Raw genomic sequence first — 71,336 nt, 5'->3', positions numbered from 1 at the left:
CTGATAAGTTCTTTCCAATGTTTACATGACATGAGTACACAAGACCCAGCCGGCCAGGAGAACGACTCCTCCACAGCTCCTCTGAATGTAGCGAGGGCGGCTTCATTAGCAGCTTGAACGGTAGCGTGGTGCGTTTTCATGGCTTGTAGCTCAGCACGGATCGGGACCCGAGCATTGTCAACAGCTGCCTTAACGATCTCCAGTATCGATTGGAGATAGGCTTGCATTTCCTCCCTCACAGCATTCCTTCCTATAAATTGCTCATCACTCTCCGGGGAGGCTGATCCCCGAGGTGGGGAAGCTGAGGCCATAGCAAAACTCAGAGAGATGAGTTCCAGTGAAGCTTTTGACCTTTTTGGACATTGTCCGGCCTCATGTTGATTTCTTACTAGTGAATACAAAAGTTGTTGGGGGAACTTAAGTTCAACAAGTTGTGGGAAAATGCTGATAGATAGCACTTTAGAAGGGAAGACTCTCAAGCACACGTCCTACTCCATTGGTTGCTCAATAGCACACATACTGTGTTTTTTGTGACTAATTTTAGAGAGTTGCCAGCTTTAGCTCAATGCTGCTAGCCAAATAGAACAGATATCGAACATTTGACCAGCGAAAGTGCTGCAGTGTTCCTGAATATAATATTTCCCATTTCTCTCATGAATGTTTCAAGTAGTTTACGTTAATAAAACTGAAACATCTTAAGGGAATGCAAGAGATCAGCGATGGAAATTATTAAAATAATATAATGATTTTACTATGACTAATATTAATAATAACACGTGCGATAACCAGTTATTTATCTTTTGGTGGCTTTTCACTTGTTACAGCAATGGACAGTGAACGAGCACTATAACCAATTTCCACTTCTAAATGAAAATTCTGTGGAATTTTATTGCTACTGAATACTGTGTTACTGCAGTGTCAATGGCCATGTGTGTGCATGTATGAGTGTGTGCGTGTCTCTGTGTAATGCTGTGATCAAACTTGATTTTCAGGCAGTACGAAATGTTTTCCAGCACAGATCAGAGAATCATGGGGGAGTAACTGCAGCTCCCCATTGGAGAGGACCACACATCATGACAAATGACTTATCTCCCCAAGTCTGAATGGCAAAATCTACAGAAACTCCTCCCTGGACTCATAAGTCACCTGAGAGGGGCTTAAGTCCCAACGAAAATGAAGGCAGCCCAATTTTGGTGTTAACTGCCACCAGCAATTAATAAACTGAATTGGGCCCTCAGTGTGCACAGTGTTGCTCTAGCAAAGGAGATTAGAAGTGGATTAATGTGTTTTTCCACATGAAAGCACTGCAAATGTTTCACAATACAATCCCAAAATGAAAATAACAGGAAAAGGTGCATGTCCACAATACCACAATGAAATTCTGCAGTAAAATCCTGCAATGAAATTTCCCCTGAAGTGAGAGTAAACTTATATTTAGCAGTAAAATACAATCTTATATCAAATAATCAGTGTCAGAATAATAAACTGCCATTGAGCTAATTAAGCAAATGCAAACATTGGGATACCAGCAGTGGACATTTTCCTGAGCAGAAATTACAAGATAGCTGCAATATTTGCAAAACTGCAATAGTTCATTGTTGACTGTGTGTTCAATTTAAAGCCTTAATCTATAACAAATGATTCACCTGAAGTCATCACATAAATGTATTGAATAAAAAGTGCAATATTTCTCTCTGCAATTGAGTAAAAGTAGAAAGTAGCAAAAAACTAAAAATGATCCAGTAAGAAGAAAGCATTACTGTCAGGACAGTACTTGAGTAAATGTATTTTATTACTTCCCAGCTTTCTTTTCACCAGAGAACCATAATTAAATCTCATAGGCTTGTCAATGATTTATCTTAACTCCCAGTGCACAGTGGGACATCTCAGAATTCGTGTTCAAAGATTCAAAAATCACTTGTGAAGTTGCAGTGCACTGAAATCCAGTGTGCAAATTTGATTTCCTCAGCATGTTTGCATGTTCTTGAATCACCGTCTCTCAAGCGATCACTTCGATTATGAAATGCTTGACACAAACAAGCCGTAATGATGAATCCTGCTGCATACTCATTAATTTCACAGTTTTAAAAAACATGCATAGAGTTTGATGTGGTCCCTCTGGACAGAATCTCTGTGCTGTGTGCGAGAATAGCAGGGGCTCCGTTCCTCTGTGCGTGATTGTGGCCCTAGACAGCATGATTGGCAGGAAGGCTCAGAAATGTGAACTAGATTGTGAGTCTGTGGTAGACCCTGTGAGCCGGTGCTGAGTGGGCGGTTCAGCATGTCAACTCGGTGTCGAAGAAAGTAGGGCAAACAATGCAACCCGAAATACAACAAAGTGGACATTTTCTTTTGAGCAGAAATTACAAGATATCTACAAAATTCGCATATTTTGGCAAACATGTCGACAAGATTTGCATATTTTTGCAAATAAAAAAGTAACATGAGGATGTTGTTATAACAAGCTCAAGTCTATGCAGTCCTGCGGTGATTTTGTGACATACAAACAGCTCAAAACAAACTGAAGACACACTGCAAAGCTGCAAGCATCATGACATGGCTGCCATTTCGTTACTACATGTCAAAATATTCTGTAACAGTATAATATACTGAAATTGGGTTTGTCGAGTAGATTACTGAAAACTTGTCAAGGTTTTACATGCATTTAAATTATTTTAAATCTTGTCACAGCAGAATCATGATCTTAAAAGAAGAACGCATTTTAAATCCGTTTAGATTCATACAGAGAAGGAAAATGAAAAAAGAAGTAGATACTGCATGAATTTCTGATTGTATGTAGAATAATAAAACAAATCAAACAATATCACTCAAAGATGGAGAGGGTGGGATAGCTCATTCTGTATAGAATGAAATATACTTAGAAAGAGACTGACTATGACTGGAGGCGTGTGAACACTCATCAGTACATCGTAAGATGACAGTAATCCTTCAACTAGAGCCCCTCTTTTTTTGTAAATCATCTATTGAAGTTTGGTGTTCAGCTGCAGATGAACTCCTGAGCACAAATGAAGACTCCATGTTAATGTCAAGCATCCAAATCTGTGCTTGACAGTGATGGAGGAGAAAAGGTACTCAAATGTTTCAATAAAGCAAAAGTAGTAATACCACAATGGACAAGCAACAACATACAAAAGGGTCACCCTTTAAATAAAATAAAAAAGTGAACAAATATTTGCTGTAAATAATGATTAAGGATTGATCTTAAAATTAGGATGGTAAAATGTGATGTTTTACACTTATATATCTTTAATTGAGTGTTATAGCGTTTCAAATCCTTGGTCACCAATAGAAGCAGATCCAATTCATAGTGTTATATATACAGTATGACCATTTATGTAAATGAAACATAAAATGATTCGCTGAGGTACTGTAAAGCACGGCAACGATTCATATCACACAGCCCTAAAGACGTGAAGACTCACAACTGGCTGGCCTGAATTTTCCTCATGATGCCACTTTGCTGAGATGGCAGCTCTATGGCAACGGCACAGGCAAGTTTAATTCCAGCTGAGTTATGACTGTTGAATAAAATTATCCATCGTAAATACAGAAAAAGAATAACGGTATTTAGTTTAGTACTTAAAAGATTGTTTTGAAGCTGATGACTGCCTTTGTCTCCATAAAGAATACCAATACCAACAGTTATACATCTTATCTAGTCCTTTTCTTTACATGAAATTTGAAACCATTAATGTCCCCTCGTATTGTCACTTCAGTGCAGTTTAATTGCTTGGCTATATTGAAACACTCTGTGGTATGATAAATCACAGTAAATCACTAGTCCTCCTCAAACATCAATTAGCAGCAACAAGGCACCACCAGGGGGCATCAAAAAATCGTTCTCCAACCAGCCATTTGTAGGGCACCTCAGCACTTAGATTTAACAAGAACCCAAAGGATGCAGTGGGCCCAGGCAGAAAAAGGGCCAAACTTTGGGACAACCATATGCTTATGGGATCTAAAAGTGACAGGCAAGCTGGGCCAACATATGGCTGTCATGTTGTTCTGTGGACCAGTAGAGGAGCTGTCATCTTGCTGAAGCAGCTCTCACCTAAATTTCCAGCCTGATGCAGAAAAGTGCACAACTAGATATCATGCATTATTTCCTCCCAAAAGCAAAAAGATTAAATGAATGAATGAGTAACATGATGCAATACAGTCAATGCAGCAAAATAATGATTCAAAAAGAAATAATGCATTTGGGTAAAATGTCTAAATGTTGGCCCCTCTTACCAGTGATGCTTAAAATGTATATATATTATTATTTGGTACAAATAATCTTAAATATGAGTAACAAGAGAAGTAAAACAAATGCAGAATATATTAATAAAGTGTTAAATTACCCTAGACATCCAACTGACCTAGTCAAGTCTTAATTTCTCTAATGGTGATAATTTGCTCTGAAGTCTACTATTTGATTTCTGTATATGCTAAATTCCTCAATTACATGCTAAGATAAACTACATTACCCTGAGCCCCAACGGGACTCCAGATGGTGCTGTATTTGATGTGCCATTGCTGAGTCCCAAAGACAGAAATAGGAAGTTCTTATCCAGCAAATTTCTTTTGCAAGTTCCAAGCAGCAACTCTCCTTCCTCTTGGGGCATCAAAATGTCCTTGATTTCCCCAAATCACAGCTTCAATACATTTGGAATGGAAGCTAATAGTGGCTCACCACTGATGCTTACACAAGATGAGTACAATCAACCTTTCACTGTAAAACCCTGATGGATCAGCAGGCATGATACTATGAACAGTGGATAAATGCACAGTTTCATAACTGGCAAATTAAATTATCATGCCTGATTTTACTTTGGGTATTGGTTACCTGGATTGACACAAGATGAATGGTGGCATCTAGAGTACATGCGCGAATACTTTCCCGAAGGGACTTCGGGGTCAAACTGAGATTGCCATTCAAGCGTGGATCTCTCAACCTCAGTCTACTTGATTCACGTCAGTCATTTCATCCAGATGTGGAAGTAACCAGATTAGAAACAAGTCTGCCAAATAACTACTGGATATATGTAATCATGTTACGTATGAAATACAGAAATGCAAAATATCTTTACAGTGATTGCACAGATATGAGGTGGCAGCTGCATAGGCGCTCTGTCTTAGCCTTCTTCTAGAAGCAAGGATGAGTGCCAAGAGGAAACTAAGATCCTTGCAAATCCAATCACTGGGAATGATTGTCATCCCTTCAATCCATTCAAATTTGATTTGGCAAAAGACAGTTTGCATGACAGCACCATGAGCCCCAATTGGTGCCAGATGAGGGGGAGGTGAAAGAGGCACATGCCTGGCAACTAAATGAGTCACAGGGAGTATCCCCAGGGCTCATAAAACACTATACTTGGTTAATAAATCTTACACCTTGTTTTGTAATAACACTTTGTAACCAGGATACACAGAAGCAGCCTTACAGTGCAGCAGGAAGTGAACACATTCTTTGCTTAAGTAAAAGAACTAATGGAATTCAACTGCAACTCAACATAATGCTCGCTTACAAGTTAGAATGTACTCAACAACCAAAACCAAAATGTGGTTATAATACTAAATTGTCTCCTTAAGAGTGTTACATTACCAATCCTGTATATATGGTCCATGATAATGGGTCAAATGTCTTAATTTTTAAGAGTGAATAACATAAATTTTCAACCTCAAATCAAAAACTCAATATTGGAGACACGGCATTCCTTACTGAAATTTAAAGGCACAAGATTTTACTTTTTACTTTTTATCCAAACCATTTTCCTCTCTAAACTTTTGAGATAATGTCAAATATCTCCTGCAAACTGCACAATTATAGCAATCTGTACATCCAGTTTGGTGCATGTCAGACATGTAGACATTTACAGACGTGGGTTGTAGCAACCGTCATGTTGTGATATTTTGGGTCCACATGTTTGCCTTCAGGACCTTCATTCAAAGGATTTCATCCCGATTCTCTTATGATTGATAACTTTCATTAGCATAATATTCACACCTGTGCTGTGCTTGCAGATAATCTAAATGACACACTGTATATTTAGGTGTTGTTGGAAAGGTTAGCTTTTAAAAATTCAGTAGAGTGAGTCTATAGATAAATGACAGTAAGTTGGTCCGATTTAATGGCTTACATGGGGAAAGACAGCTGTAGCATTGAGAATGTGTGATCACGAATACTTGGCATGTGCAAGCCACACAATCTGACAACACAGAGAGATGATACAGACAGCTTGTACAGTAACACCTATACGCTATTGAATTTATCTCTCACATGTGCACATACTGTATACTTAAACGCCAGGCTTCAAAGCTCTACAAAAGGAAAAGCTTTATGGCCACATGTTTGACTAGAAATGTAAGACACAGCTCTGACAAGTAGTGTTTGAATAATACATGCGTCTGTCTTTTACTGTGCAGAGCTTCAGTGTGTGCATTTATGGAGCATGCTGATGAGCACATCATCAGTAGGAAGATCAGAGATCCCTCGTGGATTCAAGAGCGAATATAGGCAGGAATACATTTGACAGTGCTTTGCAAATGAGATCTTTAAAATACAGAATACGTCTCTCGTGTTTTCCCTTATGGATGAACGTAAAGTGATGTTAGGAGGATGTTTACCATTACATCATAGGCAGTATTCAAACTGATCTTCTTTCTTCTTTCTGGAAAAGCTTTGCAGTTTGGCAATAAATAATTCAAAGTGTGGAAATGTCTTGTACAAGTACAAATGAGGGTTTAGCTTCTAGGTCAGAGGTAACCAACACAAATGAGACAGAAATAATTCCCAACGCATTTAAATGTCATGATCGTGTGTTTCAGTTGTGTTAATTTCCTGTTTTATTTTGTAATATTCTCCAGTTAAGTTTCCCCTTACTTTACTTCCTGCCCTTGTGTTTCTTGATAGATGCATTGGTTTCGTCTGAGTGTGTTTCATTTCCCTTTGTTCCATGTTCCCCACACTGGATTCTCATTTCCTCATTACTTGTAGTGTATTTGTTCTCCGTTTTTCTTTGCTCCTTGGCAGGCTGCTCTGTTTCCTTGTCTGTGCCACTTCTCTTATTCCAGTGTGGTTTTTCTCTGGCTCCCGTTCCAGTTCGTTTCCATGATCTGTGTTCCCAGTTTCTCTTGCTGTTTTTTAATTTCGGTGTCCTGGTGGTGTAGCTATCACAGTTTTTGAAAACCGTTGATTTGGTTCTATTTAAAAATACTATTGACGCATTGGTCATGTCAAAGTCAATTTTATAGTTTCTCAAGGTACCTCACCTGGTTCTATGAGAGACTCTTTTAGACTAATAATAGAACACATGTATCAAAAAGATAATAGGCTACATTAAATTACGAGAGTAAATGTCTTGGGGTTGTTGTGGCAATATTCATGCATGGCCAGGAGGGAGGAGGAATATAAATGATGTCATTTTAACACAAAATGTTCAGCATAGGTGTTTTAAGTCCCCAATTCCATTATTTATGTAAACAGTCTTTCTTCATAAAGTTACCATGACATTTGGAGTCACATCGTCTCAACCTCAGCGCGGGACACACTGATACCCATCCTCCTGCTGCAGTCATTGAAATGTCCACTGCCCAACATAAAAGTGGGTATGTTAATTTAATATATGTATAAATATATGTTTAGATATTATGTCAAGCGGAAAGTTGCTGTAATGTAATGATTATTATTTTGATGATTTTTTATTTGAATTCCATGGCCGGGAAAAGTTACAGCATTATATGGTCCACTGCAGTGTTTTATCACATAGACCTTCAACAAAGCTGAACCTGGAGGCATACAGCTTGGTTTTAGTTGGTTTACTGTTACTAATTAAACCACACTGCATACAGGGCTATATAATACACTTTGTAAGTAATCCCATGCAAAATGTCAGTAAGGCTACTCATGGGCGCATGATCACAGGTGTGACTATAGTCTGACTGGCGTTCCATGGAACATGAAGGATGTGAGCGAATGTATTACTTTAATTTATGGTTGTAATCCTTTTAGGCTTTGTCAGGTTAGTCATATTTTTTACTGTGCTTCAACGCTTTCAAGGACAATTCAACATCATAATTTAGACTGTAGGGGCTTTTGATGAAGTGAATAACACAGGCTTATATACAGCGCCTATAAAAAGTATTCACCCCCTTGGATGTTTTCCCCTTTTATTGCTATTATAAATGGAATCTTGGTCAATATAATTTGGCTTTTTTAACAAGAATTTAGAAAAAAACATCTCTTTAATGTCAATGTGGAAACTAGTAAAATATATGATGTAAAATAAATGATTGCCTTAGTATTTATCCCCTTTAATGTAACTGACCTAATTCAATTCTGGTCCTCCTAATTAATGCTTGTAGACTCAAAAAGTGGCAAAAAGTGAAATGGAGTACACCTGAGTGCAGTTAATGTGTCTCAAGTGATAAAGACACCTGTGTCTGGAAGGTCCAGTCACTGGTTCATCAGTATTCCTGCTACAATTACCCAATGAAGACATTTCCAACTCACTGAACATCCCCCAGAGTTCACTTAAATCCATCATCAAGAAATTGAAGGAGTATGGCACTTGAATAAATCTGCCTAGAGCTGGCTGCCCTCATAAACTGAGTGACCGTGGAAGAAGGAGACTGGTGAGGGAGGCCACCATGACACCTATGACCACTCTGAGTTAAAAGCTTCAGTGGCTGAGATTGGAGAGACTGTGCATACAACAACTGTTGCCCGGGTCCTTCACTAGCCGAAGCAGTATGTGAGAGTGGCAAAGAGAAAGCCACTGTTGAAAAATCTCGAGCTAGAGTTCGCCCAAAGGCATGTGGGAGACTCCAAGGTAAATTGGAAGGAGGTTCTTTGATCTTTTTGCATCATCATGGTGAGAGCATGCTTCTCAGCAGCAATCTGACTCAGTCTGCAAGAGAGCTACAACTTGGGAGAGGGTTTATTTTCCAGCAGGACAATGACCCAAAGCATACAGCAAACGCTCGCAGAAATGGTGTAAAGATAACCATGTGAATGTTCTGGAGTGGCCCAGATCTCAATGCAATCGACAATTTGTGGTATTTTTCTTTTATTGAAGCAAACATTTGACATGACGCATACAGTTATAGGACATTTTGGAGAACAATCGACAATTTGTGGCTGGACTTGAAAAGAGCTGTTCACATCCGTTCCACAAGCAACCTGACAGAGCTTGAGCTACTCTGCAAGGAGGAATGGTGAAAAATTGTAGTGTCGAGAAGTGCAAGCCTGATTAAGACCTATCCACACATACTCAGTGCTGTGATTGCAGCCAAAGGTGCATCTACTAAATATAAACTTGAAGGGGGTGAATTCTTTGATAAACTCACATTACTTTAAAAAAAAAAATCTGTTTCCAATTTGACATTAAAGAGATGTTTTTTGAAAATTCTTGTATAAAAAAGAAGCGCCAAATTATATTGACCATGATTTCATTTATAAATGCAATAAAAGGGGAAAAACATACAAGGGAGTGACTATGTTTTATAGAAAGTGTATTGGACAATGATGGCTTATATTTGATTCAATTCAGGTTTTTAACTTATTTCCAATCAGGATATTGGTATACTGTGTATACCAGCAGATTTAGATCCAGAGTAAAATTCATAGCTATTTTCTTAAGTCTGCAGGATGGATATAATGTATGCCTCTGGGTTGTCTGGGGCCTGTGTGTCATTTCAAAGTAAAGATTTAGAGGAATTATTATGAATGTGTGATAAATCTGGATCTTAATTTCAAGTCGCAAAAATGTCTTTCTTCCAATTTCTCTGTCATGCTCTGACTGTTTCTGCATTGCTCTGATGTAAAGAGATATCACACATATAATTTAAATAAAAAAGGCATGCATGGGTAAGAATTAACACAAAAAAGGTAAAATAAATTCCACATTTTCAGGGATCGTCTTTCTTCTCCAATCCATCTGTTTGAGGATTTGTTCAGAGTCGGTGGGAAAAAGGATCTCTGCTGAGGAGTAAACCCAAGCTACAAAGTCAGATCTGTCCTTTCAAATCCCATGTTATAATGAACTATAGATGTTTGATGTCAGACACTCCAGCATCTTCTAAAAGAATATGAAAAACTAATTGCAAAAGTTATGAATGCATTCAGCTGATAGAGAAGAGCAAATGAATGGATTGTAGTGGGTATTGATCAAAGGATCACTTTGGATAGAGCTTCATTACTGGGCCTTTCTCCAAGAATATTGTAATTTTATGGCTGCAGATCGGTGCAGTATTCATCCCTACAAGTGGAGATACTGATGGTGTAAAATCCTAAAAGCTTGTAATGATCCTGGAACATTTAAAGCTGTCTTTAAGTATGATGACAGATCCCATATAAAGTTAATATATTCATTTTTTTTTTAATTTGGTGGTGTTCCAGATATTAGATTTCTGTTGTTATACTTTTTTTCACCCATAACTTTGACATAATAAGAAAGGAACTATGATATGTTTGCTTGCTCAAGACCAAACATTATTTTGGAGGTGCGCTATTCAGCAAACAAGAACACAAGAACGTTTGCATTCACTAGTAGGTTCTAGTAGGAAATAAGCATGTAAATACTCTTTATATTGTAAATAATCTTACTTTCCCAGCCAGATGCACATTCTGCACTTTGTACCCTTTGCCCTCTATGTACTTTGTTCCTCTATTGTATGTACTATGTACCACTCATTGTGTGCACTTTATAGTCTTGCATGCATTCTTGTCGTTTGTTTGTTTTTTTTTGCACTAGAGGTGATTCTTCGTTTCATTCTCCACTGTACTGTAACATATCTTATCTTATCCTATGAGCCCTGAAAAAGTCCAAAAAGGTCAAAAGCCTCAACTGAAACTCACCTCTCTGAGTTTGGCTAAGGCCTCAGCTTCCACCCCAGCTTCCCCACCTCGGGGATCAGCCACCCCGGAGAGTGATGAGCAATTTATAGGAAGGAATGTTGTGAGGGAGGAAATGCAAGCCTATCTCCAATCGATACCGGAGATCGTTAAGGCAGCTGTTGACAATGCTCGGGTCCCGATCCGTGCTGAGCTACAAGCCATGAAAACGCACCATGCTACCGTTCAAGCTGCTAATGAAGCCCCCCTCGCTTCATTCAAAGGAGCTGTGGAGGTGTTGAGGAGTCATTCTCGTCGTTGGCTGGGTCTTGTGTACTCTATGTTTGTCACAAAAAGATAAGGACCATGGGCATTCCTGAAGAAACATCATCAAGCATTACCACCGTAGCCGCCTGGCTGAAGGACGCCTTTCAGCTCGACCAAGAGCCTCCGCTGGAGCAAGCACACTGCACAACCTAGCTGAGGCCAAGAACCGGTGAGCACCCTCACCCCATCATTACCTGCTTCATAAACAATGATTCTGCGAACATCCTACAACAGGCCAGAGAGCTTTATCAGATGGACACAGGTGGTATGACGATCTCTCCCTTCCCGACCACACAAAAATGGCTCAGGCTCTGGCCGCTTTCAATCGTGTCAGGAACCAGCTACAAAGCATGGAAGGAGTACGTTATGGTCTCTACTATAGTCCATCACTTACACATAAATATGTTAACCAACTTGAATTCCAGTATTGGTTCTGACACACCTGTACATTTACTTAATTGGAACATTGGTGGTATGGGCAATCCTGTTAAGAGATCCAGGGTCATCTGAAACACCTTAACTCAGAAATAATAGTTTTTACAAGAAACTCGCCTTAAGCTTTAAGATCATCACAGGCCCTGCGGCCCTCCTTGATCGGCAAGGTCTATCACTCTAACTTCAATTCCAAATCTAGAGTGGTTGCCATTTAAATCAATAAGAGAACTCCTACATCGTTCTCATCGTCCCACCTCATCACATTCAGCTATGGCCAAAGCTTTCTCTGACTTTATTTCCCAGAATGTTTTTTTCGACCCTTGGACATTGCACAATCCCTCGGTCAAGAAGTTCTCATTCTTTTCTCAGGTACACAATTTATTCTGAAGAATAGATTATTTTCTCATAGGTAACTCCTTCGAATCATGTGTGGTTTCCTCTGTTGTTTCTAATATCTGACCATGCACCATTACTATTAGATACGTTTAACTCAGTATATATGATCATATCATTATAAAACAGATTCTGTGACATGACCGTTCACTCTATTACTCTATACTATTGACGAGTTTCTTTCTTTCAATAAAGTGTTTCTATATCTCTTCTATATTTTCACGTAATTCTCATATCCGTTGTCTCATTGTCGTTTTTTGGTTTTCTTTTTGTCTTTGTCTTACCTTCTGCATAAAACAATCAACAAATTGTTTCAAAACTAAATGCTAATTGTTATGTCAGATGCTTTCTTCATTAAAAATATTCAATAAAAAAAAAAAAAAAGTTAGTTTTTCACAATTGGTATGATTATTCATGGTCTCCAGAGTGTAATTCCTGATAATTTGATGGAATCCTGACTGTATCTCCAGTGTCACAACAACACAGTACATCAGGTGGCATAGCTCCATTTAGCCCTCACCAAAGCAAATCAGCCGTAGGTACAGTTGAAAAAAGGACAAAATCCTTTACATCCTACAATCAACACAGACACAAGCCTTTACTTATGAAAGAGCAAAAAACATGTTAGATATAAGGAAACCTTCAAGTAACTGCCAGTCTCCTAACTAAAGAATATCTTTGTATAATACAATACACTTTAAAAGGTCCTTTAAGAATGACTTTCCTAAATAAAGTGCACAGAGAAAATCATCTATGTTTTTATTAAAAGAAAGCCACATATAAGAGAATGGAATGTCTTATTCTTCATTCTAAAAATGTAGGCTGCAAAACAATAAACACATTTTCATTTCAATGTAATAATCTTTAATGTGTTTTTGCAACAAATATTTAAAGAAGAGGTTCTGCGCTCTTTTCTTTCATTCTGCTAGGTGAGCGACAATACTGTTCCTCAACCTTTGCTCACTTTCACCTCGTAAATTCATAAATAACTATAAATAAATATTAACATCTTGCAGAAACACTATTAAGTGTATGCGCTTATATCTTAATAACATGCAGTGTCCAACCATCACACATACAGTATGTATCACAAATCCAATATTTACCTAATTTTCATGATAATGAATGAGTATACAGTTCATACATACAGAAATAATGAATGCAAATAGCCTGATATTTTCATGAATAAGAAAAAATAGATGTCATCAGTTACTGTCAAAATAAAAACTCATATGTATACTTCATGAATATGTATTTGTTTTGCAATATGCAATCACCAGAATGTTTTCTTTCACTCTAGGGTAAAGTAGTTTAATCATTCAATTTCGAATAATGATTAACTTATTTTGTACTATAGATTACAGATGCTTTCCCCATATTATTTCATGTACCGCATTTAATTATGGAAATGCCTTTATGCAGGAGAATAAATTATCCATGTATTACACATTAAGCAAATTATGCCAAGCCAATAACACTGCAGAGCCTGTAATGTTGCATAGTCTCACACATGCAAAACAAGACAGCAGGGCCAAATAAGCCCAGATAACAGATGACTTGCTCAGATAACACACTGGCTTAAAAATACATGATATAGTTAATATATTTGTTTAATCTATCTCTCCATTAAAAGGTATGCAAATGCGGCTGTGTCTTATTGAATTATTCAAACCATTCCAGCTCCACATTGGTGGTTGTAGCATGTCTCAAGCGCTGTTTGTTACTGCACAGCAGTTCCATTACTATGGCCCCTGTGTCTGCCAGATCTAGGTCTTTATCTGGATCTGGACCCAATGACACCTTTTGATAATTGACTGAATCTTCTGCGTCACAAATATGCCAGATTTATTCGTTTTTTTCACCTCGTTTTACCAAATTGGGTTACAAATTTTGAAACATTCCCACTTGCAAACAGACCAACAGATGAGGGTAAAAACATAATTTGCTTGGCAGAAATAATTAACTGCATCTCTGCTTAACTGAGGACAAATGATGAATTCCTGACATTGCTTCCTCCAACATCGCTTTCATTCACACGACTGGCTCTGAAGTAAATAAGAAACCTCCAATGGTGTGCTGTCTAATTGTAAATCATACAAAAACAATATTATTAAAATATAAAAACCATCCCTTCCTTGGCATTACTTCAAAGTTATCCCTGAATCTGTCAATCTAAAGCTTTTTTTAGCAGTTTGGTTTCTCCACTGTTTTGGACTTTGGACTCCAGAGTACAGTGATAGAAAACTGAGAGTGCAGTGACACACAGGAAACAAAATAGCTTCAGGACAGACGTGACAGAACTCTCTTTACTAAACAAACATGACATCACCTTCACTGGGGTTATGGCAAAATGTCCCTTGGTGCAGAAACAACATAGAATTTTTTGAATCTAAAGTGTGACCTTCTTCTTCAAAATATTAAAGAAGAAGAAAGATGGCTGAGAGCTGAAAGAATCATTGTCAGTCTGAACCCCAAAAAAGCAGTAACTCAAAAAAAAAAGATAAACAAGGAAAGGGCTGCAGGGTCTCTGCACCCACTCTTTTATTAGCACATTTTGGTGTCTTGGAATGGCTGACAGGAAAGAATAATAAGCATAAGCAGAGGCATAGGAAACAAACAAAAGCCCTATGAAGCTCATCATTGAAAATTAAGAGCCTCTGTTTTAATCACAAGAATTTTCCGGTGCAACATTTGAGAGTTGAAAGCAACTTCAAAGTGTTTCAATACGTGATATATTTGCATATGGGAAATATGAACGCTAAGTATCTTTTGGATGGATGGGGCTGGATTGGATTGGGACTGTTTCAGTAGAAACCTTTGTGATCGTGTGTATTGTATTGAAATAGTGGAAATATCGAGTTGAGTGATGTAACTGAACTGAAATGACACAAATGTGTGATGTTATGAGCTGATTTGTCTTATAAAACAACCAGAGAAGCAATCTGGTAGAAAGCGAGATGGACTGTATCACGATTGTTCATTGTTCGCCTGCTTAATACAGGTACATTTCTGTTGTGGTCAAATCCCCCCCTTGGGCCCATAACAAAAGCACCACCCAGGCTCCCATTTGTCAGAAACAAAGTGAGGAAAGCAAAATCATTATAGAAAGTATTTTCAAGAACAAAAATCAGGCCCTTATTGTTAGCTGGGGATCTTTGCCATCATGGAAGTTTAATGGTTTTTAATTTTATTGTATGTTAACCCGTTAGACCAAGCTGATGAGGGGAAAATCAGAATAAGTGACCACAATATCACAATAGAGCATTAATTGGTATTAGAGTGTCAAAATCTAATTATAAAAGTGTTTTTTTAAATGTTAAATCTGAGACACATTAAGGAGCAGAAGTGTCCGTGCATGAATGACTGTGAGCTTGGTAGCAGACACATAAGCTTACAGTACTTGTGTCTGAATGTCAATAATATTAATTTATGTCACCATTTGGCCTGTCACAAAGCTTTTACTGACACTAAAAATCATAAACACATTTACACCTTAATCAATATCATAGAAATATGGTGCAGCAATGAGGACATGGGTGCCAAACATGTTAATATAGCTTGAACATAATTTATTGACTGAGAGGCGCCACTACAGCACTTCAACTGTTATGTGTCTCCCCACTGATTGAAAGGGCTAGGAAACAAACATTTTCTACATTGCTTATATAACAACATGCATTGTGAAATGGCTAATTATGTGATCCACAAAAGGATGCTAATGGCTTGAGAGATGAAGGAGAACAGGTTCAGAACACTGATGTAAGATATTGTCTATCACACTGTGGATACAATCAAAATATGACCAACACACATTCATTAAAACATTATCTTCTCAAGTGAAATCAGAAATGCAAGAGCAGAAGGTTGTCTGAAACATTGTTCCATGGATGGCAGAGATTAAGCAGGTTTCTTGTCAGCCTGACTAATCAGGGGCATCTTTCATCTAACTGTGTGGCTTCATAGAACTCATGCAAAAACTATATAATGCAATTGAGAGCCAGGGCAGCTGAAGGATGCGATTGATTGTGTGACACAAGCTAACAGAATGGTGTGGTTGGTGACTCAAGAAGCCTAACCTACAAACAGCAAACAGTGGATACAAAGACAAATAAATCCCCTACACAACATTTTACTCACGTAGAAATGCTCTTACTGAGTCTGATTCCTTACATTTGCTTAATTTTATCTCCAGCTGGATTTCTGCTGGCGTTGTTCATGTTATGACCAGCCCAATCCAACCATATAACAAAAATGGACGTCCACACAGCCTTACTCACTAAAATAAAGAATTTTTGTTGACCAAATTATCTCAATGTTACAAATGAATCAGTTTAACCTTAGGTGAAATGGTATTTAACAAAAGATGTGAGAATGAGCCTTGCATAGATATACTGGTCAACCAATTACCTGGTGAGGAAGCTAATAAAGCAGCAGAACTGTAGACAAAAGGGAAAAAAAGGTGAGAGTGTAACATTCACTGCTCAAAAAAATGGTTTTGCATCTGTTGGTCATAGACACTTGCTCTCCCTTTATCCCCCCCTTCTGATTCTTCCCTAGTTTTGTGTTCTGCTAGTGTCCTTGTCACTCCTGGTCGCATGAGGCGGTACCTGCAGCCCAATCAGATTGTACAGGTAGTCGAGTTTCTCCTCAAAAGAAAGAGAAGAGAAATATTAACTAGACCTAAGAAATGTGATATACGTGTGGACTAGATGCATAAGGTAAAATATTGTGATATTGTGAATAAACACACACATATTGAGTATGACACTAACAATGATGTCGTTTTTCTTACATAATTAATTGTTCTCCAGTCGTGTTGCATCAAGTGTCTCCAATATGATATTTCTTTTAAGATACTGCATGCAAAGTACAATCACTGCTGAATAAAGGTATTTGTAACGTCAAAATACAACAAAATATGGTGCGAGAAGTATGTTAGGACTTGTTACATAAGTTACATATTATACATACAAGTACTGGTTGATCAATGTAAATGTTGCTCATCCATTCCAATTTCCACTTTGAGGCTTCTAATGTCAGGGGGTGTCAATGTTTTACATAACGATGTGTGATAATGTGTTAAGATTTGAATTGATGAAGAAAAATTAATTTTCATGTTATGGCTTGTTGATGTTCCACATTTCATTTGCAAATGAGTTTACCAGGATAGTCTCTCATAAATCAAAACGCTGCAGAATGTTAGTGCAGGTTTTCGTTGTTGCTTGTTTTGTTTATGTCTTTTCGATTTTAAATGAGCCTGCAGCATATCCGACTGCTCTCTTTTGAGCAAACACAGTGGAAGCGAAGGGACAGCGATGCTTTCATCCAAAATGAGTATGCAGGAGACTGGAGGCACACTGTGCACGACTCTACAGGCATTGTGTGATGCCTGCACCCAATTCACTCGTCTGCTGTAAAAATCAAAGGATGTCAATGAAACAACAATATTCTAAATGACAGACGGTTGTTTTCACTGAAAGGTATTTGCATACACGTTTAATATGAGCATGTTGCTAGTGTTGATCAAAAGTCACAAGCTACTCTGTGCATTCTTTATAAGTAGTCTAAACTGAAATGGGTTTTCAGTTTCAGGTTTTCAGCTTTGAAATTAGGAAAAGATTTGTAGCTTCCACAAACCTTTAGGAAAATGAGACCGCCTTGAATCCAAAATCCCCAAAAAGAATGAAATGTGAACAGCTTTCATGTGGGAGACCTTTAAAGGTAGGTTAAAACCTCAGACATTTTAAATAAGTAATGATTAAAACTTTATTGATTGAAATAAAACCAGGTTATCACCATTCTGGATAAACTGAGATACATAAAATGTTCATGCTTGACATACTGAAAACTTCATTCAGCAATCACAGTTGAATAGAAAAGCATTTGAACCTGAGGACTTTGATTTGACAGCCGCTTGCTCAGGAGTTTTCCCACAGTGCAATGCAGCGCAGCTCAAACTGCTTCTGGTTCACAGGCGTTCAGTCCCCTCCGATTCTGACTCTGCCCTTACCATCGAATCTTAACATTCTCCTCTGAAAGTGGTTTGATTACAATCTGTTCTCCTGATTGAAAAGTGGTGAATTTTCTGCAACAAATGTCTGTTTCAAAAAGCAGCAAACTGATCTCAAACTATTGCATTCTCTTCCGTAGGGAAGGCGGAAGGATCAAGGCCGCAGTGCTTCATCTGGATGGCGATGTCAAACAGGTAGTCGTAGCATTCGCACCTACAAAACCCAGCAATGAAAAGAATGTCAACCAGTGTATCAATATTAGATATGTACTTCATGAATGTACAAAATGTCCTCAGACACAAACAAGGTTACTTAGTTGGGATTAGTTAGCGCTGGAGGGAAAATGCTCACATGGTCTTGGCTTTTTCCCACGACTCGCCCCAAACATAGACTCCATGTCGGCGGACCAGAATCGCACAGGATTCTGGGTATTCCTCCATAGCCCCAGCCATTCGCACTTTCAAATCTCGCTCCTCTGGTGTATTCTCAATGATGGGCACTACCAGAGTGTCGTCGTACCTGTAGATCCAAAATGACCGCCCATCAATATCCAAAATGTGAGTACGATATAAATAAGCATATAAAACATGAAATTGCCTCCATCACACTGGCTGATGCAAAGTTTTAAAGCAGCACCAAATTCTGTTGTGCAACTGTTACAGTCTGTGTTTCAGTCTCTGACACTGCTGTCTCAGACTGTCAAGCAGTCAAATCAAAGTGACATAATGAGTCTGAATCCAGAGCGCCGCAGACTGCCTGCCACTTTCCTGACTGGAAGCAGAGCAATCTTGTCAAAATGTCAACTTTCACCACTTGTTCTCACCTGCCTGAATAGTTAACTCCATCATTGTCTAAACTTTAAACCTTAAAATGCTTTTTTCCCCCCACTGTGGCTCGTCTCTCTGTGATAAATTGCACAGTACTTAAACAGAGCACATTGTAAATTACATAATGCTTGCTTCTAAGCACAGGATGAAGGCAAAACTGTCTGTAATTTGAAACGATAAAATTGCTGTACAACAACTTTATTATCATTGTAATGAGCAGAGCATAGGTGTCTAATGGGTTTAAACCAAATATTGATTTATCACACATAAATATAGTTGGCTGCTGTCTTAATTATATTTAATGGTGGGATCGATTGATTTCTTGGAAGTTTGATTTACTGTTTTGCTTTTTATTGGTTTTAAGAACACAAGACAACGCGTTGGTGCAAGTATTGCTGTAATCTCTGTTTCCCCCCCACATTGTCCCACCTTCATGCAAATGGTAATGTGAAGCTATGTTACAGCCTCACCTCGAATATTCTATGTTGAAAAAAGGTTTCATTTATGCCAATTCTTGCCTGCCACTCATTTTGGACAATATCCCCTGGTGTGAGGTGTTCATTTTCCACCGCTGTACTTCGTCTGTATCATTAATCCTCATCACCCTCTATTAATAAACTGGCAGGATCAGTCAGGTTTTTCCATTTCTACCAATCTCTGCTCCTATCATAAAAGCCAAAGTTCAGCAAAATGTGGACTTTTCATGGCTGTAATCTAATCAAAGATGTGAAAAATGCTTGAAAACTCTTTGCAGTTCACTAATTCTTGCTGCTTGATTGCGTACCGATAGTTAGTGCCCGAGGTGCCCTTACGAATCCCCTTGATCATCTCCTGGTGCGTTATCCTGAACTCTTTGCCAGGATACAGCAGCGTTGCCATGACAGCAGCCTTGGAGTGGGTGTGTATAACTGCTTGAGCCCCTGGATTTAAGCAGAGGAAATGAAGATTTAGATGTTTGTGTGTAGCTTACCGGTATTTGTATTCCACGTCTGTGCTAATAATTGCGGCTGGGCGGAAGTGAGTGTGCAGTTGGCCACAAAATATGAGATCAGGCAACACACTGCATTATGTCAAATATTTTGGTATAATTCAATAACATTGTCTCAAAAGCTCCCTCCTATAAAGTGTACTTCAGATGAGTGTATACCTTGCAAAATAACTTACAAGTCATTCATTAATTCAAAAAGACGATTATGCATAAAACAGTTTTTTTCCAAATATATGTATGCAGTCTGCAGTTCGCCATCCATTACTAATTTGACAAATGTGTTGACATACATTGTCACTTAAAAAAGAGAAGACAAATAGAATGACAATCCTAGAATTGTATTCAGCCTTTGTACCTTTAAGTACATCGTAATACCACCATTTCGATATGACCTGGTGTTTTTTTGCCTTCTGTGTGTGTGTGTGTGTATTCATGGTCTCACCTCTCATAGTGTAGGCGTTCATAAAGAGGGGGGTGCACTGGCTCTTCTTTAACCTCTTCCAGGCGGGTGGAGAGCTGATGTCCCTCTCCTCCATGTCACACACAAACATGTCTTCAGGCTATGTTACAGAAACAGAACATTTATGCAGATTCTCTTTACGAGCGATTCCTTCCGGTGAGTAAAGCAGAGTTGAACATGGTGTATCTGAACGTGCTCACCTGAATTCTGTCTTTCTGGACCCCTGATGGGGCAATGTAGATCTGCTCTCTACGGGTTAGACAACAAACATCCCAGTCTCCATCAATAAGTGACACATGGGGAACGACCATACAGTAATGTTGGAATCAAGTGGGGTCAGCAGTTAATTTGTCATGAAATAAGGGAGTATTTTTGTTATTTTCTATTTTCTTTTAATTGTGCTCACCAAGCTGAAACATACAACAAAAACATAACAAGAAATAAAATCCAATTACCAAGGCAGATATTAAAAAGGTAATTGCTTGTTGCCCTCCGACTTTGTAGTCATTGGTGCTGGAGTCTGGACATTCTGTCTGATTTCTTTGACTATTGTACGGTTTCAGCTTGCCGTTTCCTTCAAACTCTATGAAAAGGTGTGTGTGTTTGAGTGTGAGTCTAAATGATCTGAAGTTATCACTGCGTCAAATTTGTTTGTTGTAAGGAAAATGTACAGAGCTTTAAATTCAAGATGCAAAACACAAGATGTTAAAGGTAAAAACCAACGTGTGGCATAAAATAAGACCTACGATCATCAACAAATATCTAGATTAAAAAGTAAAATTTAAAAATACAGAATGGTAAAAGAAAGCCTAAAATATAAGAAAAATACATACATATGAATTAAGATATGATGAGTTGGTTGTTATTAATTGTTATTTGATGGTTGAATTCAGTTTTTTAATGAAATCCTGATAGTAGCAGTAAGGAATCAGTTTTGAGTAAAGTAAGTTACTTGAGTAAGTTTTGAGTAAAAATGACAAAGTTGCTGGAAATATAATGATTAAATAATATATTAAACCGTGAACACAGCAAAATCAGAGCTTAAGAAGAGAATCCCAACCACTGATATTAGTTTGCCAATGCCTGTGTGAAAAATAAAGCTCAGCATCAGGGGATGCAGTAGATCTGCATACACACCCTCGCCTCAGACTGATCCCCCCGCCCGTCCCTGTCACCCATCCCAGCTGGTAGAAGAGTCGGCACAACTCCGGGATGAGGACACGAGGATGCTCCTTGTCCTGCAAGTCACAGAGGCAGAACAGCATCACATGAATTGTAGCATCGCTAAACACTGCATCATATCATTTGAACTTCATAGTATTCATGTTCTGTTTTTATTATTCTTGCCTGTTTCTCCGCAGACTCATGACCCACATCTAGGTAATTACTGGTGCCACACAACGCTGACATGTCCTGTGAGAAAAACATTTCATGGTGAGAAGAGAGAGCTGCCAATGCGACATCAGATGGGAAGAAAATAGCAATTGAAACTGAAGGGAGATGAGCAGCACGGTTCAAAGCTCTAAGGTGCCATTATTGGGCAGAAAATGAATAAAAGGAATGCCATAAAGTGATAAGACATTGTGAACTGACTGAGGTTGATGCCTGTGGAAATCCATCCCTAATCCCAAATCCATAGGTCCTGACCTGCCAGGAAAGCTTCCACTACGTCAACATCCAACATATTTGAATAAGGACACACATATCTAGTCAGTGGAGACTGTATGCAGCCCAGTGAGCGAGACAGTGAGACACCATGTCCAGTCAACATCAGGCTCTCAGCTAAGTGCTATCAAGTCAGGCCTGGCCAGGTTACACATGCTTTACATTTGGACATGTGGCTAATGTGAAACCTGAGAAATGTGTATTAGGTTCCTTACATGTTTGCCTAACGTCTTCCATATTATTTTGTCATAATAAGACATGTCCTATATGGAAGATGTTACCTATATCAATGTGATCATGCCAGTAAAGCATTGGATATAGTTCCCAACAGACTCCAACATTGAAAACAAATTTGGAAAGTTCAAATAAAAAATAAATCTGGATATATTTTCTTGAGAATGTACATTTTTATCTCAAGAGGTGTTATATTAAAAAAACAAGGTTATCTTGGATATGCTATGGATAAATGAGAAATACAAATGAGAGCTTTGTTTCAGCTTTTTTGTTTCTCTCGTTCATCCGGGGCCACTTATTTAAAATCTCAAAATCCCCTCTCAGCATTTTTGACACATTGAAGTGGCTGCTTTCACTTCAGATGGTTTAACTTTTAAAGCTTAACCAAGCTCTTTTCGAAAATATACTTGAACCCGGCTGTTCTACAGAACAAAGATCTACATGAATTCACCACTCAAAAGCAATATACAGAAATAGTACTCCTCGACATTAATAACGATACTTAAACGTAAAAATTAACACTGTTTGGAGAGTTAGGACGTTGAACGTCGACGCTTTCTGATAATCACTTTTATTGTAAGAAATAATAAATCATAATAGCTTTGCTGCTGTCTCTTCCCCCTAAAGAGGGCTGTGTGGAGCTGGACGTGAGCGGACACATGTCACTGTACAGATGCATATCACAGACGAGCTTGAACTCGAACTGGTTTGTTTAGAATTACAAAATTCTCCGTAAACGGATGTTTGCCACTGAATATCTTTGGAATTACGTTGTAGCTGCACTAGGAACGAAACGAACGCATCAACCTGAGTTGGAGCAATAATGCGTCACTGACGACTACAACGAAAGTTATTTAAAAACAACATCAATATCCATGGCTTTAGGAACGTCGTGGTTGATTATTTTATTTCCCTCAATTCTTAAGTTGTATTTACATTTTCGAGGTCTTTATCGTTTAACGCTTCTTGACCCAAACCAGGCTACATATTGCTCGCTAACCCACGAGGTCCCAGCTGACTGCTACTAAGTACAGACACAATGACAACAATGCAACAGTGAATCCTCCTGTAAAACAAAACAAGCAATATCATAACGTAACAAATGCACTCACCTAATTTAGTTGTAAAATGTGCTAAAGTACACTGTGTGGCTGCGGCGCTTGACAACTGCACGTCATCAATATGCGACAGAGAAAAACACAGCAAACTCCCAACACTAATTTGGACATTACATGACTACAAGGATTTATTATCTCGTAATACGAAGTAAGTCTAAGGAAATGCTTTGTCATTTACTTTATCATTTAGTAATATTTACAACATGGCAGCAACGATATGAGACAGTTGGTTTATGCTTCCTTCACGTGCTCCTCGTAAACTACAACTCCCGGTTTGGAAGGCGTGTTTCGTTCAAGTGCCCTCGACCTGAACAGTTATTCACAGTTGTTTCTCATCGTCTCAGCTAAAGTTCTTTTCACTAAAAGCAGTGCTGAGGCCTGTTCCCTCTCTCTCCTCTTTTTCTTTATACTTTTGTTTCTTTATTTCCTTTTTTGAACGTGGCCCAGGAATCCTTCATGCCATCACCCTGCACACAACATAATCAGTTACAAAAAAAAGCCCATGTCCTGCTCTATGGTCCCACAGCTGAGAACAGTGAGTTTGCCAAGGATAGTTTGGATAATTCCACAGTAGGCCATGACCACTTCCAAGATCTTTTCCATTTTTGTATGTAGCATAGCTGTGGTTAGGCTGCTGTCTTTGCAGAGGAATGTGTGCAAAGAAGTGTGTCCTAACTAGATGGTCTATATGCTCTATACCAGATTTTCTTTTTGTATTATTGTATTTCCCACCATTTATTCCTATTGAACACCTGGCCATTTGATATTATTATGTTTTTCCTTGTCTTTCATTATCCAGCATCCGTCTGTTGCTGTGGGCCTGTAAAGCCCTTGTAGACATGTATGTGATATTGGGCTATAAAAATAAATGTGACTTGATTTTACATGATTTAGTTCCCTTAAAGCGCTGTGGTATCTTATTTGATGTACAGTAGTTTGCAAAAGTCTTAACGTCCCTTGTCAGGATTAAGAAACTCAATTTACGGCCGGCTTACAGAAGGTAGGAGGAGAGACAAGTGAATGCGTATGAGCTGATCATGAAATATTTCAAAATCATTTCAAAGCAAGTTAGAAATTGAAAGTAGACCAGTTTCACAAGAGTTTGTGCATCTCGTTTCAACATGCTGTGTTCTCCTTTATCGTACATAGGAATTTACCATCTTGGATCTCTCTGGGTGTAGGATTGTTATCAGGACTGGCCTGTTGATGCTCCAATCAGCCACTCCTCTTCCCACAATGGTTTTGGTCTCTGGTCTTGCTACATCTCCTCTGAGAAACTGATATCTCTTTTCTGCTTTTGAGAATACCTCTGTGTGAAAAAGAAGTGCGCTTCTTTCATGATACAATTTGACTGATTTGATTGATGTATGGCGTATATATTCAGAAAGAGAGATGTAACCATTTACGAAAACCAGTATGTTTCAAGAGTGGCTAAAAGCAAACAGGGAATAACTGAGAATCACGAAAACGACATCAAGATCAAGATCCACTAAATTATAGCAAAAGACATATCTTACAGATCACATTTAAAAAACAGCATTATTAACAAATACAGTATAATTTGAAAGATTATTTTAAAGGTGATGTTCACTTTGCTAGAATGAGTTTCCCTGAAGTCTGACAGCATGGAGCCAAATCAAAACAACCAACCAGTCGTGCTTATAAAAAGTGGTTGAAATCATTCATAAAACAGGTGCCAGATGTGGTTGCTGCATTTGGCACTTTATTAATGCAGAAACCCAGAAAAGACAATCCAGACCAAAATATGTCTTGTTTGTTATTTCATGTAATTGTATTCCAATGTTGCCAAGGAAAAACAAATACCCTCTGCCAGAGATATATTAACGGATAGAAACAAGAATGAACAAATTCTTATCCGATCACAGAGTGTTGAGCAGGTACCGCACCTTAAATTCACAGGGTGAGATTCACATCATCGTTTTGAATGCATGCAGAGCTGGAACTTGTTGGTAAGCAGATAAGCCGTTGATGGGGCTGCTGTAAATTGACATGCTGTTGCATAATCTAGATCTGTTACTGACTGAATGTCAACATTGATTTAATGTTTTTATGGTGTTTACTTGAGATTTGAAAAGAAATACATTTATTACTTCATTAGAATAAAATGTTTATTAGTTTTTACATGCATGCTGTATTGTGTATTGATTGATCTTTGAGTGAACCGATTTTTTTTTGTGTCAGGTACATATCAGAAGTCTAACCTTAACCTTTGTTAAATAATTCTTGTAAATTATCCAACAGATTATGTATTCCTGTTTCCCTGTCACTTTGTGTTTTGAGAAAACGTGTAATTAATCAAATTACATTCAGCAAATTTGACAACTTGAACATTCCTTCGGAAGATTGTACAGTTCCCGACGGCCGATCCGTATGTCATAGTTATGACATCAAAATCATTTAACGTAAAAAAAGGAGCGGCACCTTTTGGAACAATTACCTCTCACGATTTGTTTCATGTTTTGCCATGTTTCCTTTTATTTTGTGTCATGCAGTTGAGTTATTCAGATCAGAAGAGTTGATATAACGTCAAATGAAGGAGAGCTTGAGGCAGTTTCTGTGTTCTCCTATATAACTGGAGGAGTTAGGAACATTGAGAAACAAAAACAAGGCGTGTCTCAGATTGGTTTCTGGGAGCCACTTGGGAGTCCAAATACCAGTCTTTCTATGGCACTGTGTTTGCTTTTACTCACTACTCCACACTTTTATTGAATGGTACCTTTAGTCGAATGTTTTCACTTTTTTTTATGATAAATAACTTGAATGAAACACTATTCATTTTATTTGCTGTAGTTTTGGTTCTGTAATTTCATAGATGTGTAGAGAGGATTCCTTGTTGTATGTCAAAACAGCCTGATGCTGAAGACATTGTGTTGATGTAGTCTAAGTATGATTTTCTGCATTTGGTGCAAGTTGTTGACTCATCCAGTTCTGCAGCCTGATATAAAATAATTCATAACCAACTGAAGTAGTGGCCAATTTTTGACATGATGAGTCACAGAGGAAAAGTAGTGACAGATGGCAGGAGCTCATTTCATTGAAAACATTCATCTTTTTGTGATGGACACGGCTTGACTGGGAATCTTTCATGCATTTCAATTTCCATTTCAACTCAATTATTTAATATTAAAATTTGCAAGTAAGATTTTAAAATGTCACTGATCATGCCAAATGAAATGATAACTGCTGTTATCATATGAGTTTACGACTAATTGACTGAACTGGTTGATTTAAATGTATGTATGCACATCCAACTGAATTCTTCTCAGAGATGTTTCTGAATACGTCCATTCATTTTCTGCTGCTCATCCAGGTCAATATCATGGAGGCTACTAAGCAAAGTAGCCCAGATGTCTCTCTTCCGAGCCACGTCCTCCAGCTCTTCCCTAGAGGATCTCAAAGCATTCTCAGGACAGATGGCTCATCTTTCCAGCATATTCTGGTCTGCCCTGTGGTCTCCTCACAGTTGGACTTGGCCAGAATACTTCCACAGGGAGGCGTCCAAGAGATCAGATGCCCAAAACTACTCAGCTGTCTGTGTGGAGGAGTAGCAGTTCTAACGCTGACGTCTGAACCAAGAGGTGCTTCTTCCTTCATGCTTTCTGAAAAGCCAACACTAAATATAAGTAATATGAGTGATTGCGTGAGAAGAACAATGTATTCACTTTCAAAACTTCTAGTCAAAATAATGCAGTTGAGGTAAGTATCATGTATTGGCAACTTTTCTCCAAAACTACAGTATTGAGAAATGTACAGCTGAAGAATAGCATTGCTCTGTCAAGGTGCAGACTTACAAAAAACTAAAAACCAAAACCAAAACCAAAACTAAACAGCATAGCAATCGAGCAAGAAACAGTGTTGTTCAAAATCAAAACAGTATTTATTCCAAGTGAGAAGACAAGTGGAATATTGCTTGTGTGAGGCATTTGCAGCCAGCATTAGATTTAACAACACTGGACTGGAACACACAACTCTTTTATAATTCTGTCTTTTCAAAATGTAAATGCTCTAAATTCACCAGGGGCCAAATGTGCACTGCTTTATATAAAGTCTTGCTTCTCAAAAATTAAAATATTCAACTAAAGCGAAATACTGCTTCAAGTCCGAATCTTAAAAACCAAAGGAAAAGCTTGGCCCAAAATGAGAATTCAGTCATTAAGAATTCATCCTCATGTCCGTCCTACATCGCTTTAAGTTTGTAGGCTGATGAAACACAAAGCAAGTTAGCAATCATTCTATCTTGATTTTTTCCAAACTACTGAAGTTATGTGGAGACATTTTTATAATAGAAAAATCAGGAATACTGTATCCATCAAAGCAACACTCCAATATTACGCTTAAATGTGGGGGTATCGCCTCAGGCAGTCATATAGCCCTCTTCCTTTTCCAGACAAAGCCTTTGTACTTCTTTATACTTGTAAGAAATGAGACTGCGGCCACCAGCGTCTGAAACAATCCCTCTGTAGGTGTTACAACTCACCTTTGTCCCCAAAGGTGGTGAGCTCAGACATCAGGAAGGAGCTCAGAAAGCAACCACAACCGGGAGGATGCAGCTGAGGGTTGCTTAGGCATCTGAACAGAGGTCTCCTGGTTACTCTCCTGGGGATGTATTCACAGCATGTCCAACTGGGAGAAGGCCACAGAGCAAACCCAGAATATGATGCAGAGATTATATCGTATATCCATTTGGCCTGGGAGCACCTCTGGGTGTCCAGGATGAGATGCCGGCATCAGCAAGGGAGAGGGACATCTGGGCTGCCTCACTTGGCCTGCTGGCTCAGGAAAAGAGGAAAGAGTTGAAACAGATGAAAATGCCTACATCCAACCACAAATCTTTAAATGTTCTCCCAGACACAATAATGGTGTTTTATTCATAATTACAACAATAAATGCTCTGATCATGATACACAGCCGATTCATGCAGCTGAGGGCATGTATTTGTACCTCTCCCCTGTATAAATGCTACTCTGAGGCTCATGGGTACTTCAGTCAGTCATTAAAGTCGGCCACCTCGACCGGGCAAAAACACTTCTAAACCGCCCAGTCTGTGTGCTAGCTAGAAAACATTTGTGTGATTTCTCTGATCTTTTGACATGACATTGAAATGTATGCCCTTGCATAACAATCAGTAAGACAGAAAACAAGATGACAAATTATTTTTTTAAGAGCAAACTAAACATTGAGTAGTAAAAAGGTACATCTTTGGGTTTATGCTCTCCAGTCCCAGCTTTCACACTCCTATACCAGGGCCAACTTTAAGGTCCTACCTCTAACTTAGATAGATCACAGCAGGCAGGCCTGCTCGCTGTGCCAAACACCAAGACATAATCTTTTGGAAATCAAACCTCCCACGCTCTTTGGAATAAACACCCTGCAAACATCAAAGCAGTGAATTTTTATGCGCAATTTTTAAATACAGACTAAACACCTAGCTGTTGTCATACTTTGACTGTGACTAATTGCTGACTAACAGGAAGTAAATACAGTCTTTGACGGTTTGTTTATCATTTGCTGTATTATCTCTTCTTTTAAATGTATTCTTTCTTTTTTTTTCTTACATTTTTTCACTCAAATCTTCAGTTCCTGTTGTTCACCTGGCCATGCACAAGAGAAGGAATCTCTCTTGCTTCTCCTAAGCTTTCTTTGTTTTTTCTCTTTTTTGGGACTTTTTCTTTTTCTTTTACCAAAGCTTTTTGGTTGGATCAGGAACAATGTGTTTGCATGGGAATTCAATCCAGGTGCCTGCAGTCAGATCAATACACTCATGTCCCTCTCATGGAGTCTGTCTCTGACAGTTTGGTCAAAAACATGCACACCAGTAGCCTGCTGGAGGTCATTTTGTGGGGCTCTGGCAGTGCTCCTCCTGTTCCTCCTCGCACAAAGGAGCAGATACCAATGCCCTTCTGCGGCCCGATGCAGCTCTCCTTCTGTAGCAGCCAGTCTCCAGGTATCTCCTCTATGCTCTTGACACTGTGCTGGGAGACACGCAAACCTTGATTGGGCTGCAGGTACCACCTCATGCTACCAGTGCTGACAAGGACACTAGCAAACACAAAACTAGAGAAGAATCCGTGGGGAAGGATAAGGAGAGAGCAACAAAAGCTGTTGTCACTTTCATTTGCACCAAAGCAGAAATTGATTCACAACCACTTGTGCTTCCTAAATGGACAGATTGATCCCTAAAGTTGAAAAGACCTGATGTTATACTGTGAAGATTAAGTGTTCCCTTAATTTTTTTGAGAAGTGTATATTTAGGTTGTGTTGTGATGCTCACAGTGTCACAAGGCATCCGATCCCCTGTTTTGATTATAACCTTGAATCTCACCTCATTGTCAAGCCAATGAAAGCTGACTATTGAATGCTTGTGAGCACATGATTTTAGTTTGAGCCTTGAGGTTATTATCACTATGTGTCATACCTATTATGTACACTGTAAATTGACATTCGTAACAGCAAAAGAAATTAAAACTTTCTGGGTGTGGAGTGCAGGACTAGACAAGTTCTCACCCACGTACACTGAGTAAGAAATGATGAACGTCACATGAAAAAAAAAATGCTGGATCACCTGAGGCCACGGCCATGATTGTGACGCACGCATCTCTCCACATTCTAGCATGTCGTAACAATGATTGAAGAGAGGTGATTGTTAGCTGAGTCTAAAACAGAATCATTGCTTTCTCTGGAAATGTGTCACAAACCTAAAGGCTAAAATAATAAGGAAGCAATGATAAGGAAATAATCTTTTTTCTCTGGAACTAAACGTCATTTTCCAATAACTCCAATAACTGAAGAAATATTTTTGTAAATGCCAGCCAACATCTCTTTGGTCTCAGTTAGACATAGTGCATTACTTTTTCACAATGTTTCTAACCAATGTGACATTAAAGAAAACTGATTCTACCTGTAACACCTTAACATCAAGTTAACTAATTAGGAGTATATCTTATTTCAGTCCTAACATGTTTTAATATGTGTGTGTGTGTTGCTTACTCAAATCCTTCCCTTAAAATGACCAAGATACAATATAAAAATCCTGCATTCAAAATTCTACTCTATTAGAATAAAAAAAGTGCTGGCAGGAACCATTTTTCACAAGGAGTCCTTAATACTTTTTACAGTACAGTACATTTTTACCAGTTATTCCTACGCATTAACTTCCACCTTATTTGATTCAAGCATTAGGGGAATACAAGGTTGTTTGTGTGTCTGTCTAAGCAAGTTTGTACCTCCAATTACAGAGAAATTTACGTGTATATTGTATATTTTTATTAAAGCAAGCGTTTGACATGACAGTGCGCATACAGTTATAGGACATATTGCAGATTGTTCATTATACGGAAAGAGGGGGAAAGGAGAGAGAGATTAAGAAGGTTGTATACTTATTATTATTATTGTCGTTTAACTTAGATCGTAGACCCTGAGGTAAAATGGGTTTACAAGTAAGAAAAAGTAGAAAGCCATGGATGTAGAAGGTCGTGAGAACGTGGCACAGTAGTGTGGACGCAGAGTCTGGGGTGACATCAGTAAAGTTAATGTGATGACCTCATAGGTACAGTTTTTACAGGATGATGTCAAACAGCAATGTAGGCAACTACTGATGGCATCACTTATCTGCCCATATGAACTCAAACACATAGCAACAAAGTTTGGAGGCTGTGACTGAAGACAAGCAGAAGGCGTGAGAAAGTCTGTGAGAAGGAGGTTCTGTTCACAGGTGTGCCAGCCCTCCCTGTGCGTGTCGCCAACCATTGTTGTGTGACACCTACCTCCTGGTGTGTTATAAAAGTTGAAGGAATTTCACCTGCTTCACATCATCACTGGAGTGTACTCAATACTCCAAGCACATTCTCGCTAAACCCCAGTTTCTGGTGTGAGAGTCATGAATCTTCTTTTTGGGCTTATTCTTGGACTTTTTGCTCTTGTTCATTCATTGCCTTTTTATGGTAAGTGACACAAGCTTTCTGTTTTTCATGATTTATCTCTCAAAAACCTCTGTTACTTGAATGTCTTGTGATATTCTGATAAGCTGAAAATCAGATTTTGCCTTTGAAGATGAAATCACATCCAAATTCAGATCAAAGAATAGGAAACTGTATAATTTTCATATCCTGTATAATCCACGATATTGACTTTGACAATGGATTAACACAACAAACCGCACTCAATGAGATCATGCTGTCAGTAGTCAGGGGTTTTGCAGGCTTAAATAATTAATCTGAACAGTCCTCTGAAATTTCAATAACTCTCATTGTGTCCTTACCCTTACCGGTGAGTCAGCACATCTCCTACTGCCACCTTAAATGCTCTTTAGGTTTCAGGTCGAACCCATTGCCCAACTCTATCTCCAAGAATTCCAGAGTAGTGTTTCATTTTCGGTGTGTAGGTTTCACTGGCCCTTCCGTGTACACACAGAAGTCTTTGTAAAATGTGCTGTGCTGCTCCAGGAGGTGCATTAATGCGTACAGCATGTCTTGAATGAGGTGAAACCAAAGAGCTGTTACACAAGTTTGGGCGGCTGGTAACTTCATAGCGATCACCAGAGCCAAACATGACTGGGCAGAAGCAGATAGTGGAGCTTTGTGATCTGGTACTGAAAGCAAAATTAAGCAAAACTTCTATAAAGTTATGATAAACATTTGGTATATTCAGTATATATTTGAGTATATTTAGGTCATTTAAATGACCTAAGAAATGACCTAAATGACTTAAGCAAGAAACATTGAGAGAAGTATATTTAAATTTAAATGACCTAAATATACTTCTCTCAATGTTTCTTGCCTTATTTATCTCTTGCTTCCTCCATTGAGGTTGGGTGTATGTGTGTAACAAACCCTAACAATGGCTTCCTTCCAAGTAAAATTGAGAAACACTTAAGCCCTGGTTTGTTATACTGGGAGTGCCAAAGGATGTGTGGCATGCTTTAATGAAAACGAATGCTTTGATGAACTGGTTCCTCTTTTGTTAGCAGACGCACATGATTAGTCACCTCCAAGTTAATCGTTACTCGCCCTGTCTCTTACCACACCTCATCCAAGCAGAGCTCAACAAGTTTATACAGGCATTTGGGCTCAAGCACATAAGCACTGTGTGGCCTAACCTGGTAAATTTCCTCTCCCCTCATGTCAGGGCTAGTATGTAAACACTTGTGGTGATTTGTATTTTTCCCTCTCTTTGTCATAGCTGTGACCCAGATTCCTGCCAATGGCGAGGATGATGTTCTCAGAGAGGCTGTGACGGATGGGTTTCTTATTGATTACTTGTACGATTCAACCACAACTGAATCACCCAAAAGAAACACAACTGTTCAGGTAACCCAGCAACCGCCTGAAAAAGAGGAGGAGAGAACTCAGACGACTACATATCCACCTGTTGTGTTTGAGGCCAGTGGAGAAGGAGGCAGTGGTGAGGAGTTCTCAACCACTGTACAGCTGAGAGATGATCAGCCTTCAAGCACCACGCCAAGTGTTTTCCCCGTTGAGAGCTCGGCCCCACGCAATACTGAACCTGCTGTGTACCCCAGCCCCAGCACCCTGAGCCCCGACTCAGTTACTCATTTCAGTCCAGATCTAGGCTCTGGAGATGGGGAGATCTTTGGCAGTAGCCCTGATACACCTTTCAGTACCACCTCCATCCCCATCCCAAACCTCAGCGCCACGTCTCAGCATGACTACACTGAACAACATACATCAAGAGACGCCAGCACTGTGCCATCAACCTCAACAGCTACTCTTGTCACACACAACGCGCCAAGAATGCTTGGGGAAACGCAAGGGTCAGGCTCTGGAATTCCAGTGGAAGTAACCACTGCTGAAGAGATTCGTCATACTGTAGTGGGGACCAGTAGAGTCGCTGCTATTCCACCTCATGGTAAAAACCCACACTCTTCAAAACTATTTGCAATGTTAATATGATATTGTATTTATTGGCTGCCTTTGAATGATTTTAAGTTCATTTTTTCCATCTTCTTTAATTGAAGGACCTGCACCTAACACTGAATTAGCCAACAGAGGACAGGGTACACCAGGTGAGAGAACAACAGAGCTGCCATGATAAGCTCACGTGAATATGTAAACAATAACTAATTCTGTGTATTAACTCAGACTCTCTCATTATAGGTTGGATTATCATTGTTGGTTTTGTCGTTGGTTTAGCTGCCGTGATAATGCTTTTTGTTGCCATCGCTACCAGAGAAAAGTAAGACATTTTCTCATTAACAGTTAAAAATTTAGAGTAACAACTTTTTAGAGCTTAATAACCGTATTCCGTATAATAACCATGTCCTCTTGTGTAGGTGGAATGGACCAAGTCAGGCATCTCAGGTCACTGATCTGAACAACACAAACCAACCCAGGGAGCAAGAGATGGAGACATTTCTACACAAACAAACACCCAGAGAAAATGGACAGACAGCAGAGTACACTGTCATACCCTTGGAGGACCTTCCAAACTCAGAGAAGGATTGAAACCAGATACAGAACCACAAGACTGTTTGGAACAGATGAGTTCAGAGGGAGAAAAGGAGGGCTGGGGACAGTCACATTTCTGAGCCCATGCAGAACAAACAATATTAATTTGCTGATTTAAAAACTCTTTCTATACCTGTACTTTAAAACTACTACATGTGTTAATGTATTTATTGTTCTATTATTATTCAAGTTATCAAGTAAGACGCACAGCCAGCTAAATGGCCGTTGCAGTCTTTCATTTCTGGCTTGACCTTGTAAATAAAGCACATATGAATGACTTCTCTTTACACAATGCCCGGTAATGTGTCCAGTCAGTTTATCCTCTAGAGTGTGAATTATCAATACAGACCATTCTAGACCTGATTGTCATGTAAATCCATTTTTTACAGTGATAGTTTTTCTGCAGTAAATGAAAGCCTACTATTGCAAAAAAATGATTTAGTCCAACTTGGTTAAATTGCCTTTAAAGACATGTTTTATTAATATTATTGAAGTGTTTGATCTGAACTGAAGTTTATATTTAGCAGTACTGTGGCTTCTCACATTATTTCAATACAAAGACAGCTTGTCTTTGTATTCTATACAGCACACCTACTCAATGTAATGCAGTTATTGGATCTTCATGTGCTCTTATCCTCTCTGCCATCACCATTTGAGGAATGTACACAACAGCAACTCATCCATAAACATTTATTTGTTTCAATTAACATTTACACACAAGTATTAAAACATGTACACACTTTTGGTCCGTTTGACTGTTTGCGCTCTGTTGCATTATATTTAGTATAACTTCAGTCCCACTCAGCCATAGGTCAAAAGAATGTTTGCATTACAATGAATTTCATTATGTCAGACAAGAGGAAAATAAAATACATTCTTGGAAATAGATTTGTAGTCAATCGAAAAGAAAAATAGAAAATAAAAGTCTACTTATCTAAAAAATAATACATTTGTACATTAAGTTTTATATATCGAAAATATTCCTTACACTAGGCCAGCTGACTAAGAACATATTGTTATTTAGATCAAAGATAAATGACAAAGGGACATAGTTGGAAAATCATAGTTGCATGGGTATGAAAGGAAGTGCTGAGAATTGATGAGGAAGATGCTTTTTCTCCAAAAATTTTTAGGAAGGCTGTGCTCGAGCCAAACACTGGGCGGCTTGCTGAGGTCTCTCCATGTAGACACACACTGGCTGCCAACAACAATATTTACAATAATATATTTTAATATGACTTGATAATTTCTGAACTCCAAAACCATTTTGGCAATTTAAAATTAAGCCTTTTTGTCGTGATTGAGATTTATTTTTTAAGTGACATTGAAACTTGATTTAATTTTTGAATTTTCAAGAAACGTATGATGCGTTGACGTATGATAAAGTATCACATTTTCTGTAATAGTTAAATATTATAAATATAACATTTTTACCTCTGGAAAAATGTTGCTTACTGATGTTGATGATTATAAATCTTATTATAGAATCAAGTATCGAGTAAATAAGTAGTAGATAAGTATAAGAAAAGTGGCAGGCATGATAGAGGAGTTCGGATTAAAGTTTTACAGCTTCAGCTTTCAGCTTTTAGCTTTCAGCTTTAGGTGGCAAATCAAAGCCAGTCTCAATGAAAATGCCAAAAAGGACCTCAGATTCCCCAGGATCAAATAACCAACTCTACACTCATCATTCCACAAGCGACAATAGCTGGAATTTCAATTTTCTTAAATCTAATAATGATAATAATAATAATACATCTTCTCTCAGCTGTTTATGTACATTTGTATAGGTCCTTCACCTAACAACACCTAACATCAAGTTTATATAATCATTTACAATCGCAAAAATGTTTATCATAAATATTCTATGTAATTATGTACACATGACCTACATAGAGTTTATACACAAAGTGCAAGGAGGCACTTGTATATACATATATATATGTATATATATGCTGAGTTTTCAGCTAGTTTGAACCAGAGGTGTTATGTACATTTAAGATCAAAAACCTGTACAGATTCAGCCAACATCCAGTGGTAACAGCATTGTGTGCAGCAAGTTGTGGGGACAGTATTTAGTGTGCAGCTCATTAGTACAGTTAACTAACCCTAGATGCAATTACAGTTTGTTTTTAGATTACAGCGGTTACACTATATTACATACACCTGTACAATAAAACAAACTCCTCCTGTTGAGATTTGGTTCTTATTATCTAAAAATCGATTTTGAATTAAATGTATTAAACTGAATCAAAATAGTATACATTTCCTATATGGTAAGGGACCCAGGATTGGATCGTGTTATACTGTACAGGTGTAACTAATAGGAATAGGAATATTTTGTAAGGAAGGCCCAGCCATCCTCAGTCAAAGTTTTGTCGATCTGGAAGTTGGAGAGACTGAATGACCTTTATTGCTCCTAATCAAATATACCTGCTAATACTTATGGAAATGAACATATTTACATTGAGTCATCACACTGACTGCACCCTGCAGTTGACATCTTCAAGGCAAGTGTCACATAGCAAAGAAATAAACAATTCAAAACAAAACAGAGCAATGTTCTGGCCTTCTGAGAATTTGAGAGACAACCTTCCCTCATCAGCTTCCTTTACCAGTCTCCTCGCTTTTGCCCTCAAAAATCACATGCACATGAACATATATGTGCATACACATTCCAGTACACTACCATACTTCCAATACAATCAAAAACAGAACATTAAGCATATTTGCTGACACTTGCAAAGGGACCCACTCTGTTTTCCCCTTTATTACTCTCTTCAACAGACCCTGTACTGTTTGTTTCTGTTTTTAGAGGCCACACCCTCTCCTCTTTTGCTCCTTTAAATCCTCTCAGCTCTGCTTACTGAAGATGGACGTGTGTGTGACATCAGGGTGTTAATCCCATAAGTCAAACAGTCAAAAGTAATGCTGTACCATCCTGCACTTTCATTAGTTTGCCAAAGGGAGCACTGTTCTGAGTATCAGGGACATATTATACAACTTCCTGTTTTCTTGTTTTCATTTACAGGTCTAAACTTTTTTTTTACACTTTAATGTGAGGAAAGCACTTTTCTACTTTCTGCTCTTGTCCCATAATGTGTCCTCTGTTCTGATTGATTCAACATGACAAATGCTGGGCACTCACTCATGCTGACATAAATACATAAAGGAAGTAGAAAACCAATTCACAGCAAAGCTCAGAACGTTTGTCTCACTGCTTGCTTCTGGTTCCTTTTCTTTTTCAAATTACCTGAAACCTGGTCTAAAGTCATAGTCATAGACACCGAACACACATCATCATTCTGAATCTGCCCTTTGAAGCTAATAAGAAAACTTCCCTGAAATAAAAAATGCAAACACTGATTGCACTGAAATAGCAAAAAAAGAAGCATTTTTTCATTGTTGACAGAACAGGAAGGTTGCATCAGCACAAAGTAGGGCCCAGAGTTGTCACCTGAATGATTTTCCTTACAAAGTGTCTGAAATACAGCAGTTCATTCCAGTTTATTTCTACTCAGGGAAATGCAAGAGCTAATAAAAGCTGTAGTTGTCTGTTATTTGGGTATCTGACCCGCTAACCACAGTTTAGGTTTGTAGCGTTACAAATTGGTACACATCAGCTCACTATGTTTTTATTTTGTTTTTTAATGTCTTTTTGTGTGTATTTGTGGTAAGCTGAAAAGAAAAGCTGGTGGAACTCAAGGTAAGGCGCAGCAGCATCTGGACCTGCTTTACCCGGTTCTCCATGGTTCCTCCTCAACAAGAGAGAAGCCTGCAGTGTTTCCATTTTTGCCCATGGCAACCTGTAAGCAATTATCAAGCACATCTAACCATGTGGCCAAGGCACCTTCATATGCAAAATGTCAAAGGTTGGGAGCAGAGAAACCAATGCTGTATTACATTCAGGCCAATGACCTTGGGAATGAGGTTAGAGTTTGAAAACATGTCACCTCTCTGGATATCAAACACTGATAAAGTAATCATGTTTACATGTGATTTATCTTTTGACAGTGACAGTATTGTATAAATATGTCTAAGTTGGCCATGTATTTGATGGATTCTCTGCCCAACCGAATTACAGTATTCATCTGTTAACAAGATAATGAAGTGCAATCAGACATAATGTTGCACAATATAGGCTATGCAATTCTAATGAGCATTTGAACGTCTCTACAAACATTAGTTTCTCATTGTAGAGAGTAAGCTACAGTCTGTATAGCAACAGACCTAAGAGTATTTTATAAATGAGCACTATGTACGCTCACGGTGTAGCATGATGAAACAGCAGTCTTCATGTATACCACTGACAACAAAAACAGGTGAAAGGGGATGTATTATACAAAATTGTGTGCCCTTATTTTCCCGTATGGGACTTTTCTGAAACCTTTGCAATTACTTACTATGCAAACGCACAGTGATGTGCTTCTTATCGTCTTTGAATAAAATGAAGGAAAATAAGTAAAAGCACAATGTGTGGGATGATTGAGAACTGTAATTTGGTCAGTGCTTCCACAAATACATGTCCAGAAGATGGAAAGAAAATACAATTCTTTACAACATTAAGACACACAGCAAGAAAATATAAATAAAATATAAAATGAAAAAAATGAACCCTTCAGACAGTTCATGTGGATTTCATGTGAGAAAAACAAGTATTCTTTTTTAGATGTGTGGAAAAATAAATATACTGTATATACTTGAAAAGTAACTTACTTAATGGAAAAAAGCTGGTATCACAAAAACTGCTTTTTCATATGAATAACAGGTTAATAAATAAATATTGATATATTTATTTAGGTCACCTTTTAACACGTTTTCAGTCTCTATTTGCACAGACAGATGTACTGTATATCAATATACAAAAGCACATAGAAAAGAAACACAGACAAAGACAGAAAAAGGACAAACACAGGCACAGGACAGGGGTGGACTCTACATGCACGTCTCTATGTCCGTTAACATGAAATGTACCTTGCAGTCGTCCATCAAGATTGAGTTGTTGTGATGATTTGTATATACATTCTGGTTGGTGTTATTTTCATAGAAGGATTGTGTCTTTCCCATTGAGAAGTCATCAAACCGAGTTTGTTGGGCATCGAAGAGATCGAGCTCATCTTTGGAAAGGTGGTAGACTATTCCTGCTCCGTAAGAGTCTCCGACCACATTGACTGAGGTACGGAAACGATCCCTGCACGAGGACACGAAAGAAGAAAACTAATGAAAACAACACTGGTGCAAGGTTTTTAACACATTAAGCACATTGCCCTTTGGTTTCTATGCAGGTCATTATATACCTTTGTGCTTTCGTAATTCCAGATCTGTTTTCCAGCAATATCCTCAGAAAACACATGTAGCTAACCACAAGCAATTGTCTTCACATCCTCTATCCAAAAGCTGTCATAGGCATCCTCACAACTGTTTAAAACATCACTAATTTAAGTAATTGAAGCAATCATTTTAAGATAATGAACAGTAACCAACGAAAACCAGATTAAATGGTGAATTAATTGTGGGTCGCTAAAATGGCTGTGTCAATTTGCGTTAATCTAAGATGGCAGTTCAATAAATCATTTGTTCTTCAGAAATGCAGCATTGTGGTGGTTAACCTAAGCGAACTTGCCTCAAATAAAAGACTGCAATGGTGATTTGCTATCCTAAAGTTCTTGTGTTCAGTTACTTTAGATGTTAGACGAAGGATGAAGATGACTCAGATAACATCAGATATGCTATTTTACTGAAGGAAGCAGTGAGTCTGACACAATGAAACTTACCCAAACCCAATGTTTTTTTAAATTATTTGACTATGACTATGTATTGATCGATGCGTGTGTGGACGATGTACTCACAGCAGCCAGTCAACAGCCACCAGGAGGCTGATGTCCTGAGTGGGCAGCCCCACTGCTGTGAGGATCAGAAGCATAGTTACCAGTCCTGCACTGGGGATACTGGCTGCTCCAACACTGGCCAAGGTGGCTGTCATACTAAAAAGGAGACAAGGTCAATTTAATACGCTACAGTATTCAGATAGTTTATGTTCTCACTTCTTGTCTTTCATATTGCAGATTCTCACCTCACAGTAACAATCTGGCCCCAGTCAAGATCAATCCCATTCATCTGAGCAATGAAGATGGCTGCCACGGCTTCATAAAGAGCAGTTCCGTCCATGTTGATGGTGGCACCAACAGGCAGGACGAAGCGTGTTACTCTCTTGTCGATGCCCAGATTGTCTTCCAAGCATCGGAACGTGACAGGCAACGTTCCCGCACTGGGAAGAAAATGGTACCAGATCTATAATTATTAGATCTAGACGAAAATCTTCATCCTGTAAAGCACTCTCATTTTCTCTAGAGAACTTATTTGACATGGCATACATGACTAGAAAGGAATAATACTCTGAATTGGCAGAACGAGCTGTGATTGAGCAGTTGTTTTGTCTGGTAATTACAGGTTTCTCACAGGCCGAAGATTTTAACAGGCAGGAACTGAAAGAAATGTTTTCTCTTCGGGAAGAAGAAAAAATGCACCTCATGCCATTCATAAAAGATTAAGTAAAGGAGTTATCAAATTAAATGTCATCAAATTATCATGCAGTAGTTCACATGGGGCAAAAATGAGGTATGAGCCACAGGAGGCAGAAAGTTTCATAATTAACGGCCATTTTTAAGGATAAAGTGTTTACCTTGATGCTGTTCCAAGCGCTGTGACCCAAGCCTGGAACATTCCCATGAAGAACGTGAAGGGATTCTTTTTGACTATTACAAAATATATAAGAGGAAGAAAGATTCCTCCATGGATGATGAGGCCCACGATCACGGTGACCATGTACAACCCCAGCTGCCTGGCCACCACCTCCAGGTCTGCTATCGAGATGATCTTTCCACAGATGAGGCAGGCAATCCCAAGAGGTGAGTACCTATACATACACACAGGTGGAAAGTACAGCTGCTGAAAGTACAGTCTGGTATTTGTACTTTTGGGAAATATTGGAATATATACAGAATATATCATGTATTTTATTTTACTAGTTTCTTTGTAGATAAAGACTCCACGACACGCACACTACATACACATTCCATATACAATCCTAACCATTTTTTACTTCGCTGATTAGATTAGATTAGATTAGATTAGATTAGATTCAACTTTATTGTCATTTAGCAGAGTACAGGTACAAGCCAATGAAATGCAGTTAGATACGTTTTAGCATTTTAGCTGTTCCGGAATTAATCTGATTTTGGGGAGAACAAAAGGCAAAAACATGGACTGCACTTACCACATAATAGCGCTAACAAGCCTCATAACAATCTCATTCAGAATATTGAAAAATTCCAACATCAGCTTGGCTTTCTCTCCCATTTTCCCCATAATAACTCCAAAAGCAACAAAGAAGCCAATCAAACCTATAAAACACAGAAGACATACATCAGTAAGGCAGAAGGATGTCCAACAAGAATTTACTGAAACATGAAACATGTAAATCAAGCATGCCATTGTGGCACAGCGGACAAATGTATGTACATTTAACTGCTAAAACTTACTTCACTCATCATTTATTATTTATATAAATTATATTCAAAAATGTGTGTACTCAGAGGATACTTAAAAAACCAAGTTATCTTTTTGTAATACACTTGTTAAATATCCGAAAATCCAAAATGACTTTCAAGGATTGACTTTTTTTTCATTTGTGCTGTGTGTGCATTTTTTTCACCAACCAAGGACATTCATTCCACCCTTGAACTGCAGCGCCCTCTTCAATGTAAACTGTGGAGGTGCTTTGGTCCTGTTAGTTGGCACAGGGATTTTCGTGGTCACAGTCTGAACCTGAGCAGGAATCATGAGAAAAAACACCCTTAATGTTGACAGATGAATCAGATGATAGAATTGGTGAAATCACTCTTTGATAGTCCTACCTGTTGGAAACAGGCCTGCACCAAGTTCTCTGGGAAAAGATTTCGTATGAGATCAAAGAAAGCATCCACACTGGAGACGTCATCATTCTTCTTTCCCTGCCCGAGGTTGGCCCTCAGTTTGGGGTTCCCTGGATGGATTGCCAGTACCAGGACCACTCCCAGGACTGCAGCGATCACCGTCGTTGACATGTAGTACACCATTGCCCTGGTACCCAAGCGACCACTGGATTTGGCATCCAAACCGGCTAGACCTGTTGGCATGGCAAGTTTGACAAGTCAATCAAGTAAGTGTCAGATACAACAAATATGTCAGTATGATGCTTAAAATTCTAGTTGTATACCGCCAATTGCAACTACCTATGGGCAACATGATTGGACAGTGTTGATTGGAACTGACAAGTTCCAGAGGCACTTAAAGTTCAACCTGAAACAGATCCGTGGAAAATCTACCCAAACTTGACATAGATTTTCAAAGGAAGCCGAACCCGAAATAGACCCAAGGATAATTAGAGCCAATCCTAAATGTGCCTGGTTGAAACAGACCTAGAGACAAAACATCAACACACAACAAACAACTTTTTCTTTCAACTTGTTCCTCACTTCACATCTAGAACTTTCCTGCTGGTATGTTCTGATTGCCATCTCACCAAAAAGTACATTCTCCCATGTGGTGATTATGATGTTCTACAGTACATGAATTAATCCACATAACTATGTGAGATTATATTGTCGTACTTTTTGAACCAGTGTGATTTTTGCAATTATACAAATATCGTTAAGTCTGGGAAAATTAACTGTTTCAGCGAGTGAGGTTTGTTTTGTCTTTCACAAATAAATATTTTAGAAGCTTTATAAATATTCTTTTAATAATAAACTTTTGAAATTTAGCTTGGAGAGAAATACTTCCATACTTCCACCTTCTTTGCAAAACGTAAGCGCCTTGTAGTTTGTGACAAGTATCAGCAAATCAAAGCACAACATTTGCAGCAGCTTATTCTACATCACCCACCTGTGACTAGACTGGAAACAATAAGAGGCAAAATAAGCATCTTCAGCAGTCTCATCAGGATCTCTCCAGGGAAGGCGATAATCATAACAACATCGTCAGGGAGGGGTGATATATGCCGCAGCAGCATTCCACAAATGGAACCCAGGAACACACCTGAGCCGACAAGAAAAGATACAAATCAACAAAAAAATCAGGGCACTCTGTAATGTTGTCATGGAGTTACAAAGATACTTCAAGAGAATGTTTTTTTTATTGAATATGCATGCAGCCATGTTACATTTTACAAGGATCCTTTTCTTTATCAACTAGAAATATCACTGCCTATCTGTCCTCATTATAATCTTGCTAAAATGCTTGCTTAAATATCCTAAATAAGCAACAACAACCTATCATATGAGAGTCATAGTGTTGCACAGATACAGCCTAGTATTTCCTATTATAGCTGTGTGTGAAGATTTGGATTTTGATCTTCAATTCACGAGCAGATTGAACCAAATTTAAATGAATGATGAAAAGCCTGTGGAGTCTTTAATTAAAATGTTAGAACATACTGTACATTATCAGACACATATCCTGACTGTCACATGGAGCATGTTTATCTAAATTGGCGAATTTAATTATTACGCTTAGCTTGTGCACTCCAATTATGTGGACAGATGCAAACTATGGCTTAGACAGAAATAGTTGTGGGAAAGTAGACTGAAGACTTGTTTTGCTCTTAGCAATTTGCTTACGACCAATTGCTCAGTAAATACTTTTGCTTTTAAAGTGCTTTTAATTGAACAACACTGAAAATAAACAAATTGGAATCCAGTTTTTATTTATAAGTTTTAATGTCAGAAAGCAAAATATACTTCTTACCAAGGATGGTGAGCGTCAGAATCATGTTATTCAGGATTTTATCACACAGGCTCCCACATGCGGTCTCAGGAGGGTCCGCCATGGGTTCCAAATGGTTCTCATGCATTCTGACCTCAACTTGCTTCTGCATTTTGTTGGCACTAAAATGAACAATGAGTTGTTATTTAAAACCAACTGTTAAAATGTACTGTATGGTGACTTGTTTCTTGCTTAAACATAGTTTTCATATTAACAAAGTCAAATGAAATGACCAAAATAAATGATATTATTCTTCAAAATTTGAGAATTTCAACAAACACTGCAGCTTTCCAAAGATTTTAAGACATCTTTTAAGTTCTTAACATGACTGCAGCAGTAAAAGAAAGCTGCTTCCATTAATGAAAAAAAGATATTTATATTTCAATCAGGAGTTGGTGGACACAACACACACACAAGACAGTAAATTAATTCTACATTAGTTATGAGATAGATTACAGTTTACTCTTAAAATACATCACCATACTTAATGAACAATCCCCCCCAGCTTTCCCCCCCACTTCACTCTTCCTTTATGTAATTTAAAAATAAAAAATCATAGAGAAATTGTTATTTCCCACTCGTTTGCCTTTAGACTTTGAAATAAAGTGAAATGAAACGAAACCATATTACAATTTTCTACCACCTTTTATCTTGCAATCAACACATCACCACTTCTACTTAGATTTTACCAGCAGCTGCAAATGCACTAGTCTGCTTTGTGGGGAATATGTTTTTCAGCTTCCTCACACACAATTTTGATAAGCTTTGCAAATTATTCTGGCTTCCTACTGGCCAAAGATACACAAGATCATAAACAAAGATCAAAAACAATATGTTAGAGGACCCACATCTCCTCCTGGTCCCCATCCTAATCACTCTGAAGTCTAAAAAGAAGAAACCTCAACAGAGGCACTTCAATCAGGTATACAATAGGTGTTCTTATTTTATATGTGGGGGACTTCTAAGAGCTATTCCAGTACGTCTAATTATGACACAAAAGTTGGGTTTACATTCAACTACTTGAGCAAACTGTGACAGATGTCAACAGAATTTTCTCTTTTCTCTAGGGATCACAGCTGTTCATTTTGTTCCAACAAAAATAACATGACACTGAGGGTCAGTTCCACAAAGGATCTTGGTTGGGCTGTGCAGAAACATTTCACTAACAAGCCACCTACACAGAAAAACAACAAAGGAAAACCTCATGTGTGCTGCAGAGAAATGATATTTGAAACGATACAAATGAAAAGCAATTTCCTATTTAAACACAATTGTATTAGTCCCATTTTATTATATTATATATAATATTATATTATAATTTGCCACAAAAACAGAAGTTCCATTATTTCATTTGTTTGGATTCATTAAATAAATGTCAGGGCAGGAGGTCTTTAAGGCATTGGTGCACATACCACAGTTTGAGAAACGCTGACTTTGGAGCATCAGCCAACACACCACTGTGTCCTCACTACTAAGTCTGTGCAGAACACTACCAGGAGGTACGGTCAAAGACTCAAATGCAACAAATGTAACCAACCAGATCCAAACCGACAATAAACATTTTCACAGTTGAAAACACACTGTATTCTTGGCCGCTTTAGACAAATGTTCATCAAATCATCAAATGAATAATGTGCTCATGATTAAATTCAGTTCATCTCTGCATTCTGATTGCATGCTAGGTTTTGACTTGTTTCCCATATGGCCTTCATGATTAGAGACACTTAGAGCAATCAATGAAGAGCATGTTCATAATCAACATTTTTAAAAAAAATCGTTCCAAATGTTCTTCTTTAATCTGAATTGATAGAATAACAGCTGTTAAACCCTCTCCGCTGTGACTGCTGCTGCTTCTACTGCTGCTACTTTTGCTGGATATCTATGCATAATAATTAACAATAATTTGAGCTCATCTATTTTGGAGTAGAATGGCAGACCTGAGCTTGTACATTTGCATTTGTGCAGAGTGTACTGGCATAAGGAGGCTTTGTCTTTTTCACAAATACATATGGAATTGGTTTTAAGTTCTTCAGTCAGTCATTTGTGCTTGTGCCAATGGCTCTTTATCTTATTTTCATGTCATCATCTAATCGATCCAGCTATACAGTCCTCATCCTGCTGCCTCATCACATCACTGAATCAACAAGTCTCCAGTTTGTTGTGGTCAAACTTAAAGCCTCTTTGACTTAAAGATCAGCTTTCCCCTGTGCAACCTGTAAATCCCCTGTGGAACACACACACAGTTATGTAACACAACAAGCCTATGTTTTGTTGTCACTTTGTCCAAGATCAAGCATCTGAGCTGACCTTCATGACTTCAACATGTGGAATATTCACTCTAGCAATAAACACAACAAGAAAATAAAAACACATTTTATTCAATACAAATTGTGGATAAGTGTTAGTCGATATAAAGTTGTTGTAACATTGCAATTATTGTTCTAGGGGCCAATTCAGCCTATTTGTTTTGTCAGTATCTGATGATTATCTCTGCATTAAAACAATCTTACAATTAACATTTTGATTCCCTCATGTGTAGAAAAGGGAATCTTTTTACAAAACAAATGTAAAGTCAAATGTCTGTGCTCTTGCATTAATGACACATAAGCCTTTTAAAGAGGATAGAATTAGCACCTCTAGCACACAAGTGATTGGGTTATGTAACAGAAAAGGGGCTTCCCAGGAAAAGTCAAGGTGTCACTAACACCCGTGACGACTATTATAGAGCTACAGAGGAGATTAAAACCCTGATTTACAAACATTAGTGTTTGTGACTCAATTAACCCCTCTCTGTCTACACTAACGTCACTGAAATGAAATATTTATGATCATCATCAATTTTCAACAAAGTTAGCTCCACAAGAGCAAGATCTTTGCTTTTTATGAGACTGATGCAAATATGTCAAATGTCCAAACACAATGGGATTGTAAGTGTTTTCTTCTTAAACAGCAATGGCATCAAGATCCGGACATAATTTCCCACTAATGCAGCATTAACAATTACAACCTAAGCTTTGCAGCTATTATTCCTGATATAACAGAGCAAAGCAATCAACAAAGAAAAGATAAGGCTACACAGGAGTTTGTGTTTAGGCCAACCCTTCCAGCTGTTTTGATGACTACTGCTACTTTATAAACTACTGCCACATGTACTAAATGCTACTCAAGTACCAGCTTATTGCTTACCAGTTATATTTTGCGTTGCCCAGAAATGAAACTATATTTGAAGAGCGTATCTATACAGCCATTGGCTTCAGTGAAGAAACTGCCAAAAGCATGGCTCACGCGTTTGTAAATCCGTCAGGAGTCAGGTCAGAACATCCAAAACAGTGATTTGGTTAATTCCTCAGAATGGAATCGTAGATGAGTTCAGATATGAAGAGTCTTTGGTGTGTATCTTACTCCAAAGACAGATGCTTGTTAATTGAGCTGCAGGCAGGTGCGTAAAGACGCACAGCCTCCCAGACTCGAAGGGTGGAGTCAACCTGCAAAGCTTACTGTAGATGTAAGCAGGGAGCGAAAATCCTTGCTGCTCTTTTTTCTTTTTTTCCTTAGTTTTGTTTAGGTTTGTTTATTCCTACCAAAGAGACTAGATTCAATATGAGAGTCTGAGAAATTCCTGAAGAAGCAGAAATAAATCTGGGGACCCATGAACGATGCGAGGGGTTTCTCTGATTGATATTGCAGACGGATCTTGAGAGCCCCTGGATGTGTTCCACATGCAGAAGTTAAGTACAGATGCACAATAAGGGGGTCTAAAAGAGCAACACGGGTAAAGTTTGTGCTCTGTGAAAACCTCTCTCAGAGTTGTTAGGACTTTAAAGCACCTTCACTACACGCACAGTCAAAAACAACAATGTCACTAAAGTCAAATATCACAGCTTAGCGGCATTAAAGAGAAATTAAACAGTCTGTTCTGTTCCAAAACAGGGGATGAGTTAAAACTACGATGTCAACAAATGTTCAATTATTCATCAGGAATGTAAGATAATCTAAGAATACATTTGTGAGTGCTGGGATTATTAGTAGATGATGAACGCTGACTAGGAATGCACCTCAAAGCGGTTAGGTGATTTGATAGTGCTTCACATTATGGCCGCTTCTCCAGCTAGCATTAAAATCTGACCTCCGATCTCAATATTGGGATACATTGTGTGGATAATTACAGGTGATGATGGGATATGAGAGGGAGCAGAGCAGAGCAAATGAGTGGCACTGCACCTACCATCCATCATTAATATCCAAAACAATTAAGTTCAAGGTATAAATTAATGTCAAGTGTGAAGTTGAGAGTGCGCAATAACTACAGAATAAGGGCAAAACAGCAAATCTTATGTCTATGAGTGTGAGTGTGAGTGAAACATAATTTGCCAGAATGACAGAAAAGAAAACATCAATTATTTTTATATGTCTGGGTGACATTTCAACAGTTTTGCATGAAAGCGGGTTCTATCAATTCCATTTGTCTGCTTTATCCATGTTGGTCTTTTATGATCGCATGACCAACATGTTGAACAGCTTATATTTATAGTCTTATGAATATTTAGAGCCTTTGTGATATGGCAGTTATGTCATTATTTAGCCATTACAGCTCAGCCATGGTACTGCAAAATTTGCTTATCATCTGAATCATAGCAGACACGGTATTGCTGCTTTAAGTAATACACTGCTCAATATTCCGAGGGCCCATAATATCTCTTTTTCTGGCCTGGTCAGTCTGGTTGTTGATATAAGCAATGATAAATACTTTTCTCATAACAGATGTTTTATTAGTCTTTGAGTGTGTGCTGAGCGAGTGCTAAATTGATGTTTTTGTACTACGGGTCTATTTTCCCTGTGACATGGTCAAGAAGTTACATTTATGGAGAGAGAGAGACTGTGCGTGTGTGTGTGTGTGTGCGTGCCGCTATCCATTACAGAATTGCCCTCAGTCAGTGTTTAGAGAAAAATTAGCCACTCTAAGAGCACGTTGCAAACCACTTGTCCCTCACGCATGCAATGCAACACCTTTCCCCACCTTTTCTCTCCTCCACAGCAGGCCGACCTCATGCTGCACCACCTGACAGCACACGCCACGCTTAGACAGCAGGTGTCTATAATTAACTAATCTGTTCTGAGCCATTCTAATCCCGTACACATACACACAGAGAAGGATCAGACATACTCACAACACAAGTGTACAGTTTTGATACGTGTAACATGTTTTTATAAATCGTTGGTACAGTGGTAACATTCTTTAGTTGCTATTGTTATATGATGATATTTGTAATATTTGTAGAGCACTTTGTTGTAGTCACTTATATTCAAAAAAATAATGTTTTCTTAAAAGAAGTGGAGAAACCACTGCACTTTTTCAAATTAACACCACTAACACCTCCTGACTTCACCATGGAGACCACTGGAAAAAACTGTACAAACTGGACGGCCATTAATGAGGGCCACTGCCAACCCACAACACATGATCAATTTATCCGACCTCTTTGGCTCCCTGACATTGATGAACTACCCTGACCATTCAAAACCCCACTTCTCTATTAGCAATAGCTTATAACCATTTTTCCCATAATGGTGGGTATATATTGGGTATATATTGGTTGTTTGAAAATCATAATTTTCATAATTTTCAATATCTGCTCTAATATTAAAACAATATTGTATTTAAGATTAAAATTGCAATTTAACTTCATCTGTCTCTGGTGTATAAATCAGTCACATAATCTTCTCCGCGATCAACTATGATTGAAGATTTGTCAGGATTGTTTGCCCCTTCCTGAATCAGCATCATATGATAGAATGCTGGCATCAGGATGATGGAGTGCTTGTCTTGGACTTGGCAGCTTCCCGGTTTGATTCCAAGCTCCTCTTAGGGAGGCTGTTAAAGTGTTGTTGTTCAAGATACTGAACCTCTAACTGCTGCTGAGGTGCCGGTTTGCTCATTGCATATTTTGCCCCGGCAAAACATTGTGTGACTGTATTTACAGTATGAAAAACATGTTTCGATCAACCAGATACAGATCCTTATCTGCATCAAAACACACCTATTGGAACATGGGTGTTTGTATGCCATAATTTTTTTTATATTATCAATTTTGTCAGGATTGCTTCACCGGTTTGAGTAGTTATAGTGTCCAACAAACAAAGAAAATCACAATTTTAAGGAAAGTGCAGAAAAACATCTTGGATCGAGATTAAGATCCCTGTCAAATTCAATTAGTTCTTCCCTGGATCAGGTCCAACCTGCCCAATAAGTTTCATCAAAATGTTTCGGGGAATCCTGCTGACAAACCAACCAGCACAGGCGAAAACATAACTTCACTGGCTGAGGGAACAAGAGACTGCATACCTCTGCCAAGGCAATTGCATACCTCTGACAACTGCCAACTGAGGTCACAGTAAGATGGACTATAGCAACAGCTGGAGTCACGCGCCACTGCATACTACCTACTTCAATAACTATGCAGTGATTTTATGTAGCATCTGTCACTGAATTAAATTGCGTGGTCCAGTGTTTGGCTTAAGCAAAAAGAGGTGGTGTACCTAATATTGCATGTAAGCCTATATGTACACATGAACCACAGGCTACATATGAGCTACATGAATTTTCTAATCATCTGCAATTCTGATTTAATGTATACATGGTTAGGATCAGTTGCGGGTCAAAATGAAGTGGCCCACAGCTGGCTGTTTACAACAAAATGATTACTAACTCATACCTTGTGTCAGAAAAATTACACAGTGACTTCTTGAAGACCAGAGTTATGTTCTAAATCAAAATTACAACCATTTTATAATCTGTACATGCAGTCCTGAGAATTAGTCTAATCAGTTAGATATGTCATAACAAGGAAATATTTCACATGTGTGGGATTAGCGGTTGTACCCTTTAAAGCTAGTAGTAGTAGTGATTTCACTGAGAGGGAATAATCAGTTAAATGCTTTTGTGGGAGTGTTGATTATACCACAAACCTACAGGTTTATAGTGTTGTTTTAAATAAACTTTAGTACCATGGCTCAAAAGAACTAGAGTCTTGCAGAGTTTTTGTATATTCAAACCAATCAGGTTCTAATTTATATCAGGGATTCTAGGTAAGTGCAGTTAAATGTAATGGATTTGTGTAATTGGAAATCAAGGCCAAAGAACCAGAATTAGGGTTTGTGAAACTCAAAATCTTGTTTTCTTGATTCTAATGCAGTGATCTGCCTTAATATGTCTTGTTTCTGACACAGAATCTGACACTCTTCTCTGGAGGAGCCATTCTCACAGCTCTGTAATTCTTGCCAAGTCTTCAGATTGGAATGATTCCTCTGGTAAGCAAATCCTGTTTTTCAACAGTATGATGCTGATTTGAAAAATCAAAAAATGTAATTCACTATATAACAAATAAAGCCATTAGACCATTATATCTGTGAAAGCTTCTAACTATCTGCTACATATGGTGTTTGATACGATCTCAAGTTCTTGAAATCTTCATTTTGTAGCATAGAAATCTGAAGATTGCTTGAGTTGTAGGTGGCTTAAGAGCTTTAAAATGACTTTTTTATTCACATAGATGTGAGAATTATTAGTAGTCACTGAGATGTGATTGTCAAGTTCTTTTACAAAAAGAATGAATGGAGAGCATCTGAGAAGCCCATTGATTTATGTGCCTTCAGGCGATTCTTTTGGAACTTCACTCTGTTCTCTTTTAGCCTTGTCTGATGTTTCGATGCCGATACACAGCGGCCCAACTCAGGTTCCATTGCTTGTCACGATGATAAAATTACTTGGTTGACTAGTTCCTCTCCAGAGATTAACTCAAATCCTTCTGAGAGCATCTCAAACATTTTCAGTACTGGGGGTGGGGGGTAGGCAGTGAGTAGTGTGGTGGTTCTGAGACCCTCGTCCACATGCCATTCAACTGAACTTCTACATAAGCCAGGACAGTTAGCCACATTTAGCTTATCTTGGACAAAGCAATAATACATTATTAACACCACAGCTTCCAAATGGATGCATATCATGTAAAATGCAGGACTTTTACTTGATATGGAATATATTCCTATATGCTGCAGCTACTTCTGCTTGAGTCAAGGATTTGAGTACTCCATTCACGTCTGATATATTAGATAGAGGTGGACGTGAACCAACACAGCTACACTGAGGCTTCTTTGTGCACTGAAGTTTTTCACTGGCAGGCTATTTTGCCAATCTCCTGAGCTGACCTACAGTGATTCACCAAGGGGAGCTGAGCACAAGCGAGGTTATTACTAAGCACAGCACCAGCCGTTTTTGTGTTCAAGTACGTGTAGAACTGGGTCACATCCCAAAGTCATTGCTACAACTTTTATCACAGATAGAGATGTACTGTGACTGAACTGGAACAGCCCAAGGTCCATCAACATGCTGCAAAAGACTTGGAGAACATCTGGAGCTATTATATCCCTGGAAGGACAGATCTATTTAAATTATATTATTAAATATATGGTCACATTTACTAATTCTATATATACACACATGTACAAAACAAAGGTGGGGTTACCAATTTTGGCATACTTGCAAAATAATTGAAAGGTGCTTACCTGTGGGAGTCTTGTCTTCTTTAAATTTGTGGTCTGTCTTACAGGGATTTGGAGTTCTCCGAAAAATGTCTGTGAAAATCAATACAATCTTACTTGTTTTAATATTTTCTCCTATGATATTATGTATAAGTGTTTGAATGTGAAGTCGTTCAGGTATTGCAGTTGGTTCTTCCTCTTTTTCTGCTCTAAGGCAAAGACATCCTGGCACTTGTCCCTTGCAACCCCAACACACACACACACAGACGCATGCACGCAGAAGCGTCCTTCACAGATACATGCAAAGTGTGCACCTATAGGCGCAGAGGGCGGGGATTATAATGAGAGGTCAGCTCTACCTCTGAGGTGTGAAGCATGTACTGTATGGGTGGGTGGGCAGGTGGGGTGGTGTTCTCTCAGCCGAAGACTGATAGATTAGCAGACTTTCACATGCGGTTTTTAGCATCATGGCATCATAACATCATGCAATGATATGGAGTGTGAAACCTTAGTCCAAAGTCTTCTCACATGCAAAAAAAAGCATCTTATGTATGTAACTCTGTATTCAGAATATTACCATTTGTTTAGGTTCGTTTGTTTAGGTTTTTGCAGGAGTCACCTTTTGTGTCTTAAGTAAAATTACTTCCGTTTGTAATTATGTATTTATTAATTACATATGGAGGAAATACAGGCAGCCATGGCTGGTCAGCTTGAAGCTTGCAGAGGCTGATCGCCGCACTGCTTACTGTTTAACCGTCCAGGCTTAAAAGGTGTCCTGCACACAGTGCAGCGGGTGTCTGCGTCTCAGGAGTAAAAGCTAAGTTTAGCAAATCCTCTCAGTGTGTCCCTCAATGACAGCACATGTTGGACGGTCTGCAGAGGAACGCACGAACATACACTTGGATGCACATGCACACTTTTCATAGTTTAGAAGTACACAGATAATGATTCTTATATTGAATACGTATTGAGTTGAGTGCTTTAATATGGAGATAATGATTTTTCCAAGATAGGAAATTTCCTTTATAGGTCAGAGATTTTGTGACTTGTTCAAACAGGACATCATGTTATCAAGATAAAATACAGTACATAAAATATATGATAGTTTATTAAAAACCATGGGGAGACAGATAATAGTTGGAAATATTTTTATTTAATTTTAAAGGTGTTTTTGCTTTTCAAATCAATACCATTATTTGTCCGGGCTTAAAATGATGCACAGTAATTCAGGTGAAACTACACAACCAGAGTTTAGTGAATTAGCAAATTTAGACAGATTTTTTTCATTTAGGACGAAGAGATGTGCAACATGTCTGTTCAAGTAGTGGTAAGGGAGTAAGTAAGAAAGAAAGAGAAAGGGTGATAATTCTCTCTGCAAATATCTTTCTGTTACTATCTCCCTCAGTAATTCCCACCATCTGTCAGTTTTAACAATTTGTCTTGTAAAACAAACGCAGCTGAAAATTGTGGTTTGAGTGAAGTACTGGGGAAAAAAATTCTACTTTAAGTTTCCACTATCCAGTCTCGAAAGTTGGCTATTTGTGTTTGACCCGTGTGAGTCTGTTTGTGGCAGTTTCTTTCATCATGGGTGAAACTTTCCAATCCCAGCAGCTGCCAGGAAATGCTGGAGGCTCCCAGAGTCTCCTCAGGATCCAATAAAGCGAATTGTGTGGAGGAAAACACAGCTTGTGCGGATGTGATGCCTGGGATAACATTGGGACAAGCACTGTGAGGATTGGATGGTTTCCTAATGACACACAGTACATTGTCGCTAATCACTGTAGTTTGGCCAAATTTGTTTTCACATTGAGAAACATTGACTAGTTCAACTAGTTTAGTCTGGCTTGAGTGAGAATAGTGGCTTGGCTCCTCTTGGTCATTAGCTAACATCCACCTGGCAGTGTAGGCCTCCTGCACTGTCACCTCTCCCCCTTGCATTGTGGGTAGACACACCGGCAACACGCGCTCAGAGATCTTGGCTCTGTCCAGTAGCTTGAGCACGGCCACATCTGAGTCCAATGCAGAGTAAAAATCTGGGTGTACTAATATGGCTGAAACCTGGTGGGAGATAAAAGAGAAAAAACATAATGTGACTGATAAGTTATGAGCCTAGCACAGAAATATTTTTGGAGTTTTTAGACAGATTGTTATGATACTTGAATTATGAATGTTTCCTAATATGGCTAATATGGAAGTCCTGATCATTTACACCAAACTTCCTCATGATTTCTAGCCCAGCATTTGTGATCATTTTTTTTTTAAATTACACATAGATATCTGGGGATGACCTCAGCACCTCTGCCCTCAGGGGCGTGAGGGTCAAGAGAGGTATCAGAAGGAGATAAGACTAAAGACAAATGATTGCCTTGGAGGCCCTGCACAAAGAACACCTTAAGAGCTGGAATCACTGGGTCCTCAACCTTGTAAAACACATTTTCATCTTCTACATCACAAGGTATGGGGACTACACCTACACTAGACCTTTTCATTAGCTCTTGAATTAAAACATCATAATCTTTTAGGGAATAAATACAGTACATTTGACATGCAGGCAGTTGTATTAGCTTCAGCCCTGTCCTCATGTACTGGGCTGAAAAATTATATGAGAGAATCTGCTGTCCCTTTGAGACTGGTGGCACTTGAGCAGAAAGCCAGAGAACGTTTGATCCTATGTTAAATAGTTTGCCCACTTTTATTGGTTTTGAAACATTTGTAAAGATTAAATGATATGCGTCAAGATGCTCAAATATTTCAACTCCAACTCAAATGTATTTGTATCCTGGAGTGGTGAGACCTTAGTAAAGCTTTTAATGCACATGTAAATACCTTCAGATTTCCTCTCGTACCAATTACTTATGAGCATGTGCACTCATGTAATCCCAAAACAAAGAAAGATCTATCCCAAAGTTTCTACTTGTGTAAAAAAGGTTCTTTGCTGTAGGGTTCATCATTTGAACTCCTGTTTGGTGTTTGGTAGAATTTGCACTGGTTAAGTTGTGGGTACTGAAGGATTAAATATAATCATAATCAACAAACAATCAATGACGTCAGTCAACGTTTGAGAGTTTCACAGGCTGTGAAATCACACCACACGGTGTACAACCACAATAGGACAGAAAGTCTTTAGTATAAACTATATCTCTTTTTTTATAAAAGTACAAAAACATTAAACAATTTGTGCCAAAAGAACAACTGGCTGAAGTAAAGACTGGTTTTTAGAAATAGGGAAATATGGTTCTGCAATAGCAATGTTTCATTTGCTATAAAGTTCTTAAAATCCTCTAATGTTCTAAGATTATTCTAACTGGTTTCAGTATTTTTTTTAAAGTAGTCAAGATTTAGAAACAAGAGAAAGTGCAATGTAAGGTCCATTACAGTCACTCTAATAATGCCTTGCTTAAGGCAAAAATAGCAAAATTCGCAGAAGTGTCTAAATTTTTACAAATGAAAATATGTCATCCTGTTTTGAAAGATCTTTTACATTTTTAAGAGGTAAATGAAAGACATCCAGTAAAATGTCAAATAATGTTACACTCAAGAGGGTTATTCTTGTTTTTGATTGTTTTAGATGAGTCAATTAGTTTCATGAACAGGCAAAGGACAGACATTTTGCCATCCTGTAATCCTTCACTTTATCTGAAAAAAAAAAAATCCCTCTTGTACACAGGCCAATGTCATACATGAAAGTTCAATATGAAGGTTTCTGACGACACAATTACAAAATCTATGAAACAAATTACTTGATTTTCATACAAAGGTAAAATGAATTGTACCCTTAAGTGCTGCTGGCTTTTCCTCTTATCTCTGGATCTGTGGTACTTCATGCCTACGACCACTTTCACGTGTCCTGGGTGAAGAGGCTGCTGTGTCCCCTTCTCTACCACACAGTGAGCTGCAACAACAACACTGTGTTGGGTGATTAGAGACCCACTGCAGGCCAGGTACCAGAATGTGGACTCTTCTGAGGCCCCCTGCTGGTCAGAAAGGGTCAATACGTGGGGCCTATGGGTTCTGGCACTGTGATCAGGAGGTGAGCGGATGAAAACGGCCACATGCCATGGCCAATGAATGCCTGCAAGAGTGTGTGGACTGAAAGCAGCAAATTGGCCACACACTGTGGGAAGGCAAGAATTGAAAAGTAAGAATAGTTGAAAATATTATTCCAGTCAAGACTAACAAATATTATACTTTATTTGTAAGCTTCATTTGTTAGGAATACATAATGAGCTTAAAGAGGACATATTATCATGATTACCATGTTTTCATTTTGATTCAGGATCAATTTTGACACATTACAAATTGAAAAAAACCCTGCTAAACTGCTGTGTACACTGAGTGAAAACAGAACAGGTGCTGTCTCCCATTTAACCTGGCTATGAACAGTCACTGCCCTCACCTGGTGCGCAGGAGACATGGCGCCCACTCCACCTGCCATTCTTCAGGCAGGTGCGTTGAGTGCTGCCTCTTGGACGGTAGAGCGGAGAGGCACACTTGTACTCAATGCTTGTGTGGACTGGGTGAAAGCCTCGGGGCAGCTCATCTAAAGACGAGTCATCTCTGTCCGCCAGCTTATCCAGTGGAAGCGGAGAAAAGCCCGGAGCCAAGAAATCATAGACTTTATGTCTGGATGAGACGCGGAGGCTTCGGTCTGGACTTTGTCTGTAGCAAACAGATCTAGGTTATGCTTCAGTTTTTGATGTGAACCTCCAAATTACACATATTGGGAAAGGGATGCTCGGACTAAGGAACAGACAATTAGCTGAATCGAGCCAGTTTTTGATATTACAGTCAACAATATTCACTGTACAGTTGAGTCTTGGCCACTCTCACTAACTACATGGTAGCTGGGGGGGACAGAAATGTGTCTCCCGTCAATTGCAGATTGACAGCTGTGTCTGTTGAATGTGTAAGGAAGCACTTGGTTAACAACTTGATTAGGTGATGTTAAGACTGTCGGCTTGATTTGATGTTGTTCTGCCAGGTAGCATTAGGTTAGGATTGTCCATGTTTAGCCTTAATGGGTCAAATATCACAAAGTGCCTTCTCAGCACGCCTCTGTTTCAGGTACATAGATTATTAATTCTAAATCTACATGATCTACCTGATTAATTGCACATATCCTTGCATACAAGGGCAAACAGCAGGCTGGGCATTAAGAGCAGCTGGAGTTCTGGCAACATGCAATGCACAAAACATGATAAAGAACCGTAAGCTGACGACCAAGGCAGGGGAGTGAGCTGCTAGCCAAAATACATTCAAGCGGGAGAGCAACCATTAACACAGTTTACCCTTTTCATTCCCAGTCTGTCCCTTTCCCAGAGGCTGTGAAGTCTTACCTGCAGGCTTAACTTTTAGGTTAAAAGGTTGATTTGCAAAATATGTAATTGTGTCACAGTTTTCACACATACTGCAAATAATAGTGTCATATGGTTACCTTAATGTTTGGAGTGGCCTCAGAACCCTCTGTCTCACAAGTTTAGACACCTTTGGCTCCTGACAGGCTGTAGAGGCAAATCAATCAAGTGATCATTAGTCCTTAAGAATCAGTTTCTGAGCCCTCAATGCCAAAATTGCTGTGATAATTAACCAATTAACATATAAATGCGCCCAAATGGAAATGGCATTGTGGGTTAACCAGAGCTACATTATGTTTATTAAGTGAATAATGGAGCACACATTCATTAGAAAGGATAACTGGAAACTATAACTGATCCACCTTTCGAAGCCTGGACTCATTGTGTCTTTTTTAATTTAAAAATGGCTACTTTCGTCGTTGTCAGGGTGGATAATTTTCCAGCTAAATTGCAGTGTCGGATAAACAAATAGTGTGAAACTTTTTTTACAATGTTCACATGATAATGAAGTGGAAGAATTGCTGCTTTGTGTGTAAGTGTGTAACAGCGAATCACCCATCCTAATGTGTTTTTGAAAACAAGTACCTCTCACACACTTAGGTGGGCTGCTATTCTAGAATCCATTAGAGAGGCAGGTGCTATGGTGGTCTCTACTCAGATTGTAAGCGTTTTTACAGAAGAACTCAATCATCTCAGCACCTCCGACTGAGGCAGCAGCAGGTTTGTAGTAGCTGTTCAACAGTTTTGAGGGACGCGTGTTTGTGTGTGTGGCGTGAGAGAAGAGGATATGAAAGAAAGAGCAAGAATAGAGAATATGGAGAGAATAGAGAATAGACATAATGAACACAGCTATGCATAACAGCTCTTCAATGACAGAGCTACTCCAATGAATGTGTTACTATAGAAATGTATAAACACAACAAACAAATGCAGAAGCCATCTGGTGAAACCTTGAAATGTACCTTTAACACAGATGGGCACTGTGCCACTCCATGTAGCATTTGGCAAACATGTCCTATGCTGAGCTCCCATCAGTGTGAAAGAAGGATGACACTGGTAGCTTACAGACACAAGCTCCCCCTGCACTCCATACACAGACAGGAAGTCCCCATGCACTGGCCTGTCTGGAAGCTCACACACTTTACTAATGCCTGCAAATGTTTAAAAACCAGGTCAGATCATTAAAAGATCAGGTCAGATCATTAAAAGCATTTTCAAAACTTTGCTTTGTTCAAAATCTGGGACTTATTTGTAACAAAGTAGCATTTATTCCTTTCTTCAGTTTGGATGAGCACAGAACAAAATCCAAGCAAAGCCAAATATATCAACACAAGCCCACTAGTCAATTTCCTACCAACAGGGGTCACAAACACCAAACAGGAAGCAATTTTGAGGGTTTCCAAATAACAAGGAGCAATGACAGAATTGGGATTATTAGTTGTAGTCAGCTTTTGGGCCAAAACCCAGGCAAAACTGCAGTAGCACAATGTGGAACAGTCCAGATCTGGTGGATTTGGATGTTTGGCACATGGATGGAATGGAATTGCTGTACAGTAAGAAATACTTTTGAGATTATTCTCATCTTTAATAGTTGATGAGATTGATCCAGGAAATTAGGTTTGTTGTAGTTGCTTCTTTCTCTTTAGGCCAGAATATTATCAAAACAAGACACATTTTTTGTCATAAACTGATACATATTTTTCTGTGTGAATGTCAATATAGACAGAAAGAGATCACTGACATTGCTCACAATGATTATACCTGCCTGAACTCTCCTGAAAAGTGAAAACAAAGCCATCAAAGTTGTTGTAGCCGTCAGAGGTGAACAGGACGTGTAAGACATTGCTGGAGCTTTGTACTGGTGGAGGAAGCTGATCACCACAAAACCGGCCAATCACGGAGGAGCGCAGGTTGTCACCATCACGCACCTCGATATAGTCATATTGGCAATTATGGTCAGGCTCCAAACTGAGCTGTGCAAAGCTGCAGCAAAAAAAAGAGAGTTATAGTTTGACTATTTTTTTGATCCAATATAAACAAATTAAATAATAAAATTGGATAACTGAGTGCAGAACTGTGTTAGCATGAAAGCAGATTCAGTGGGCTCATGTCTCAGATGAAGCCTCAGGTTTTGAATTAATCATTAGCACTGCATGATTAAAACTAAACACTTACTTACTCCTGTGTGTAACATTACTTTCTCTTACACACCAAAACCTTAATTGGTTTTCAGAGCTTTTGGGGAAATGACTCACCTCAGGTCGACGGTGTGGCCTCTTTGCACTTGAATTATCCATTCACACCGAGCATTAGTGGGGTAACTTTCCAGGGCGATGTGACCCTGAGTGCGCTGTATGACTCCTCCACATGCTAATCACAAGATAACTTTATTTTCACACAGTAAATGCACATTCACATTAATACATGATGTGTTAATCAAGTCACATGCTGTCTTTTCCTAGCCTGGTCTGTCAGTTATTTTTGAAAGAAATTTATTTTTTCAGTTGTCCAACTTCATATTTTGCATTAACCCAAGATACATTTGGATTCTGATTATGTGGCAAGAAAATCAAAATCAATTTGCAACTCACTCTTACAGTCTCCACCGCTCCATCCTTGGCGACACTCTGTGCAGTACTTCCCTCTGATAAAAAAGTCATCATTGGCTTTCCATGTCCCATTGTGGCAGGTTTTGCAGTTTTCAAACAGACTACAGCCTTGGAAGGAAACAAAAACATTACCTCTGGGACTGATTTCTATTGGTGGAAGGACGTAAGCTGATGTAAATTTAGATTTATTGTATCAAAGTAATACAAAACACTTCTGTCACACTGCTCCTTCCCATGTGTTATCCATTGACGTCTGTATTCCAACGAAATATTGCCAATATCAAGAAAGCCTTCATCGATCAATAAATAATCGACAGAGAGTGGTAATGAGAGTGTACCTGGATGAATGATACAGGGGTCACACTGGTCCAGAGCATTACGGCAGCAGGGGACAGTGTAACCCACCTTAGACCCTTTGGAGGGACACCGACACTGGATCAGGTGGTATTCACAACACGGTCGACACATGATGCTCCACTCAGAGCTCGGACAGTTATCCCCTGTGTGTGATCTGAAATCTAATCATAGATCACTGCCTTCAGATTATGGCTGATTTAACCTGCTGTAAAAAAAATGCATAAAATGTGTCTCTTTGTTTATCTAATATTCAAGGACATGTACAATGGAACACTTCGGGAACTTCCTTAGAGATTCCCTACAATATTACAAACATTAAGAATAAAGGTTGATGAAAAAGTAAAATCAGTACATTTACTCACCATGTGGCCAAGCTGTCACACATAAACAGAGAAATAGGAAGAAATACAGTTTGGGATCCACAGACGAGGGCATTGCGACTGCTACAAAAAGTGATGAACTACAGATGAAGAATTCTCCCGTTTTGTTGTAATGGATGGGGATTTAACCCTTTCCTAGCATCATAGTCAAAACCATACTTAAATAAAACAATATTAAGCCGAGAACTGCACTGTGTCAGCAAGCAGCCCCTCTATCTGAGTCCAGAATGAAAGCACAGCAATGAAAAGGTAACAGGGGAAAACACTTGCTGGCAAGGGAAGTGGAAAGTGTTTTTGAGGAAAAATAAAGGCATGCTAATGAAGAAAACAGTGGTGAGTAATGGAGAGAAAACGCTTCCATCTGTCACAGAGGTTTAATGTTGACAATCTTCCTCAAGCTGCAACTTGATATGCAGAAACCCTTTTTCCACGCATACTTCATAAGGCATGTTTAAGTAATGCATAATGTATCTGCTTGTCATTCACCAACCCAAGTGTCTATAGTACTAATGCTTTCTCAAAAACTATAGCTGCCATGCTTGACAGTTTCAAAACCACTTGGTAGACAGATAACAGATGTCCTTTCTAATGACCCTGTGACACGTTTATGATATCACTCTCCATAGATTTGCCAGAAGCAATGAGGCGCACGCTCTCGTCACAGCTCATTTCATACACAAGGTTTCTCTTTTCCATTACCTAAACCCAGGAGTTTCCATGTTTTGGTATCTTTTCCCATCTCTTCCGTTACAGTGAGGTGTAAATCAAGTAATACGACTTCAGCTGTTAAATTCATGTAGCCTTGTATTGTACGCTTTTGTAAAATGTAATAATCACCAATCAATTGGTCGTATCATAATTTGTATTGTTTGTAATTTATATATTAGTTTTTATTTAGTGTTTTCCCTCAGGATTGGATATATTGTGGAATGTATTAGATGTATGAAATGGTATGACATATTCAGTAAGTGGAGCCAAGGGTTGTCACCTGTTCAAAATCAGGTGATCATCAGGTGCAAATCTTATATGTGATATTGTACATGAGGTATATATTTAGACACTATTTAAGATTTGCAGCTGCGTCCTGCCATGTAAATGCTTTAGTTTTACCCCTCCAACTAAATGAATGAATGTATGACTGTCATGCTGCACAATGACACAAACAATGGGAGGAACTGAAGGACTGTGCATGAGGCAAATTGAAAAATGTGCTTAATTAAATAGTGGTTCCTTGCAGAGAAGCTCCCAGTTGTGATTAATGTTCTCCTCCATCAACAAAGTGACAACATTTTGACCACCACATTGAGCTGTGACGTGAAGAAAACACAAGCCACTGCTTTTGTTAATTGCACCCTTGACTTGTCCGTCACGGGTGAGGATTGTGCCTCTTGCTGTCACGCAGGGAATACAGGGTGGCGGGGCTGAAGTGCTCCACATTATCACACAACTATACATAATTCAATACTGTTACAAGATTTACAATTATAAGGAGTTTTTGACATTAGAGACAGACACTGATGTTCTTTGTTCTTAGCCATCTGGGTGGAGAAGTGTTCCATTTAGAAGCAGAAGACCCTTGTTGCTCTGCCCTAATATCCACAGACGCACCTCAATTAGCAATACTTCATTTGCATGGTATTTCCTGGGGGTACACTTTAACTTATCATTTAATTTGAAGGTGTTGACAGGTCACAGAGGCAAGGAGTGAGAGAGTGTTTGCCGCAGTAGTTGGGTGTTCTCATCTCATTCTGATGTGGCAGTTAAGAGGAGTGACGTGAATCCCACCAGAGCTTGTGGGCACAATCGCCCTTATTGACAAGTGCGGTACTTAAATATGGCCTGTTTTCACTCGCTGTGCACAGGGGAGCTGACGCAAGGGAGATAAGAGGTTAGTATTATTCATTCATTTAATATTTATTCATTTAAAGCATTGCAAGGGTTCAAAAATAGACCCCCAAATGAGAATAAGAATTATACTTCTGTGCAACAGTTTTATCAAATTGATAGTTGGTTTTCAAAACTCACACTAATTTTCATTTTTATTCTAAAAGGCAGAAACGTGATACTGCTGGTGTTTTGCTAATATTTATAACTAAATGACTCTGTTGTACTTGCTTATAGACTCAGAACTTCATCATATTAGCAAAGACAAAATCTCCATTATTCTGTTAGCATTCAACAACAGGGCTGCAGTGCGTGTTGGGTGAGTCATCGCTGCGTGATTCACTGAATGAATCACAGAATGAATCACAGTCTCTCTGACTTGCTCCAAGATGTGTGATTTCATAGGTAAGGAATTTTTCATTCAGTTGAACTTTTACCCGGCGTTGCTTTACAGACGAGTTTCTCTGAAATACCACGTGGGCTACATGCCATATACACACCTTTATGTAATGTGATGCATCTTTTTGTCCACATTACATCATCACTGTTTAGCCTTTTATATGTTTTATGGTTTACAGCCGCAGGAAACAACTTAAGCAGAATAGAAATGCCTTTATGGTGCCATACGCTGCTGTAAACAGAGGTCTCCTTTGTCTCTACATTAAAACAAGTCCATTTTTCCAGTTTGTTTTAGTGCAATAAATTCACAATAAGGAATCAAACTCAAGTGGTTTTAACAAGTTTAATATTTGGCTCTGAAGTTTATCACACTTCAGTTGTTCGAAAGTCCATAAAGAAAACATCAAGCTTTCAATGTTTGAAACATGCAATGTTATCCTGACTCACTTGTGCTCTGTAATATCCCAAAGCACTGAAATAACTGCAGGGATTCAGAGGTCATGCTGAGGACATTCCAACAGGTGCAGTCCCAGTCTCACTTTGAGGAGTGATCATTCTGTTCTCTTCCCCTTCATAAAATGAAAATGTGTCATGAGGTTTCCAACATTCTGTGCCAAAGTTTCTGACATGAAACCAGAGAACTCCTTGGCTGGCCTGAGCAACTTTAATGCTTCAATGACCCTTTACTTACTTAGTTTTGACCCAAGTATATGCTGTACTACTGCCACCTAGTGTCGATTCAAGAGGACTACACTTTGGCATATTTTGCATTTCATGAGTTTGTTCATACTTGGATCCAATTCCCATTTAGTTGGTTTAACATTTTGGAAGATAAACCCAAAGGCCAAAATAAGCAAATCCTTAAAATACACCTTGCATTAATTTGAGGGTAAATGTATCATGTATGAAAAGAGAGTCTGAGCAGGAAAACTGGTGGGAGTCGCAGTTTTATTTCAGTACAACACCAAATGTTTCTAAACCTCCTCTTTAAATAAAGTTGTACAAATGACAAGTGCAAACAAATAGTTCTCCGTCATGGTGAGGTTGTGCAGGGATCTGAAAAAAAATTAGACACCAACACAAACAAGCCCCACCTCACAGGAAAGAACAAGAAACTGAGCAATAACAAAGAGCATGAAATGTGAGAGCCCTGTAAGGTCAGAGGCTTTAAGCTGCTCCTTCAGTCCGTCCCCATTATTCCACCACGGTCACTTGAAATGCAACTACAATATATGTTCATTGATCAGATGTGAATTAGAATCATCAACACATTTGAATCAGACGGCTAGATTGGCTAGAAATGCATTGGTGAAGACAGTAGCAATTTGGTTTGATAATAATAAACACAACAACAAGTCCTTTCTGTGAATATAAGCGTTTCCTCTGCTAGTCCTGCCCAAAGGACACAATTCTTAAGGATTTCAGTGATTGTAAAAATTACAATACAAAGGCCAGCAATGAATGTAAATATAAAATATACAAATGTGATTCCTTGAAATACCTGGACCATATTTCAACTTGTATAAAAAAAAAATCTCAATACCCGCGCCCCCCCCCAGAAAAAAAGAAAATCACTTCAGACAATCAAATGATATCTGTACACAGTCATGATCTACATCTCTACATTCTCACACTATGAATATTAAAACGAGGGCTTACTCTGTACAGTGTTTACCTAGTAGCATAATAGCTACACTCCCAAGTTACTTTTGTCCCCAGGGAGCAGTTTGTCTTTGGCAGTATCTTGAGTGATTCTATGAGGAACCCTCTTCATTTCTATACTTTTGACCCAAGTATAGGCGGATGAGCCGCAAAGAACCAACATGTTGCTGGTCCACCACAGCAAGCTTTTGCTAGAAGAGTTGTAGACCACTGCAATGACAGTCTGTGCACAGGCCTTGGCTGTCCCCGATACGTTGTGTGTTAATGGACTGGTGAATTTGATCTGTAAGCCGGTGACATATCCGATGGCGAAGCCAAACACTCCACCCAGTGTCATCATACCCCAAAAGGTCATGTCGCCAAGGCGGCTGAAGCTGGCAAGCTGGCCCAACTCACCAAACACAAGAATGAGTGGGAGGAAGAGGACGCAGGCATTGATGTTGTTGTAGTAGGACAGTTTCCAGATGTTTCCATCCACTGCTGGCATCACCTTCTTGGTGTAGATCGCATTCAGAGAGACGCAGGCACTGGCCAGCACCCCAAAGAAAACACCTGACCAGGAAAGGGAACCTGTCAGGCCCTCCTGGTCCACACCAAGCCAGAATCCACCTGAGAAACAAGACAATTGGAACGAGAGCAAAACCAAAGCACACAATGATGCAGGTTCAGAACTAGACTCGTACTAGACATTCTTCATTGAAAGCCTTATTTAGACTTGTCCTCCTACTTAGTTTTTTTTTTTTTTGTCATGTTAGTAAACAATATGCAAATTCTGTTCTAGAATATATGTTAATCTCAACTAGTGACCTATTGACAAAAAGCTGCGTTAGAATAACACCAGTTAGAAATCACAGTAAACACTCGACATTTGGAAGAACGGATGTAGACTGACGTACCTAGAATGACCCCACAGCACAGCAGGGCTTGGAATGAGGTGGTCTGTTTTAGGATCAGGTATGATAATGCCACATTAAACACTGTGCTGAGTGAACGACCGACCGTGTAAAAAGCCACTCCGAGATGTTTCAGGCACAGGTTGTTAAAGGAGATCATGCAAATAAACACGACGGACAAGGGCAGCACCTCCCGCGACGTCTTCAAATCAAACCTGACCGACGGGAAGTTGATCAATCCTGGACACATACGGGACAGTAGCTGCATCACCCAACACAGACCCACTGTGACCACGCATTGGTAGAAAGTCACGAACAAAGGCGCGTCCAGGTCACGGTTATCCAGTAGGTAGTTGTTGAGGAAAACCATCGTTATCGAGACGAACCAGTACAGGGCGACAACAGCTGCTATCCTGAGAGCCCGGAGTAGGAAAGTCTCGCCGCTTCCGTCTAAGTCCATCGAGTCCGAGCCGGCCAGAGCCATCTTTAGGATCCCAGAGCGCTTCAACTGGGCTCTGTTCATAGTGAGGTTAGGGAGAGAAACAAAAAGAATACAAACTGGGGCGTTTAGGTAAGTGGATACATGCAAACACAGGTCTCATTACGGTATCCAAACATCATTGACGACACTGTGCTCTGCCAGCGGCTACAACAAAGTGAAACTTCCGATGTGAAGTTTCAAAATAAAGGCATGCCTGACTGGCTGAGACGGGGCAAAGCTTACCTTTTGCATTGCAAATTTATAAATCTATAGTTTTTTTTCTGAGTATAGATTAATAACTGGTGCTCATAATTCAGCCACATGTCATATTGTTTAGTTTATGTTTACCTTGGCTTGGGGCTGTTTGTTAATGTCAAATATTTGCTTTGAAGGCCGACTCCTAAAACGGAAGTATTATTAATACCAACGGTGTCGCACAACCGTGACGCATCCGGAATATCTCCCATATTACAATTGGTTGATTTGTTTTAAAGACACAGTTTCCTGATAAACAAAAGAACAATACATGCTTTTGGGATTTCTCTGATCAACTTTTCATCTTGTTGAGATTCATATCAATTGCCTGGAAATGTTACATTAACTATTGAAGTATTTTTGTTTTTGAATGCGAGAATTGGTCATCGGTATAGGAATTATAACAGTATACTCTTCCTTGGATTATCATTCCACATTATTGTCATATTTTGTTACCTTAGGTTTTCCAGTGTTTTCTATTTAGTCACTCCTCTTTCTCTGCCTACAGGGCTATTGCATAAAGTAACGCATCCTTTGTGATATGCAGCTTTTCTTCTGGCACTTGGTATAGAAACTAATTAAACCAGTATCTTACATTTATTTTAAGAATCAGTGAGTATATGTAAAGGTTATCCAAAATGCTCTTAGGCATGTTCCTAAACTTTAATTTAAAAATCTAAATATGCTCAGTAAAAAGTAGGACATTTCAGCTTTGTTTAATGACGCTGAAAACCAAATGCGCACTGATTGAGGTTACTCTTAAATCTGAATCAGTCCATAATCGACCCACATGGGTGGTAAGCGCAGTGTCACACCAGCATATTGTTCACCTCTCCACTTCCAAGTTCCTCTTCACATCAGCTATTGTTACCTTTTGTGCATAGAATGATTGGATGGCTTCAACACCCCAGGGGAAGCCTTTGATTGTCCCAAATGTGTCTTGTTTCCTTTTTGGAAGGAAAACAAGTGAAGTACAGTGAAGTACTAAATGTGTGAGTGGGTGTGAGGGACTTGTTCTACCAGGTTCACTGCTTCAGTCAACTCTGGACAGGAGAAATTTAGACAATGTTCTGCACTTGCTGTCCCTCATTACAAGCTTCCTGACCCCAAGCCCTCTGCTGGAGCTGCTCAGTGATCAGCACATTGTCCAGTTTTTGAACTAGAGCGCTTCAAGGTGTGCAGTAACTGTGTGTGTGTGTGTGGAGCAGAGTGTTTCTGCAAAGGAGCACTAATTCTAACTAAACCTACCCTTGATAATTAAATGTTAAAATAAATGATTATTTCTTCCAAAGCTTTTACATAATTTTGCTTTCCCAACAGAGAGCTTAGATCAGTGTTTCTCTAAATGTGATCGTGTACCACCACTGGCACTTGAATCTCAACAATTTGATCAGATCATCTGCATCTATGAGATGATCAGCAGCACCTTTTACATTTGATACCTCTTGTGACTGCTTTTGACATGTTTGTGCTCATTATCAGATGTCGCTTTCAGTGCATAGCCATAAATGTGTAGGCGTAAACACTTGTGTGTGTGTGTGCTCTCAAAAGTGTAATAAGTGTACAATAGTGTATAAATACTATATATGCAAGGCACCAAACCCCAACCTGCCCCACAGGTGCTGGCACGTGTGTGTGTGGAAGGGGGGCACAAACTTCAATTGATTATTAAAAAGAAATCACAGACCAATTCTGTAATGATTACCATTGGGGGGCCCTGGATCCTCATAGGGGCTCCCCAAACAGCTGCTTGTGTTGCTTAATAGGTAGGGCCAGCACTGCTGTCATCATCTGTCACATAGCTGCAAGTCTCCCCTTATATTGCCATCTTCGGTACTCCGTATGACCTACACCGTTTTAACACCCCACAAAAGGAAATCATCATGTTCACCTCTTTGCTTGCTAGGCGACGCCTGCTCCTGCATTGGAAATCCCTCACCCCCCCTCTATTTCGCAATGGCTTAAGCATACAATGTACTTTCTTAGACTCGAGAAAATCAAATGCATTATGAGGAACCACACTGATAAATTCTATCAGAGATGGCAACCTTTCCTCTCCTATTTCACAGATCTACAGGCTATGCCAGACCAGTGACTGATTACCAGAACACAGATCAGTTCCTTTTTATTTTATTTTATCATTTTATTTTGCATTTCAGGCAGTCCAGGATGGGGGTGTGTGAATGCGGGGTTGTATGACTGTGGGGTTGGGTGGGGTTTTGGAGTGGGACACCATCTCTCTGGTTCTTTCCTTTCCTGTTTGTTTCTCCCCTCTCTCTCTCTCTCTCTCTCTCTCTCTCTCTCTCTCTCTCTCTCTCTCTCTCTCTCTCTCTCTCTCTCTCTCTCTCTCTCTCTCTCTCTCTCTCTCTCTCTCTCTCTCTCTCTCTATCACAACCTATGATGCGATTTCTTACTAGCCTACATTGCTGTTTGACATCATCCTGTAAGTTCTGTATGTACCCTATGACATCATTGCAACTCCAGACCGCTTGTACTCTACCTCAGGGTCTATGTATAAAGTTAAACAACAATAGAAGGGATATAACAACCTTCCTCCCCTCTCTCTCTCTCTCTCTCTCTCTACATAAAAAATGATCTCCAAAATACCCTACACCTGTTTGCACAATGTCATGTACAATACCTACTTTAATAAAAACAAATTGCAAGCTGCAAGTCTGCTCAGTTGTTGGATTGTTGTGCATAAGTGAGTTTAGTCTCTTGGTGTTATGCAACATGACTTTTCTACTGAGCTTTGGACGCATAGATGCCTATGCGCTCAGCAAGGAGTGAACGTTCACACCTCCCCAACAGCCCAACATCTGTGCAGCTTACAACACATCCAGCAGGTGGTGTCTGACCTCTGGTTAAGCCCAGTTTGCTCACACTTTGGAAAGAGAGAAAAGCTGTGATTAAGTGGTGTTGCTGTTCACCAAGAGTCTGACCTCTCTGACCTTTCCCAACTGGAGAGATTTCCACACTTTATTAGCAAGTGAGGCACAGCAGCTGCTGCAGGTGGTATTCTGGGTAATATTGATGCTGGAGCAGTTACACCTCTCACATTTTCAGAGAGGAGAGTTACAGTGGAGGTTCTTCAAAGTGGTAAAGATTACAGATAAAGAGATTCCATCAAATTCTGACAAAATTCAACAAGTCCTGTCAAGCATTTGAAGTTATTTAGTTCTAACCACTGCTAGATTTACATTTTAGTCTCTTGTATTAACCTTGTATTGCCCTTGTTCCTAATCCATGGCTGGCAATGTTGTTCTAATGGTGTGCAGTAATGCTGGAGTTATTTGAATGTTTTCGTAGTTATAAACACAATAATTTAAAGAAAGCTATTGCTGTAATAATTAATCCAGACACATTTCCTCCCTGACTGTACAGTATTACATATATCCTCTAGATGGCACATTTTCCTTAAGAATCACCCAAACTACCTGTGATGCCACTCTGGCTGCATTAAGTCTCCATACCTTGAGAGATGACTATGGTAAACCATTAGCATTTTGCCTGTGTTGCTTTATCACATTTTGAAGAGATATGTGGCGTTTGTACTGTGTTCAAGTCACACATCAGCGCCTCAGAAAATATTTTTTGTATTAATCAAAATCACAACATATTGACCAATCAATCCATAATTGCTCTTTCAAAACTCTCACACACAATATAAAACTCTCACTCATGCACTATCAAGTTAGTTTGATTTCACCGGCACCGACAGTTTGGTTACTCAGGTCCTGATTGTCTAACAACTACAAATCTGTAACTGTGTCACTGCTATCAAGGCTCAGGGTACGAGGAGTCTTTTGCTCAAATCAGCATGAAATTTCTTCCATTTTGCAGTTAATAAAATACAATGTGTGTGGTGTGATTGAACTGGTTCAAGATATTCCTTTAATTTTAATCAAATCCTTCTAGAAAGAAAAATGTTTAAAGTCAATAATGATAAATGGCTGGACTTATTATCATTCCTAGTATTAGTTAATAATATTATCGTCGTCATCATCAACATGCACAGCAATAACTCTGTATTACTGGTTACATGTCTACTTACTTAATACATTATTAATGTTGATAGAACTATGACTTTATTGAACTTAATTATTAACTGTAAAGATACTGGCATATATCGAAACATTGAGTGTCTGGATGTGGATGCGACTTTGCACATGCAAGGTCCAACCAGAGTTTGCACATGCATGGTCAGAATCAGATGCTCCTTGTCGCTATTCATTTCCAGATCAGTAATCAGGATTAATGCAGTTGATTTATGAAAGGAATTACATTGCCAAGCGGATGTGTGATTCGCGTACTGTTGGCAGACAGAGCGGCAAAGCTGCCAAAATTAACACACAACAAATGGTAGTGCTTGAAGGGTGTGTTATGGGAGGCCGGGTTCCATAGCAACGCAACAGGGACACTGCAGAGGCGGGGCCCCGTGTCTTTTTTAAAGGATTGGGCTGTGAACCAATCAGAAACTGGGATAATACAATTACCTCTGTTTGAATCAAACTCTCACACACACCACTGAAATGCTTGCACGCACACTCCTGAAACACTCCCACATTCACCATCAAACTCTGTCAGGGATTATTAGGAGAGCAAGGGGAAAAGATTCAAATGCAGGCCACACAGGAATAAAGTAAAAAGAGCTGTCTAATAAATCCAATAGTCCATGTAGGGATAAAGATTAAAACACAAAATGGTTCTAAACAAAAAATAAAGAACTAAAAAAATTGGGACCAAACTGACTTGACCGATGTGTGTCTTGAATGAATCTACAAACTAAAATGAACACTGGAGCTATTTGGGAGAGGTTAAGATTGACTTGCTAACTTCCTTCACAGTGAGAACATGCCATGGTTTTTGATTAACGTCAGGAGGTTTGGACCCCTTTCAAAGTTGCTTGCAAGTCTAGTGAATATTCCATTTTGTGTAGTGGAGGGA

The 71,336-nt window shown here is 38.9% G+C and overlaps 5 protein-coding genes and 1 long non-coding RNA gene across 8 annotated transcripts; 1 reads left to right on the top strand and 5 right to left on the bottom strand.

The window, feature by feature from the left end:
- Window positions 1-17,744: 17,744 nt before the first annotated feature.
- apip (APAF1 interacting protein) lies at window positions 17,745-23,510 on the bottom strand. The gene is made up of 8 exons (XM_076156306.1): window positions 23,290-23,510; window positions 21,626-21,691; window positions 21,416-21,516; window positions 20,479-20,527; window positions 20,261-20,378; window positions 19,615-19,750; window positions 18,355-18,522; window positions 17,745-18,216 (listed from the first exon to the last, which is right to left on the bottom strand). The coding sequence occupies exons 2-8, from the start codon at window positions 21,686-21,688 to the stop codon at window positions 18,117-18,119; spliced, it is 735 nt and encodes a 244-aa protein (XP_076012421.1). The 5' UTR covers window positions 21,689-21,691; window positions 23,290-23,510; the 3' UTR covers window positions 17,745-18,116.
- Window positions 23,511-27,287: 3,777 nt separating this feature from the next.
- Window positions 27,288-32,480, bottom strand: LOC143005014 (uncharacterized). Of its 3 annotated transcripts, none has more exons than XR_012963997.1 (3): window positions 31,574-32,480; window positions 28,581-28,684; window positions 27,288-28,085 (listed from the first exon to the last, which is right to left on the bottom strand). It is a non-coding gene; the product is annotated as an uncharacterized LOC143005014 (long non-coding RNA). The 3 variants fall into 3 exon arrangements; XR_012963998.1 differs by having other exon boundaries at window positions 31,580-32,480; XR_012963999.1 differs by lacking the exon at window positions 31,574-32,480 and adding an exon at window positions 28,872-28,993.
- LOC143005013 (uncharacterized) lies at window positions 31,085-34,523 on the top strand. Its single transcript, XM_076156241.1, has 5 exons — window positions 31,085-31,256; window positions 32,494-33,180; window positions 33,290-33,337; window positions 33,429-33,507; window positions 33,605-34,523. Exons 1-5 carry the CDS (start codon window positions 31,193-31,195, stop codon window positions 33,774-33,776), a joined length of 1,050 nt encoding a protein of 349 aa, XP_076012356.1. The 5' UTR covers window positions 31,085-31,192; the 3' UTR covers window positions 33,777-34,523.
- A 4,188-nt stretch (window positions 34,524-38,711) lies between these two features.
- Window positions 38,712-43,692, bottom strand: slc1a2a (solute carrier family 1 member 2a). The gene is made up of 9 exons (XM_076155830.1): window positions 43,563-43,692; window positions 42,702-42,854; window positions 41,693-41,943; window positions 41,495-41,603; window positions 41,053-41,179; window positions 40,459-40,692; window positions 39,850-40,044; window positions 39,626-39,760; window positions 38,712-38,967 (listed from the first exon to the last, which is right to left on the bottom strand). The coding sequence occupies exons 1-9, from the start codon at window positions 43,690-43,692 to the stop codon at window positions 38,712-38,714; spliced, it is 1,590 nt and encodes a 529-aa protein (XP_076011945.1).
- A 9,565-nt stretch (window positions 43,693-53,257) lies between these two features.
- Window positions 53,258-61,006, bottom strand: pamr1a (peptidase domain containing associated with muscle regeneration 1a). The gene is made up of 10 exons (XM_076155831.1): window positions 60,798-61,006; window positions 60,417-60,596; window positions 60,061-60,186; window positions 59,725-59,839; window positions 59,220-59,452; window positions 58,432-58,608; window positions 57,550-57,616; window positions 56,512-56,774; window positions 55,889-56,229; window positions 53,258-54,173 (listed from the first exon to the last, which is right to left on the bottom strand). Exons 1-10 carry the CDS (start codon window positions 60,868-60,870, stop codon window positions 53,619-53,621), a joined length of 2,130 nt encoding a protein of 709 aa, XP_076011946.1. The 5' UTR covers window positions 60,871-61,006; the 3' UTR covers window positions 53,258-53,618.
- A 3,022-nt stretch (window positions 61,007-64,028) lies between these two features.
- slc35c1 (solute carrier family 35 member C1) lies at window positions 64,029-66,304 on the bottom strand. Its single transcript, XM_076156275.1, has 2 exons — window positions 65,657-66,304; window positions 64,029-65,369 (listed from the first exon to the last, which is right to left on the bottom strand). The coding sequence occupies exons 1-2, from the start codon at window positions 66,174-66,176 to the stop codon at window positions 64,789-64,791; spliced, it is 1,101 nt and encodes a 366-aa protein (XP_076012390.1). The 5' UTR covers window positions 66,177-66,304; the 3' UTR covers window positions 64,029-64,788.
- Between the last annotated feature and the right edge of the window lie 5,032 nt (window positions 66,305-71,336).

Source organism: Genypterus blacodes, unplaced genomic scaffold (assembly GCF_046128005.1).
Source record: "Genypterus blacodes isolate CSIRO-AG114 ecotype Tasmania unplaced genomic scaffold, CSIRO-AGI_Gbla_v1 ptg000067l_1, whole genome shotgun sequence".
NCBI lineage: Eukaryota > Metazoa > Chordata > Actinopteri > Ophidiiformes > Ophidiidae > Genypterus > Genypterus blacodes.
This window is presented reverse-complemented; position numbering and strand designations above follow the sequence as displayed.

What these genes read in the sequence shown, in the direction of transcription:
- slc35c1 (XM_076156275.1), bottom strand. Translation starts at nt 66,176, where the DNA reads ATGAACAGAGCCCAGTTGAAGCGCTCTGGGATCCTAAAGATGGCTCTG. An exon ending in GTGCTGTGGGGTCATTCTAG is followed by an intron (nt 65,370 to 65,656) that starts GTACGTCAGTCT and finishes CTTGTTTCTCAG; the next exon opens with GTGGATTCTGGCTTGGTGTG.
- LOC143005013 (XM_076156241.1), top strand. Translation starts at nt 31,193, where the DNA reads ATGAATCTTCTTTTTGGGCTTATTCTTGGACTTTTTGCTCTTGTTCAT. An exon ending in TCATTCATTGCCTTTTTATG is followed by an intron (nt 31,257 to 32,493) that starts GTAAGTGACACA and finishes TCTTTGTCATAG; the next exon opens with CTGTGACCCAGATTCCTGCC. An exon ending in CAGAGGACAGGGTACACCAG is followed by an intron (nt 33,338 to 33,428) that starts GTGAGAGAACAA and finishes CTCTCATTATAG; the next exon opens with GTTGGATTATCATTGTTGGT.
- slc1a2a (XM_076155830.1), bottom strand. Translation starts at nt 43,692, where the DNA reads ATGCAGAAGCAAGTTGAGGTCAGAATGCATGAGAACCATTTGGAACCC. An exon ending in TGCAGGCCTGTTTCCAACAG is followed by an intron (nt 41,604 to 41,692) that starts GTAGGACTATCA and finishes ATTCCTGCTCAG; the next exon opens with GTTCAGACTGTGACCACGAA. An exon ending in GTGGCTGTTGACTGGCTGCT is followed by an intron (nt 38,968 to 39,625) that starts GTGAGTACATCG and finishes GTCCTCGTGCAG; the next exon opens with GGATCGTTTCCGTACCTCAG.
- apip (XM_076156306.1), bottom strand. Translation starts at nt 21,688, where the DNA reads ATGTCAGCGTTGTGTGGCACCAGTAATTACCTAGATGTGGGTCATGAG. An exon ending in ATGAGTCTGCGGAGAAACAG is followed by an intron (nt 21,517 to 21,625) that starts GCAAGAATAATA and finishes TGTGACTTGCAG; the next exon opens with GACAAGGAGCATCCTCGTGT. An exon ending in GGGATCAGTCTGAGGCGAGG is followed by an intron (nt 20,528 to 21,415) that starts GTGTGTATGCAG and finishes TCTAACCCGTAG; the next exon opens with AGAGCAGATCTACATTGCCC.
- pamr1a (XM_076155831.1), bottom strand. Translation starts at nt 60,870, where the DNA reads ATGCCCTCGTCTGTGGATCCCAAACTGTATTTCTTCCTATTTCTCTGT. An exon ending in AGGCCACTCCAAACATTAAG is followed by an intron (nt 56,775 to 57,549) that starts GTAACCATATGA and finishes TGTTTGCTACAG; the next exon opens with ACAAAGTCCAGACCGAAGCC. An exon ending in CCATGTCTCCTGCGCACCAG is followed by an intron (nt 56,230 to 56,511) that starts GTGAGGGCAGTG and finishes GCCTTCCCACAG; the next exon opens with TGTGTGGCCAATTTGCTGCT.